Raw genomic sequence first — 68,958 nt, 5'->3', positions numbered from 1 at the left:
ATTATGGATTGTCATGTATCCCAAGTCAGGTTAACAATATTGACATGTGTTGATGCTATGCAATATGTTAGTGCAGTACCCTCACTACCCTGAGATGCAGCATGCTGTAGGCTTGAGAATGCAGGGTCTTAGGTGTATCAGTGGAGGCTCCTTGGAGGAGGGAGGGGAGGACCATCCTACTCAGTGAATGTAATAAAAATAAAAATAGAGAACAATTAAAAAGTTATCCTTTTTAGATAAAACTATACAACAAATATTGATATCACCACATAAACTGATTAAAACACACTGTTTTGCAATGGTCAGTAGCCTCAACAGCACTCTCTGGGGTAGCACCATGGTGTAGCCGGAGAACAGATATTTTCCACACTCCTCTGGGTCCATTGACTTCCATACAAAATCTAGGAGGCTCATGGTTCTCATCAACCTTCCATAGATTTACACATTCATTTTGACAACTTCTGGAGGACGTCCTCCAACCTATCAGAACTCTTGCAACATGAACTGATATATTGTCCACCCAATCAAAGGATCAGAGAATTAATCTAGTATAGAAAGCTTAATCTAAAGCTAGCTAGCACTGCAGTGCATAAAATATGGTGAGTAGTTGACTCAAAGAGAGAGAAAGACAATAATTGAACAGTTTTATACAGAAGCAGCAGAGAGAGAGCTACAATGCATTGCTTTGTCATTATGGGGTATTGTGTGGAGATTGATGAGGATTTTTTATTTTATTTAATCCATTTTTAGAACAAGGCTGTAACGTAACAAAATTTTGAAAAAGACAAGGGGTCTGATTATATTCCGAAGTATAGCTTACAGCTAATTAGCTAGCTAATGCAGCTAGCTAATTTAGCCTACTCAAATACCCGGCTCAAACAGAGAGGAATGCTATTTATGCTAGCTAGCTGGCTAAGGCTATCCAACACTGGAACTCTTCCAAGTCAAGGTAAGCTTTCGGTTTTACTTATTTATTACCATCGGGTCCCGACGGTGTAACTGCTAAACTGCTTGCTGTACACTGTACTGCGTGATTTTAACTGGTTAACAAACGTTTTAGTTCTAGTAGCTATGTTAACTATGACATTAGCTAATATGGTGACAATGATGTAGGCTGTGTGTAATGGTTAGCGGTTATGGTACTGTATGAAGGTTTGGCTTGGACAGGTTTTTGGTCACAGACAGCTGTTGTGTTCTGCACTGAACTCTATGAGCAAAGGGAAAAGGTGAGAGGAGGAGAGCACATAGATGCGAGAAGGAAATATACAACGAGCAAAGTGATGATGCTGTTCGTATGTGGCTGCTATGAAAGTGAATTGTGTGTGATCAGTGGTGTATTAACTCGGCCGAGTCTGTTGAAAAAAGTTTCTTAAATGAAACAAATGGAACGAAACGGGGATAAACCTACTTGAATTTGTCCAATAGAAACTCTTGCTTGCAACTGTTTGATTACACTGTGGATCAGCTTGATGCAAGCAAGAGTGTGCAAGGCGGTATTCAATGTGACACTGTCTATCATCTTAATTACTCCAACTTGTACCTTGGCCTGTGCACCTACGTTACAAACTTTCATTTGTAGGCTAGGCTGTAGGAACCTCATGAAGGGTATAGGAGAAAGTAGAGTAGTAGCCTAAACCTATCGATGTTACATTGAGGTTGTTGAATTGAATATGAATGACTGTCCTCCCTAATCTTAAACAGCTACGACCGCCACTCGTGTAGGTCTATAGTTGCTTTAGAAAGACAATGTCCCGTGGCAGCAGCTCAGGTTGATGTTATTTTGATCTTTCCTTGAAGACAACTAATAGAAAGGCTTCAGAATGGCCAGTGAAATATGTGAAACATATTTGGTGGACAAAAATAACTAGCCTGTCATTGCACAGTATTTGCATATTTCCCAGTGATCTTTGCCCAAACTTAACTTTTCAGTGAGGTTTGTTGTGTGAACCCTACAAAAATGCTGGCACAATGGCAGTGTTGAACTGCCAAGCCTGACTCTTTTCTCTGTAAGTGTGCCTTAAAAACTTATTGGTGACAGGGGGGCAGTATTGAGTAGCTTGGATGAATAAGGTGCCCAGAGTAAACTGCCTGCTACTCTATTATTGGATAGAAAACACTCTGAAGTTTCTAAAACTGTTTGAATGATGTCTGTGAGTATAACAGAACTCATATGGCAGGTGAAAACCTGAGAAAAATCCAACCAGGAAGTGGGAAATCTGAGGCTTGTAGTTTTTCTTAACTCAGTCCCTATTGTAGATAGATACAGTGGGATATTGGTTATGTTGCACTTCCTAAGGCTTCCACTAGATGTCAACAAACGTTAGAACTTTGTTTGAGGATTCTACTGTGAAGTGGGACAGAATGAGAGAGGAATGAGCCAGGTGTCTGGCAGATTGCCACAGGCTCTGAGGCGCGGTGACGAGAGAGTTAGCTCTCGTTCCATTGAATTTCTACAGACATAGGAATTCTCCTTTTGGATTTGTTTACCAAACGCCCTAACAAAAGAAGCTATTTGAACATAAATGATGGACATTATCAAACAAAACAAACATTTATTGTGGAACTGCGATTCCTGGGAGTGCATTTTGATGATCATCAAAGGTAAGTGAATATTTATAATGCTATTTCTGACTAATGTCGACCACCCAATATGGCAGATATATTTTTGCTGCTTTGTTGTCTGAATGCTGTACTCAGATTATTGCATGGTTTGCTTTTTCCGTAAAGTAAAAAAAAAAAATCTGACACAGCGGTTTCATTAAGGAGAAGTATATCTCTAATTCCATGTATAACAGTTGTATTTTCATCAACATTTATAATGAGTATTTCTGTAAATAGATGTGGCTCTCTGCACAACCACTGCATGTTTTAGAACTACTGAACGTAACGTAATTATCAAACAAAACAAACATTTATTGTGGAACTGCGATTCCTGGGAGTGCATTCTGATGAAGATCATCAAAGGTAATTGAATATTTATTGTGTTATTTCTGACTAATGTCGACCACCCAATATGGCGGATATCTTTTTGCTGCTTTGTTGTCTGAACGCTGTACTCAGATTATTGCATGGTTTGCTTTTAACGTAAAGTTTTTTAAAAAATCTGACACAGCGATTTCATTAAAGGTCCACTGTGTAGTTTTTGTATGACCTGACCAATTTCAGATAGGTGGGGGAAGAAGGTTCTTCTCATCACTCCTATCAATGCCAACTAACAGGTACATGGGGGGAGGGCTTGGAATTGAGGTTGGTTTAGGAGTTGGGTCTTGTAATACTGTGTTCGTAACCAAGTGGGAGGTTGGAATTTACCAGTTGTGAAGTCGTAAATACCAGATTTATTTAAGTGCTTGAACGCTGATTGGCTAAAGGCCAACAAGCTGCATAAACTATGAAAGAAAAGTACAGCAATCATGCTTGTAACCAAATTATAGTGTTCAAAACCACATTAATAGATTGATTTTTATAAATAATGTTTTGATGTTACATGTAGCCCTTTACACTCATATACAGAGCTGTGAAGGACAGAGCCTGGGGTCTGACATCATGTATAGCATGTTACTGTTCAGTCACAATGTTCCAATTTTGCCGTTTATCAGTGCCCAAATCAGCCGTTTTCAACCTGTATACAATTACTGTTGATGTTTACACAATCCAAAAACGGTCCATTATAAATCGCAATCTGGGTCAGGTGGGCATCCTTTGAAAGCCTGTTCGATTGTCAACATGACTAGCTAAGTTAAATACAATATTACAGTGTTAGGCTTTCCCAAAGCAAATCAGTGAAACTAATTCTGGTGCGCATGGATAGGAGTCATGAGTCATTAAGAGGCGTGTGCCGCGGCATATTTTCTTCACAGTAGACAAACACAGGCTCATTGTGTTCAGAATAACATGACGTGACACAATGTCATCTTGTCAACATAGTCAAACATAGTGATCATAAACGTTGGCGTGTTTTATGATATAGAATTGTGAAGTGCACATTTGACTTGTTTGGTTTGCTTGTATGACAATTAAAGCAGCATTTATTATAATCCTCAACGTCTCATCTTTCAAAATACAAGGAGTCCTCTTAACTTACAGCATTTCCCTCAGTCAGACAACAAAAGATTTGCAAAAGTTGCCCAATTAGCAGGAGGGACGGGGGCAAATTCGCATGAGGTGCTCAAGTTCAGAATGGCTGCCAGTCAAAACCCATACAGATTTTGACTGACAGTCAGTAATTGTGTGCTGGTGAGGATGCAGGGTTGTGTTCCAAGCAAAACAACTACAAAAGTGTGCTTTCTCTAGTTCCTCGATGACACAGCTAGGAGCTCAAAAAAAGCACCTCAGAGTTTAAGACTCTTTGAGTCATGAAAGCGCTTTGAAATGACTTAAATGTGCACACTTTGGAGAGGTGTGTGGTTAGTTGTCTGACTGGATACACCAGTTAGTCTTCTCACTCAAACCCTTGTCATGTGTTTGTCTTATGTTGCATCTACACCACATTTTTCCAGGAATATTCTTATCGGGTCACTGAATGTATACAGAGTATAACATGTCATCATCAAGAAATGCAGCGTAAATGCACATAAAATCAACAGTTTAAGTGTTTCCAATGACATCAGTGTGCATTGTGTGATTTTAACCAATTATGAGTAGGTATTGCCTACTAATTGGTTATCTTCCTCTTTTTTTTAACTACAAAACATAGAAACATGCAATTTTCATGTTGATGTTGGGGTGATGCTGGAGATAATGCAGCACATTTTTTTTTAAATGTCTCTTTTAAACACTGTACAGGAAATATGTATTCTTTTGCATTTGATGTGATATGAAAGTAGAATGCTTTGTGATTGTAGACCCTTATCGCAATTGAGATTGTTGGGGGTGGTGCTGGAGATGATAGATATAATAGATATAGATATTTCCCTTTAACACAGTTGCAGCCAACAGTACTTCTCAGTTTCAACAATTTTCTGCCGTCCATCCGTTTCACACGTCATTCAAAGACGCTTCCGTAAACAAGCCGTAAACATGGAAATAGAGCCGTGTGGTGGTAAGAAGGAAGTGGTGGTCTGGAAGGGAGATACAAAAAGGAAACATTAAGAGCACGTTAACATAAAGGTGCTCGAAATGATAAAGTAGGGCCAGGTGACTAAAGGAAATGGACATATAGCGTCGATAAACTTAGGAGCCTGCCAGGACTAAATATAACTAGAACAGAGCATTAGCATAATCGTTAGCATAAACGGAGGGGCATAGATATATTACATAAATAACACTTACATCTACACGACTATATAATAATATAAAGGCACTTACATCATCATATCATGCACGTAGGATTGATATGCTGCTTATATGGGGAAACAGGAGAGACAAATGCAGAGGGGAGGTGATTAGGGAGTGGGAACAGGTATGGAGGGAAAGGGCTTGACATGTTTTGACAGTTGGAGTCCTGTAGGGGTGCACCCCGCATTTAACCTAACCCCTCAACGACTACTCATTTACATTTTAGTCATTTAACAGACGCTCTTATCAATAGTGATTAGGGTTAAATGCCTTGCTCAAGGGTACAGACAGATTTTCCACCTAGTCATCTCAGGGATTCAAACCAGTGACCTTTCAGTTACTGGCCCAACGCTCCTAACCGCTAGGCTACGGCTAAAACATTAAATTCGAAAAATATTGTGATATGACATTTAAGCTATATCACCCTACACACAACGCATCTCTTTAATAATAAAACAATAATGCTTGGGTTTTATATAGCATTCATCATGGAACCAAATATGATGTTATTAGACTCTGTATTGTAAGCTTTGTACATCTTGTCCCCACTGCAAGCTCAAAACATGATGTCCCTAAAGCCAGTATTAGACATGGTTATGGCAGACAGGCATTCGTTTTGCGGGACATGATGTGGCCTGTCATTACTTCATAAGCCTCGATCACATGAAGCCAATTCTAGTGAAGCTAACTGTTGGATTATCTTGAAATTCCTATTTTATTTGATTGTGGTCAGTGCCACTGGGCTCTGTTTTGTGACTTGGTTTCCAGAAAGACATCATAACTACTGAGAGACATGATTGTTAATTGTAATGTGTTGGATGCATGGATTCTGTGGGACTTGCTGATTCTATGGGATTTAATGTGGTGTGTCATTGCCTCTGGATCTTATATGCCCAATGATGGGTAACCAGGCTGTCTAGTATCTGATCTCTACTTCACAGAAACAGTGTTTGTTTCCCTTTAAGAGAGGGTTCATGGAAGCCAACTACATAATTTGGGGTGTGAGGTTGGCATAGCTGTGAAATCTCTTGTCCTAGGCTACTGTAGGGCAAGTCTCTGTCACAGACAGTGGGAGACGCTAAAAGCTGACAAGTTGCACATTGAGAAAGACCAGATTTGGAAAGAGAAATATAGTTTGGTAAATGTTTGCCTGACATAGCACTATACTGGTTTAGTTTGGGCTGTGAATATTTCCCTCATTGGTGTCATATTCCATTTTAACTAATGACTAACCGTTTAACTAATGACTAACCACTAATGACTAACCATCCGCGACGCATATAAGGCCCTGCCCCGCTCTCCTTTCAGAAAAGCTGACCACGACTCCATTTTGTTGATCCCTGCCTACAGACAGAAACTAAAACAAGAAGCTCCCGCGCTGAGGTCTGTTCAACGCTGGTCCGACCAATCTGATTCCACACTTCAAGACTGCTTCCATCATGTGGACTGGGATATGTTTCGTATTGCGTCAGACAACAACATTGACGAATACGCTGATTCGGTGAGCGAGTTCATTAGAACGTGCGTTGAAGATGTCGTTCCCATAGCAACGATTAAAACATTCCCAAACCAGAAACCGTGGATTGATGGCAGCATTCGAGTGAAACTGAAAGCGCTAACCACTGCTTTTAATCAGGGCAAGGTGACCGGAAACATGACCGAATACAAACAGTGTAACTATTCCCTCCGCAAGGCAATCAAACAAGCTAAGCGTCAGTATAGAGACAAAGTAGAATCTCAATTCAACAGCTCAGACACAAGAGGTATGTGGCAGGGTCTACAGTCAATCACGGATTACAAAAAGAAAACCAGCCCCCTCAGGGACCAGGATGTCTTGCTCCCAGGCAGACTAAATAACTTTTTTGCCCGCTTTGAGGACTATACAGTGCCACTGACACGGCCCGCAACTAAAACATGCGGACTCTCCTTCACTGCAGCGACGTGAGGAAAACATTTAAACGTGTCAACCCTCGCAAGGCTGCAGGCCCAGACGGCATCCCCAGCCGCGCCCTCAGAGCATGCGCAGACCAGCTGTCTGGTGTGTTTACGGACATATTCAATCAATCCCTATCCCAGTCTGTTGTTCCCACATGCTTCAAGAGGGCCACCATTGTTCCTGTTCCCAAGAAAGCTAAGGTAACTGAGCTAAACGACTACCGCCCCGTAGCACTCACTTCCGTCATCATGAAGTGCTTTGAGAGACTAGTCAAGGACCATATCACCTCCACCCTACCTGACACCCTAGACCCACTCCAATTTGCTTACCGCTCAAATAGGTCCACAGACGATGCAATCTCAACCACACTGCACACTGCCCTAACCCATCTGGACAAGAGGAATACCTATGTGAGAATGCTGTTCATCGACTACATCTCGGCATTTAACACCATAGTGCCCTCCAAGCTCGTCATCAAGCTCGAGACCCTGGGTCTCGACCCCGCCCTGTGCAACTGGGTACTGGACTTCCTGACGGGCCGCCCCCAGGTGGTAAAGGGTAGGCAACAACATCTCCACCCCGCTGATCCTCAACACTGGGGCCCCACAAGGGTGCGTTCTGAGCCCTCTCCTGTACTCCCTGTTCACCCACAACTGCGTGGCCACGCACGCCTCCAACTCATTCATCAAGTTTGCGGATGACACAACAGTGGTAGGCTTGATTACCAACAACGACGAGACGGCCTACAGGGAGGAGGTGAGGGCCCTCGGAGTGTGGTGTCAGGAAAATAACCTCACACTCAACGTCAACAAAACTAAGGAGATGATTGTGGACTTCAGGAAACAGCAGAGGGAACACCCCCCTATCCACATCGATGGAACAGTAGTGGAGAGGGTAGTAAGTTTTAAGTTCCTCGGCGTACACATCACAGACAAACTGAATTGGTCCACCCACACAGACAGCATTGTGAAGAAGGCGCCTCTTCAACCTCAGGAGGCTGAAGAAATTTGGCTTGTCACCAAAAGCACTCACAAACTTCTACAGATGCACAATCGAGAGCATCCTGTCGGGCTGTATCACCGCCTGGTACGGCAACTGCTCCTCCCACAACCTTAAGGCTCTCCAGAGGGTAGTGAGGTCTGCACAACGCATCACCAGGGGCAAACTACCTGCCCTCCAGGACACCTACACCACCCGATGTCACAGGAAGGCCATAAAGATCATCAAGGACAACAACCACCCGAGCCACTGCCTGTTCACCCCGCTATCATCCAGAAGGCGAGGTCAGTACAGGTGCATCAAAGCTGGGACCGAGAGACTGAAAAACAGCTTCTATCTCAAGGCCATCAGACTGTTAAACAGCCACCACTAACATTGAGTGGCTGCTGCCAACACACTGACTCAACTCCAGCCACTTTAATAATGGGAATTGATGGGAAATGATGTAAAATACAGTGCCTTGCGAAAGTATTCGGCCCCCTTGAACTTTGCGACCATTTGCCACATTTCAGGCTTCAAACATAAAGATATAAAACTGTATTTTTTTGTGAAGAATCAACAACAAGTGGGACACAATCATGAAGTGGAACGACATTTATTGGATATTTAAAACTTTTTTAACAAATCAAAAACAGAAAAATTGGGCGTGCAAAATTATTCAGCCCCTTTACTTTCAGTGCAGCAAACTCTCTCCAGAAGTTCAGTGAGGATCTCTGAATGATCCAATGTTGACCTAAATGACTAATGATGATAAATACAATCCACCTGTGTGTAATCAAGTCTCCGTATAAATGCACCTGCACTGTGATAGTCTCAGAGGTCCGTTAAAAGCGCAGAGAGCATCATGAAGAACAAGGAACACACCAGGCAGGTCCGAGATACTGTTTTGAAGAAGTTTAAAGCCGGATTTGGATACAAAAAGATTTCCCAAGCTTTAAACATCCCAAGGAGCACTGTGCAAGCGATAATATTGAAATGGAAGGAGTATCAGACCACTGCAAATCTACCAAGACCTGGCCGTCCCTCTAAACTTTCAGCTCATACAAGGAGAAGACTGATCAGAGATGCAGCCAAGAGGCCCATGATCACTCTGGATGAACTGCAGAGATCTACAGCTGAGGTGGGAGACTCTGTCCATAGGACAACAATCAGTCGTATATTGCACAAATCTGGCCTTTATGGAAGAGTGGCAAGAAGAAAGCCATTTCTTAAAGATATCCATAAAAAGTGTCATTTAAAGTTTGCCACAAGCCACCTGGGAGACACACCAAACATGTGGAAGAAGGTGCTCTGGTCAGATGAAACCAAAATTGAACTTTTTGGCAACAATGCAAGACGTTATGTTTGGCGTAAAAGCAACACAGCTCATCACCCTGAACACACCATCCCCACTGTCAAACATGGTGGTGGCAGCATCATGGTTTGGGCCTGCTTTTCTTCAGCAGGGACAGGGAAGATGTTTAAAATTGATGGGAAGATGGATGGAGCCAAATACAGGACCATTCTGGAAGAAAACCTGATGGAGTCTGCAAAAGACCTGAGACTGGGACGGAGATTTGTCTTCCAACAAGACAATGATCCAAAACATAAAGCAAAATCTACAATGGAATGGTTCAAAAATAAACATATCCAGGTGTTAGAATGGCCAAGTCAAAGTCCAGACCTGAATCTAATCAAGAATCTGTGGAAAGAACTGAAAACTGCTGTTCACAAATGCTCTCCATCCAACCTCACTGAGCTTGAGCTGTTTTGCAAGGAGGAATGGGAAAAAATGTCAGTCTCTCGATGTGCAAAACTGATAGAGACATACCCCAAGCGACTTACAGCTGTAATCGCAGCAAAAGGTGGCGCTACAAAGTATTAACTTAAAGGGGCTGAATAATTTTGCACGCCCAATTTTTCAGTTTTTGATTTGTTAAAAAAGTTTGAAATATCAAATAAATGTTGTTCCACTTCATGATTGTGTCCCACTTGTTGATGATTCTTCACAAAAAAATACAGTTTTATATCTTTATGTTTGAAGCCTGAAATGTGGCAAAAGGTCGCTAAGTTCAAGGGGGCCGAATACTTTCGCAAGGCACTGTATATCACTAGCCACTTTAAACAATGCTACCTAATATAATGTTTACATACCCTACATTATTCATCTCATATGTATATGTATATACTGTACTCTATATCATCTACTGCATCTTTATGTAATACATGTATCACTAGCCACTTTAACTATGCGACTTTGTTTACATACTCATCTCATATGTATATACTGCACTCAATACCATCTACTGTATCTTGCCTATGCCGCTCTGTACCATCACTCATTCATATATCTTTATGTACATATTCTTTATCCCCTTACACTTGTGTCTATAAGGTGGTAGTTTTGGAATTGTTAGCTAGATTACTTGTTGGTTATTACTGCATTGTCGGAACTAGAAGCACAAGCATTTCGCTACACTCACATTAACATCTGCTAACCATGTGTATGTGACAAATAAAATTTGATTTGATTTGGATCGATCTTTTCCTCTAGATTTCAACTACCCATTACCCTTTCCTCTTAATTCTCTCTACCTCCCTCAGTCTGGCCTAGACATAATATAGGTAGGCCTACAGTACTGAGTATTACTACTGTTCTGTAGTACCCTCAGCCTAGACATCATACAGGTAGGCCTACAGTACTGAGTATTACTACTGTTCTGTAGTACCCTCAGTCTGGACTAGACATTATACAGGTAGGCCTACAGCACTGAGTATTACTACTGTTCTGTAGTACCCTCAGCCTGGCCTAGACATCATACAGGTAGGCCTACAACACTGATTATTACTACTGTTCTGTAGTACCCTCAGTCTGGACTAGACATTATACAGGTAGGCCTACAGCACTGATTATTACTACTGTTCTGGAGTACCCTCAGCCTGGCCTAGACATCATACAGGTAGGCCTACAGCACTGATTATTACTACTGTTCTGGAGTACCCTCAGTCTGGCCTAGACATCATACAGGTAGGCCTACAGCACTGAGTATTACTACTGTTCTGGAGTACCCTCAGTCAGAAAAATATTGTGATATGACATTTTGGCTATATCACCCTACACACAACTCATCTCTCTAATAATAATAATAATAATAATAATAATAATGTTTGGGTTTTATATAGCTTTTATCATGGACCCAAATGTGATCTTATTAGACTATGTTGTAAGCTTTGTACTAACACTAAAACCGCACTCAATGAGCTGTATACCGCCATAAGCAAACAGGAAAACGCTCATCCAGAGGTGGTGCTCCTAGTGGCCGCGGACTTTAATGCATACAAAGCTCTCCCTCCCCTCCATTTGGTAAATCTGACCATAATTCTATCCTCCTGATTCCTGCTTACATGCAAAAATTAAAGGAAGCACCAGTGACTCAGTCTAAAGAAAAGTGGACAGATTAAGCAGATGCTAAACTACAGGACTGTTTTGCTAGCTCAGACAGGAATATGTTCCGGGAATCTTCCGATGGCATTGAGGAGTACACCACATCTGTCACTGGCTTTATCAATAAGTGCATCGAGGACGTCGTCCCCACAGTGACTGTACGTAATTACCCCAACCAGAAGACATCAAACAGGCAAAGCGTCAATACAGGACAAAGATTGAATCATATTACACCGGCTCCGATGCTCGTCAGATGTGGCAGGGCCTGCAAACTATTACAGACTACAAAGGGAAGCACAGCCACAAGCTGCTCAGTGACACGAGCCTCCCAGACAAGCTACATGTTTCAAGCAGACCACCATAGTCCTTGTGCCCAAAACCACTAAGGTAACCTGCCTAAATGATTACCGACCCATAGCACTCACGTCTGTAGTCATGAAGTGCTTTGAAATGCTGGTCATGGCTCACATCAACAACATTATCCCAGAAACCCTAGACCCACTCAATTTGCATACCGCACCAACAGATCCACCGATGATGCAGTCTCTAGGGGCTTAGACAGCTGCCCTAGGGAATTCCTGATTCTACCTGTATTATGCTGGAGAGAACACCCTCTGTGTTTTGTTAGACAGGTAGCTCTTTATCCACAATATCGTAGGGAGTGTCAAGCCATAAAACTGACATTTTTCCAGCAGCAGACTGTTATCGATAATGTTAAAAGCCGCACTGAAGTCTAACAAAACAGCCCCCACAATCTTTTTATCATTATTTTCTCTCAGCCAATCATCAGTCATTTGTGTAAGTGCTGTGCTTGTTGAATGTCCTTCCCTATAAGCGTGCTGAAAGTCTGTTGTCAATTTGTTTACTGTAAAATAGCATTGTATCTGGTCAAACCCCATTTTTTCCAAAAGTTTACTAAGGGTTGCTGATTGGTCGGCTATTTGAGCCAGTAAAGGGGGCTTTATTATTCTTAGGTAGCAGAATGACTTTAGCCTCCCTCCAGGCCTGAGGGCACACACTTTCTTAAATTCGATATGTGGCACATAAGAGTGGCAGTATTGTCCTCTATTATCCTCAGTAACTTTCCATCCAAGTTGTCAGACCCCGCTGGCCTGTCATTGTTTATAAGACAACAATCATTTGTGTGTGTGTGAGTGAGTGAGTGAGTGAGTGAGTGAGTGAGTGAGTGAGTGAGTGAGTGAGTGAGTGAGTGAGTGAGTGAGAGAGAGAACTCGTACACCCTGGGCAAGCTGGTAGTTCTGGTTGTACTTCCACATTCGTTCACCAGCTCCAAAACATCTGTGTCAGGGTCCTCTCTATGGAAGTCAACCCTCATGAGGAAAGCCATCCTGGGCAGGAGGCTGGGGATCTGGGGTGGCAGGTAGTCTAGTGGTTAGAGCATTGGACTTGTAACAAAAAGGGTTGGCAGATCAAATCCCTGAGCAGACAAGGTACAAATATGTTGTTCTGCCCCTGAACAAGGCAGTTAACTCACTGTTTCTATGCTTTCATTGAAAATGAGAATTTGTTGACTTGCCTAGTTAAATAAATATAAATCTGCTCTATGTCCATGCAAAGTCAACCATGAAGATACTGGAATTATGGGATAGGGAGATGGAAGATAAAGTCATTAGAAGGCAGAAGAGATGTAGTGGGATGTGAAAGAACATTTTAATTTGACCCTTTTTCTCCCCAATTCCGTGGTATCTAATTGTTAGTAGTTACTATCTTGTCTCATCGCTTCAACTCCTTCAGCTCGGGAGAGACGAAGGTCGAAAGTCATGCGTCCTCCAAAACACAACCCAACCAAGCCGCACTGCTTCTTAACACAGCGCGCATCCAACCAGGAAGCCAGCTGCACCAATGTGTCGGAAGTCAGAAGTCGGAAACACAGTGCACCTGGCGACCTGGTCAGCGTGCACTGCGCCCGGCCACAGGAGTCGCTAGTGCGCAATGAGACAAGGATATCCCTACTGGCCAAGCCCTCCCTAACCCGGACGACGCTAGGCCAATTGTGCGTCGCCCCATGGACCTCCCGGTCGTGGCCGGCTGCGACAGAGCCTGGGCTCGAACCCAGGGTCTCTGGTGGCACAGCTAGTACTGCAATGCAGTGCCTTAGACCACTGGCCACCAGTAAGAACTGGAGTAAGAACATTTTTAAGTATAAAAAAAGTGTACCCACTTCATATAATACTTTCCATAGTTTTACACCTGGGCCTATTTATAAAAACATTCTGTGCTCTTGAAATGCTCAACTGCATATCTCTATGAAGAAGTGAGGGGGTAGGTGACTTGAGTTGGTTACTTGTCTAAGATCCAACAGGTGGTTATTTATTATGACTACTGCGCCCTCACCTGGTGGGCTCTAAGCCTTGCATGCCAGGCCCCCTTGTCACAGTCACTCTTTTGTATCTCTACTGGACACCAGGATTAGCATTCTCTCTTGATCTCCTTCCTTATCGTCCTTTTGTACCTGCAGTGATGCCGAACACATCGCCTGCATCGTGCACCTAAAGCAAGGGCAGATCTAGGTAGGCTAACCAGATAATAAGAACAACATGACCAACAAAAAACAAACAATTAAAACGCAACTGCATGCACAGAACGATAACTTTAAAATTGCGTTAAACCAACTGTAAAATATGCAAACCATTCAGAAAGGCATTTTATCTGATACTGAGCCGTAGCTAGCCATAGCCATAAGGCTACCAACCTCACTGATACATTTGTAGTTCAAGCTCTTCCAATACTGCGGTGGGAATTGTTCTTTTTTGCCTGCACTACAGACTCCACTAATACAGAACTAGTAAAGGCCCAGTGCACTATATATTTTTTTGTATTACATGTATTTTGTTATTATATATATCATATATTTTTTACTTCCCGAGCCTATGCCCAGAGCTATGCCCATAAGCACTCTGTTATGTTGTGCTGGATGTCATGCACGGATGCTGCTTTATAATGTTTCTACATTTGAGTCTTCAGTCGAGCCAGAGTCCTTAAAAGAACAGCAAGTTACCAAACCACAAGAAGATTAAAATGTATTTTTTGGTGATGGCTTTATGGGATACCTAGCAACTTGTAAACAACTACCCATTCCTATGAGTGAGTACTATTTTAATAGTTATGTTAAATAATACACACAAGGTCCAATTATATTATATGACTGTTGCATCCCGTTTATTGGGATGGTAATGCCGTTTGTTTTCTGATTTTTTATATATATACACATACAGTTGGAGTCGGAAGTTTACATACACTTAGGTTGGAGTCATTAAAACTTGAATTCAGAACCAAAAATTAACCTAACTTCAACATCTGGGAAAAGACTTCTTTCAGATGTGTACAAAACAGGAACACCTTCCCAATACTGTGGCAGGTAGGTAGCCTAGTGGTTAGAGCGTTGGACTAGTAACCGAAAGGCTGCAAGACCGAATCCTGAGCTGACAAGGTAAAAATCTGTTGTTCTGCCCCTGAACAAGGCAGTTAACCCACTGTTTCTAGGCCGTCATTGAAAATAAGAATTTGTTCTTAACTGACTTGCCTAGTAAAATAAAACTGCACTCCCCTTTGCCCTCAGAACAGCCTCAATTTGTCGGGCATGGACTAAAAGCGTTCCGCATGGATGCTGGCCCATGTTGACTCCAATGCTTCCCACAGTTGTGTCAATTTGGCTCAATGTCCTTTGGGTGGTGGACTATTCTTTACACATGGGAAACTGTTGAGATTGAAAAAACCCAGCAGTGTTGCAGTGCTTAACACACAAAGCAGTGTGCCTGGCACCTACTCCCATACCCTGTCCAAAGGCACTTAAATATTTTGTATTTCCCATTCATCCTCTGAATGGCAGACATACACAATCCACGTCTCAATTATCTTAAGGTTTAAAAATCCTTATTTAACCCATCTCCTCCCCTTCATCTACACAGATTGAAGTGGATTTAAGTGACATCAATAAGGGATCATAGCTTTTACCTGGTCAGTCTGTCATGGAAAGGGTATGTTTTGTGCACTCAGTGTATGTACCCAACAATGAAAACACTTACGGGAGAGTGGGGTAATTTAAGACATTTTTTACATTCAGCATCACTCGGTCAAGGGAAATGTAGTATTTTTTCTAACAAAGATATCTACATATATTTAAGCATGTTGCAAATCCCTGGAAATAATCAGAATTCATGTAAACATTGAAGTTTTAAAAATATATCTTGTCCAAAAAAGTGGTTTGCACAACTTACCCTGGGTATGGGGTTAAGCCACTTACACATTTATGTACTGAAATAAATATTACCACTACCTTTATAAAACCATATCTATCTTTATTTCGCAAACACAATTCAGTACAATCACAATATATATTTGTATCATTTTAAGCATATTTTAACACAGGCTTAATGCCTAACAAACACTTTGTACTTTTAAAAACATTTTTAACATAGGCCAGACCCTGTTTAAGCCTAGGAAGAAAACACTTACATTTGCTCAACTTGCAATTGGCTTAACCATTGTCTCAACTTACCCCATGGTCATTGGCTCAATTTACCCCAAGGCAAACATCTTCACTATATTAGCCCACACAGATACAAGGATGCACTTTCATGCTAGGTTTAGGATCTCATATTGAAGGTTATTGAGACCCCAACTGTTGGGGTTTAGATACAAGCATCATGAAACCTCGAACACAAATTAATTTGACGTGGTAAACATTATTTTTTTTTTACCTAACTTGCTTAACACTTTTTCCATGTGGTTTCTTCCTTCAAACTCCATGCAATTATGGACTCTTCCTAAATATTTGGTCAAATTATGGATTTTTGTGTATAAACAAAGCTCAATTTACCGCTTTGGTTCAACTTATCCCACTCTCCCCTACCTATTCTGCACAGTTTCCATAATGATGAGGCACCAAAATAGGATTTTAATACTTACAGTATATTTAAACACAAAAGGTCACATCATAAAAACCGTTGTTGTGTTTTATGTTATTAAGATAAGGTTCTTAATGTGAAATAACAACAGTAAAGTATATTTAAGAAATATACCACTAACCACTAGGCCATCTTCGGGACATCTTAACCACCTGGCATCTTAGGGACAAGTAGGTAGAGGTTTTCACAGTGTTACACACGTTATAAATACAAGTACAGTATGTACCCTACTATAAATGGGGCAGTGTGGGAACTTAAATTTGACATTTGATCATGCCATTAAAATTGTGAATCCTATGCACCTAAAGTTATTGTTCAAAAGCAATGGTCAACATTGAGAGATATTGTGATTCAAATTTCTTGACATCACAGTAGTTCATAGTTCTGTTCAAGGGTCCTGTCTAATAGTAGTCAGGAAAACACACAGCTCTTAGTCAAGGAAGTCAACGTCAACTCAGGTCAACAGTCCATTAGGAAGGAGGCATGAATGCTACATTTGACTGAACACAGGTAGTTAGGTACTGTAGGCATGTAGGTACTGTAGGTAAGTAGGTAGTGATAACACGTTATCTGGTAAAACTAGACAGTGATTTATAAAATGTGCATATCCAAACAATAATTCACTGGCAGAGGTGGTGAGCTGGTTAAATGTTTTACAATGTGTACTGTAGAATAAAAAATGATTGGTGGAGTGATCAAAAGACATGATTGAGTCAATAGTGTGTCTAACAGTTCTGGATCCCAAAGCTATTCGATCACATGACCATTTTTTGCCTATCCGAATCCACCTTTCAGTTCCTATACACTATAGACAGGCCCAGTGGGAGGGAACTTTAGCTGGTACATGTGGCTTCCATATGTTTGATATGTTCCATTTATTCCTTTTCAGACATTACAAAAATGCCCATCCTCCTATAGCTCCTCCCACCAGTCTCCTTTGTCGCTCAAATAGGTTAATAACTGATTGATAGTGCTAGCTTGTGGTTTGCTGCAACCTACAGTATCAGACCACTACTTATGACACAACTTTGATTACAATATAGCTACAGTATGTCAAGGGGCAAGGCTCTAGACTGAAACCATTTAATGGCGTTTTGCAACCCTTTGACTTGGCTGTGCGAGTTAAATTTGTATTGGGTGCCGTGCGAGCTGAACATTCATGACATGTTCACCTCACTCAAAAGTTTTAAAAAATAATTTTTAAAAAAGTCCCATTTTTTTGGTCAAACAGTAAAGTGCATTATCCTCATGATTCCTGCAATGAAAGTGTCTGCCCAATCCCTTGGCTTGTTCCGTTGGAGCCTGCTGCTGTGATGAGCAAGCCACAGTGTGCACTCCGGGAGAGAGAAAAAAGGCTTCTTGATTGTATAGCATTTCAATATAACATTTCAAAATCCAATTGCAGGAAATACATAGCTTTACAAGCAACTAATGTGCTCAGCTTTCTGTGGGTATACTTTATATTTGTCATTTCCATAATTTTCAGCTCAACTGAGCTCCTGAGTGGCACAGCGGTCTAAGGCACTACATCTCAGTGGATGAAGCATCACTACAGACACCCTGGTTCAAACCCAGGCTGTATCACGACTAGCAGTGATTGGAAGTCCTGGGCGTGTGGGAGCTGGGGCGGCGCACAATTGGTCATCTGGGTTTGGCCGGTGTAGGCCGTCATTGTAAATAAGAATTTGTTCTTAACGGACTTGCCTTGAATAAAATAAATAGCAACTATTTTATAATCAAAATATTAGATATGGCTTTAAGATACGAAGCCTGCGAAATGCGCTATTGCGAGTGCATAGGGTAGCAGGGCTACAACTGCAACAAAAAAAGGACATTACATTTACTTTTAGATGAATACATGGCTACTAGCAGTGGGTATTATATTTAGTATTAGTGATCTAGCTAATGTGTTTTGAGTTCTCACTTTTTCATGTGGTGTATAAGCCCCCAAATAAATCTGCCTATGATAAGCGTGCACACAACGATATAGGCAAATTCATCTCTATTGAACAAAAAATATCAGAAAATTCTAGAGCCCTATTTTAACAGTAAAATATACCAACTCACAATTCATGACCATTTTTGGATTAGGTTGCACATCAAAATACTGTATCTGGAATCATGCTTTCCTGCTTGGACGTTAGATAGAACAGCTTATTTCTTGAATAGCCGACCATCTCAGTAGTTATGGTCCATCTTGGGTTAGTTATACAAATCTTTGATTTGACTTTACTCCCATAAAAACTCTGGATGGAAATGTGGTTTGTGGCTAATGAGGCAATACAAATGTGATGTGACTAAAATATGACTCAAATTAAAGTGCGTTCAGTTGACTAAAATGGCTGTTTTTGTCATTTTAACAATGACTAAATCATTATTCAAATCATAAAAATGTGACTAAGATTTAATGATATTTTAGTCAAAATGCCAGACTAGAATGAATCTAAAAAAGAGTGCCAAAATGAACACTGAAGCAGATCTGTCGTGGGGAGGAGCTGGGCGTGTGGGGGCTGGGGATGTTCCAGTATTGGCTTTGGAAGTTGAGAACAGAACGAGCGAACCCGGAGAGATGACTGTTTCTCTCCCTGGGTCCGTCACTGTCCAGGGGTAGGGGCAGACTCATGCAATTCCTCAGGGAACCATCACTGCAAAAATAAAAACACACAAGGCCATTAGACTTTATTCATACTGTATGACATACATCCAAATCTACAAGTAGACTCCATCCATCCATAATATAACCCAGTAGTAGAAACTCCATGTCTCTCACCTGGTTATGTCTGCTGGTGCTCCTCTCCGGGTCTGTCTGTACATGCTCCCAGCCACATCCCCAGCCACCCCAGCTAGCCAACGCATATCTGCAGGCACCTCTGGGATCCACTCCACAAACCTGGAGTACAGGAGAGGGACAAGAAGAGTCAAAGTACTGTGATGTAGCACCAGTGGTGGATTGACTTGCCTATTTTGTTACAATGTCCACTAGGTGGCGGCCCTGTGCAGGACATTCAAATTGATTGGGTTTAGTGAGAAACCTTAACCTACTAAATTGTATTTGTCACATGCTTCCAACAATGCAGAGATAAAAAAGACAAATAATAAAAAAAGAATAACACAAGGAATAAATACACAATGAGTAACGATAACTTGGCTATATACACTGGGTACCAGTACCGAGTTGATGTGCAGGGGTACGAGGTAATTGAGGTAGATATGTACATATAGGTAGGGATAAAATGACTAGACAACGGGATAGATTAAACGGTAACAGCAGCATATGTGATAAATCAAAAGAGATTAGTACGAAAAGGGTCAATGCAGATATTCCAGGTAGCTATTGATTAATTATTTAACTATTTAGCAGTCATAGCTTAGTGGTGGAAGCTGAACGGTCAATGTCTTGGGTGGTTGGAGTCTCACAATTTTTAGGGCCTTCCTCTGACACCGCCTGGTATAGAGGTCCCGGATGGCAGGGAGCTCGGCCCCAGTGATATACTGGGCCGTACGCATTACCCTCTGTAACACCTTGTGGTCGGATGCCAAGAAGCTACCATACCAAGCGGTGATGAAACCGTCAAGATGCTCTCAAAGGAGCAGCTTTAGAATTTTTTGAGGAATCTATTCAGACTCCTGAGGGGGAAGACGCATCATGACGCATCATGTCCTCTTCACGACTGTGTTGGTGTGATGTGGACCATGATCATTCCTTAGTGATGTGGACACCGAGGAACTTGAAGCTCTCGACCTGCTCCACTTCAGCCCTGTTGATGTGGATGGGGGCATGCTCAGCCCTCCCCTTCCTGTAGTCCACAATCAGCTGTTTTGTCTTGCTGACGTTGAGGGAGAGGTTGTTGTCCTGGCACCACACTGCCAGGTCTCTGGCCTCCTCCCTATAGGCTATCTCATTGTCATCGGTGATCAGGTCTGCTACCACCGTCGTATCGTTGGCAAACTTAATGATGGTGTTGGAGTTGTGCGCTGCCAGTCGTGGGTGAACAGGGAGTACACTAGGGGACTAAGCTCGCACCCCTCAGGGGCCCCAGTGTTGAGGGCCAGCGTGGCGGATGTGTTGTTGCCTAACCTCACCACCTGGAATGGCCAGGCAGGAAGTCCAGGATCCAGTTGCAGAGGGAGGTGTTCATCCCAGGGTCCTTAGTTTAGTAATGAGCTTGGAGGGCACTACGGTGTTGAACGCTGAGCTGTAGTCAATGAACAGCATTCTCACGTAAGTGTTCCTTTTGTCCAGGTGGGAAAGGGCAGTGTGGATTGTAATAGAGATTGCGTAAACTGTGGATCTTTTGGGGAGTTATGTGAATTGGAGTGGGTCTAGGGTGTCTGGGATGATGGTGTTTATGTACGCCATGACTTTCAAAACATTTTATGGCTACAGATGTGAGTGCTGCGATAGTCATTTAGACAGAACACCTTGGCGTCCTTTGGCACAGGGATTATGGTGGTCTGCTTGAAACATATAGGCATTACAGATTGGATCAGGGAGAGGTTGAAAATGTCAGTGAAGACGCTTACCAGCTGGTCAGCGCATGCTCCGAGTACGCATCCTGGTCATCCGTCTGGCCTTGTGAATGTTAACCTGTTTATAGGTCTTTCTCACATCGGCAACGAGAGCATGATCTCACATTCAACCGGAAATGCTGGCACTCTCATGCATGGTTCAGTGTTGCTAGCCTCAAAGTGAGCATTGAAGGTATTTAGCTCGTCTGGTAGGCTCGCATCACTGGACAGCTTGCGGATGGGTTTCCCTTTGTAATCCATGATTGTTTGCAAGCCCAACCACATGCGACGAGCGTCTGAGCCAGAGTAGTATGATTCGATTTTGGTCCTGTATTGACGCTTTTCCTGTTTGATGGTTCGTCGGAGGGAGTATCGGGATTTCTTATCACTCCAAGATCGCATAGCAGTTCAGACGTCTTTTGTCCTCGTCTTGTCGTGTCCTGTATATATATATATTTACAACTTTTTTCATATGCATTTTATTTTTTATTTTCCATCAACTCATCTTCTAAACACTCTCCTGCAACCAGCCTCACCAATTTATATTTATAAAAAAGTATTATTTACCTCAGATCTGCAATCCTTCAGGAAGCTAGCCAGAAACTCCAGGAGGCTGGCCAGAAACTAGCCACATTACTGTGCAGCCGTATTCATTGATCTGGCCAAGGCTTTCGACTCTGTCAATCACTACATCCTCATCGGCAGACTCAACAGCCTTGGTTTCTCAAATGATTGCCTCGCCTGGTTCACCAACTACTTCTCTGATAGAGTTCAGTGTGTCAAATCTGAGGGTCTGTTGTCCGGACCTCTGGCAGTCTCTATGGGGCTGCCACAGGGTTCAATTCTTGGACCGACTCTCTTCTCTGTATACATCAATGAGGTCGCTCTTGCTGCTGGTGAGTCTCTGATCCACCTCTACGCAGACGACACCATTCTGTATACTTCCGGCCCTTCTTTGGACACTGTGTTAACAACCCTCCAGGCAAGCTTCAATGCCATACAACTCTCCTTCCGTGGCCTCCAATTGCTCTTAAATACAAGTAAAACTAAATGCATGCTCTTCAACCGATCACTACCTGCACCTACCCGCCTGTCCAACATCACTACTCTGGACGGCTCTGACTTAGAATACGTGGACAACTACAAATACTTAGGTGTCTGGTTAGACTGTAAACTCTCCTTCCAGACCCATATCAAACATCTCCAATCCAAAGTTAAATCTAGAATTGGCTTCCTATTTCGCAACAAAGCATCCTTCACTCATGCTGCCAAACATACCCTTGTAAAACTGACCATCCTACCAATCCTCGACTTTGGCGATGTAATTTACAAAATAGCCTCCAATACCCTACTCAACAAATTGGATGCAGTCTATCACAGTGCAATCCGTTTTGTCACCAAAGCCCCATATACTACCCACCATTGCGACCTGTACGCTCTCGTTGGCTGGCCCTCGCTTCATACTCGTCGCCAAACCCACTGGCTCCATGTCATCTACAAGACCCTGCTAGGTAAAGTCCCCCCTTATCTCAGCTCGCTGGTCACCATAGCATCTCCCACCTGTAGCACAAGCTCCAGCAGGTATATCGCTCTGGTCACCCCCAAAACCAATTCTTTCTTTGGCCGTCTCTCTTTCCAGTTCTCTGCTGCCAATGACTGGAACGAACTACAAAAATCTCTGAAACTGGAAACACTTATCTCCCTCACTAGCTTTAAGCACCAACTGTCAGAGCAGCTCACAGATTACTGCACCTGTACATAGCCCACCTATAATTTAGCCCTATCAACTACCTCTTTCCCAACTGTATTTAATTAATTTATTTATTTTGCTCCTTTGCACCCCATTATTTTTATTTCTACTTTGCACATTCTTCCATTGCAAAACTACCATTCCAGTGTTTTACTTGCTATATTGTATTTACCTTGCCACCAAGGCCTTTTTTTGCCTTTACCTCCCTTCTCACCTCATTTGCTCACATTGTATATAGACTTGTTTATACTTTATTATTGACTGTATGTTTGTTTTACTCCATGTGTAACTCTGTGTTGTTGTATCTGTCGAACTGCTTTGCTTTATCTTGGCCAGGTCGCAATTGTAAATGAGAACTTGTTCTCAACTTGCCTACCTGGTTAAATAAAGGTAAAATAAATAAAAATAAAATAAATAAGCATCCACATTAGTGTCCTGCTCCTTGAAAGCGGCAGTTCTAGCCTTTAGGCCAGTGCGGATGTTGCCTACAATCAAATGGCAACAATAAATATGTATGTACGGTCAATTTGGGGACGACGGCGTCGATGCACTTATTATTGAAGCTGGAGACTGATGTGGTAAACTCCTCAATGCCATCGGATGAATCCTGGAACATATCCCAGTCTGTGCTAGCGAAACAGTGCTGTCCGTGTCATCAGACCACTTCCATATTTTGCCCGTCACAGGTACTTCCTGTTTGAGTTTTTGCTTGTAAGCGGGAATCAAGATTATAGAGTTATGGTCAGAATTGCCAAATAGAGGTCGAGGGAGAACTTTGTATGCATCTCTGTGTGTGGAGTAAAGGTGATCTAGAGTTTTTTGGACTCTAGTTGCACAGGTGACATGCTGGTAGAAATGAGGTGAAACGGATTTCCTGCATTAAAGTCACCGGCCACGAGGAGCATTTTCTTGTTTGCTTATAGCCCTATACAGCTCGTTGAATGTGGTCTAAGTGTCGCATCGGTAAATAGTATGGTCTACAGCTTATCGTGAGCTATTCCAACTCAGGAAAGCAGAACCTAGAGACTTTCTTAATATTAGCGATCGCACACCAGCTATTGTTAACAAAGAGACACACTCACCACCTCCCCTTGAGCTTCTCAGACGCCACCGTTCTGTCCAAATACATTTATATTTACCATGTCCTTGTTTTGCCACAACTGAGAAATATAGGATATTACAGTTCTTCAGATCACATTGATAGGATAGTCTCGAACAGAGCTCATTCCGTTTATTTTCCAGTGATTGCACGTTCGCCAACAGAACAGAGAGTAGATATTTGGTTGCTGTGGTGGGCTAATGAGGTTGCTGTATGCTAAAGGATAGTTATGCTAAAGGTTATTTATGGGCTTTTTAAAAGCTGATTTGTTTCCATTACTGTTGTCATTGGTTGCTGTTTGAGCTACTGTGACTGCATTGAGTTCATTGAGGGCTTGTTAGTTTGTGGTAGGTAGTACTAGTAGTGGTATAGGATGTAGACTTACCTCTTGCCCACTGAGTAGGCTGATACCACAGGTAGTGTGCAGGGCAGGAGCATGTAGGAGGCCACTCTGACCGGCAGCATCTCAGACACCTGAGCATACAGACCAGGCTTCTGCTGGCACGCTTCACAAAACACTACAGTCATAGAGACACAATATGTCACACTTCGATGACACGGGCACAGCCTCAGATGACTTTCAGATACACACAACAACCACAGCCCCCCTCTTGACAGCAGAAGGAAAACATTGCAGTTTAAGAGTTAAGTTCCTGCAATTTGTCACATTCTGCCATGGGGCGTAGAGACAATGTTGTAGTTTTCAACCAAATTTGCTACAATTCTACACATTCTGCCTTTGGGCAGAGAGAAAATGTTGTAGTTTTAAACCCAAGTTTGCTGCAATTCTACACATTTTGCCATAGGGCGGAGAGAAGATTTAGCAGTTTTTAATATGATATCTGAGTGACTAACAAAATAATTCGGGGCTCCCCGATCTGTAATTCAACCATGATCATGATTACTGTAAGTTTAGATAGTTGGCTAAATTAGAATTTATCAATCACCCCCAAAAAAGCTGACATGGGCTAATTGAGTGACGGAGTAGCTAAGTTTCCATCCAATTTGCGACAGATTTTCATGAGAATATGATAAAATCTGCATAAAACAATATGCACATTTTCCCACCAGAGATGTGTTTTCATCAAACTGACTTTTTGCGGACTGGTCTAGGTTGACCCATCTACCTTTTTTGATTTGGGTTGGCAGGTTGTCAACAATCTGCTCATCCAACCACCAGTGTTGCTTCCTCAGGAGGCGGAGCCGCCAGAACATCCAGTTCTTTGTTGTTTCCATGGCGATGGGCTTGCAGCAGGCGGCTTCTGATAGGTTGGGGTTGGGGCCGGCAGTCGGACACTCCAGCTTCAGCAGGTCTGACATCATAAACAATACATTCATCATCTTTATAATACAGCATAGACAAGTTGTTTGTTTAGCAACAGACAAGGTTGGCTTAGGTTGTTGACATGTAAACTATATTTTGTCTCAATGTTTATTGAAACCATAGATACAATTGCACAATGAGCATTTGTTGTCACTCAAATACATTGTTAAAGTTGTTGGTTAGCTAGCTAGCCATATTAGCATTAACATGAAATCAGTCAAAACACCTCAAAACAAGACCTGGTAATCAAGATAAAACTAGCTGAAACAAGCCACCTACGAGTCCCCACACGGCAGCTTCTTGTCATTGTTGCTAGCTATCTGACTGTTCAGAATCATAACAAAGCACGGCTTCCGCCACTATCGATGCGCGCACATTTTCGTGACCTCGTCAGCCAACCCGTCTATACAAATATTACACCATAAATAAGCGTTGGTTTACTCCATACTTCATATTGAACCCTGTACAATTGACAGCATTGATGCTCACTGCATGTACTGTATATCACATTAGCTTATGATCTTAGCACAGCCCACTACTACTGTCAAAGGCAACATAGTCATACTCACGGTTCTCCTCAAGAAAGCGAAGGGCGTCCTTGTAGCCACTCTGACATATCTCTGCCATGACCTGTCAAAGAAAACACATAGATCATACCTATTGAGGTAAGGGATCATATGCAAGAGGTAGATTTAATAAATATACTGCTCATAAAAAAGAGACAAGATACCCATAAGACAGAGATTTTGTTAATCATATAACAACAGATACAGTGGAAGTCGGAAGTTTACATACACTTAGGTTGGAGTCATTAAAACTCATTTTTCAACCACTCCACAAATGTCTTGTTAACAAACTATAGTTTTGGTAAGTTGGTTAGGACTTCTACTTTGTGCATGACACAAGTCATTTTTTCAAGAATTGTTTACAGATTATTTCACTGTGTCACAATTCCAGTGGGTCAGAAGTTTACATACACTAAGTTGACTGTGCCTTTAAACAGCTTGGAAAATTCCGGAAAATGATGTCATGGCTTTAGAAGCTTCTGATAGGCTAATTGACATAATTTCAAATCAAATCAAAGTTTATTTGTCACGTGCCCCGAATACAACAGGTATAGATAGACCTTACAGTGAAATGCTTACTTACAGGCTCTAACCAATGGTGTTTAAAAAAAAGGTATGTATGTATGTTTGTATGTGTGTAGTAAAGAAATAAAACATCAGTAAAAAGACATTTGAAAAAAAGAGTAGCAAGGCTATATACAGACACCTGTTAGTCAGGCTTATTGAGAGAGTAGCAGAAGCATAAAAAAGAGGGGTTGGCGGGTGGTGGGACACAATGCAGATAGCCCGGTTAGCCAATGTGCGGGAGCACTGGTTGGTCGGGCCCATTTAGGTAGTATGTACATGAATGTATAGTTAAAGTGACTATGCATAAAAAATAAACAGAGAGTAGCAGCAGCGTAAAAGAGGGGTTGGAGGGGGGGGGCACACAATGCAAATAGTCTGGGTAACCATTTGGTTACCTGTTCAGGAGTCTTATGGCTTGGGGGTAAAAACTGTTGAGAAGCCTTTTTGTTCTAGACTTGGCACTTCAGTACCACTTCCCATGTGGTAGTAGTGAGAACAGTCTATGACTGGGGTGGCTGGGGTCTTTGACAATTTTTAGGGCCTTTCTCTGACACCGCCTGGTGTAGAGGTCCTGGATGGCAGGCAGCTTTGCCCCAGTGATGTACTGGGCCGTACTCACTACCCTCTGAAGTGCCTTGCGGTCGGAGGCCGAGCAATTGCCGTACCAGGCAGTGATGCAACCGGTCAGGATGCTCTCGATGTTGCAGCTGTAGCACCTTTTGAGGATCTCAGGACCTGAGGGGGAATAGGCTTTGTCGTGCCCTCTTCACGACTGTCTTGGTATGTTTGGACCAATCTAGTTTGTTGTTGATGTGGTCACTAAGGAATTTGCTCCACTATAGCCCCGTCGATGAGAATGGGGATGTGCTCGGTGCTCCTTTTCCTGTAGCCCACAATCATCTCCTTAGTCTTGGTTACGTTGAGGGATAGGTTGTTATTCTGGCACCACCCGGCCAGGTCTCTGACCTCCTCCCTATAGGCTGTCTTGTCGTTGTCGGTGATCAGGCCTACCAATGTTGTGTCGTCAGTAAGCTTAATGATGGTGTTGGAGTCGTGCCTGGCCATGCAGTGGTGGGTGAACAGGGAGTACAGGAGGGGACTGAGCACGCACCCCTGGGGAGCTCCAGTGTTGAGGATCAGCGTGGCAGATGTGTTGCTACCTACCCGTACCACCTGGGGGCGGCCTGTCAGGAAGTCCAGGATCCAGTTGCAGAGGGAGGTGTTTAGTCCCAGGTTCCTTAGCTTAGTGATGAGCTTTGAGGGTACTATGGTGTTGAACGCTGAGCTGTAGTCAATGAACAGCATTCTCGCATAGGTGTTCCTTTTGTCCAGATGGGAAAGGGCAGTGTGGAGTGCAATAGAGATTGCATCATCTGTGGATCTGTTAGGGCGGTATGTAAATTGGAGTGGGTCTAGGGTTTCTGGGATAATGTTGTTGATGTGAGCCATTACCAGCCTTTCAAAGCACTTCATGGATACGGACGTGAGTGCTACGGGTCTGTAGTCATTTAGGCAGGTTGCCTTTGTGTTCTTGGGCACAGGGACTATGGTGGTCTGCTTAAAGCATGTTGGTATTACAGACTCAATCAGGGACATGCTGAAAATGTCAGTGAAGACACCTGCCAGTTGGTCAGCACATACCCGGAGCACACGTCCTGGTAATCCATCTGGCCCCGCAGCCTTGTGTATGTTGACCTGTTTAAAGGTCTTACTCACGTCGGCTACGGAGAGAGTGATCACACAGTCGTCCGGAACAGCTGATGCTCTCATGCATGCCTCAGTGTTGCTTGCCTCGAAGCGAGCATAGAAGTGATTTAATTAATCTGGTAGGCTCGTGTCACTGGGCAGCTCGCAGCTGTGCTTCCCTTTGTAGTCTGTAATAGTTTGCAAGACCTGCCACATCCAACGAGCATTGGAGCCGGTGTAGTATGATTCAATCTTATCCCTGTATTGACACTTTGCCTGTTTGATGGTTCATCGCAGGGCATTCCGGGATTTCTTGTCAGCTTCCGGGTTAGAGTCCTGCATCTTGAAAGCGGCAGCTCTACCCTTTAGCTCAGTGCGAATGTTGCCTGTAATCCTTGGCTTCTGGTTGGGGTATGTACGTACAGTCAATGTGGGGACAATGTCCTCAATGCACTTATTGATAAAGCCAGTGACTGATGTGGTGTATTCCTCAATGTCATCGGAAGAATCTCGGAACATGTTCCAGTCTGTGATAGCAAAGCAGTCCTGTAGTTTAACATCTGCTTCATCTGACCTTTTTTTTAATAGACCGAGTCACTGGTGCTTCCTGCTTTCATTTTTGCTTGTAAGCAGGAATCAGGAGGATAGAGTTCTGGTCAGATTTACCAAATGGAGGGCTAGGGAGAGCTTTGTACGCATCTCTGTGTGTGGAGTACAGGTGATCTAGAAATGGTTTTCCCTCTGGTTGCACATTTAACATGTTGATAGAGATTTGGTAGAACTGATTTAGGTTTCCCTGCATTAAAGTCTCCGGCCACTAGGAGCGCTGGGTGAGTGGTTTCCTGTTTGCTTATTTCCTTATACAGCGGACTGAGTGCGGTCTTCATGCCAGCATCTGTCTGTGGTGGTAAATAAACAGCCACGAAAAGTATAGCTGAGAACTGTCTAGGCAAGTAGTGTGGCCTGCAGTTTATCACAATATACTCTACTTCAGGCGAGCAAAATCTAGAGACTTCCTTAGATTTCGTGCACCAGCTGTTGTTTACAAATATGCACAGACCGCCCCCCCTCGTCTTACCAGTGTGTGCCGTTCTATCCTGCCGGTACAGCGTGTGTCCCGCTAGCTGAATATCCATGGTCGTCATTCAGCCACGATTCCGTGAAGCATAGGATATTACAGTTTCTGATGTCCCGTTGGTAGGATATTCGTGATTGTACCTTGTCTAGTTTATTGTCCAATGATTGCACGTTGGCGAGTAATATTGACGGTAACGGCAGCTTTCCTAGTTGCCTTCTGCGGGTCAGCATCTGGGTCTTCGTCGCTTCCTTTTGCGAATAATTGAGCTGTCCTGTGGGGTGTTTGGAGAATATCGTGTGAGTCCTGCTTGTTGTTGTTGTTGAAGAAATCTTTGTCTAATCTGAGGTGAGGGATCGCTGTCCTGATATCCAGAAGTCAATTGGAGGTATATCTGTGGATTTATTTCAAGGCCTACCTTCAAACTCAGTGCCACTTTGCTTGACATCATGGGAAAATCAAAAGAAATCAGCCAAGACCTCAGAAAAATTGTAGACCTCCACAAGTCTGGTTCATCCTTGGGAGCAATTTCCAAACGCATGAAGGTCCCACGTTCATCTGTACAAACAATAGTACGCAAGTATAAACACCATGGGACCACGCAACCGTCATACCGCTCAGTCTCCTAGAGTTGAACATACTTTGGTGCGAAAAGTGAAAATCAATCCCAGAACAACAGCAAAGGACCTTGTGAAGATGCTGGAAGAAACAGGTACAAAAGTATCTATATCCACAGTAAAACGAGTCCTATATCGACATAACCTAAAAGGCCACTCAGCAAGGAAGAAGCCACTGCACCAAAACCGCCATCAAAAAGCCAGACTATGGTTTGCAACTGCACATGGGGACAAAGATCATACTTTTTGGAGAAATGTCCTCTGGTCTGATAAAACAAAAATAGAATTGTTTGGCCATAATGACCATTGTTATGTTTGTAGGAAAAAGGGGGAGGCTTGCAAGCCAAAGAACACCATCACAACCATGAAGCACGGGGGTGGCATAATCATGTTGTGGGGGTTCTTTGCTGCAGGAGGGACTTGTGCATTTCACAAAACAGATGGCATCATGAGCCAGGAAAATTATGTGGATATATTGAAGCAACATCTCAAGACATCAGTCAGGAAGTTAATGCCTGGTCGCAAATGGGTCTTCCAAATGGACAATGACCTCAAGCATACTTCCAAAGTTGTGGCAAAATGGCTTAAGGACAACAAAGTCAAGGTCAGCATTTGTGTATGAGAGAATCTACAGATCTGCAGTGCATGTGGGACGCTCTGTGAACGCAGCTGCCCTCATTTCCGTCTACATGGTGGTGCAGGTTAGAGAGCTATGCAACTCCATGGCGAACGGTGGCACCGTCGACCGGGAGAAGCTAATGGAGCTAAGTCACCATGCCGACCATACCACCAGCACACTCAAGTGTACTGCGCACGCGACCGCTGGCCAGAGAGCCCTCTGGCTGAACAACGCATGGGTGTCAGAGGGAGAAGGGAAAGATTCTCAATGGACAGATTGATCCCACCAGACTTTTTGGACCAGCCTTATATGAGATACAGGCCAGGTTTGACTCTAAGAAAAAGGAGACTGAGGCACTTTCTGTTACCACAGAAACAATCCCTGAAACCGCAGAAGCCCACGTTTGCCCAGGTCGTCAACATGAGCCTTCCCTCCCAGAACTGGAGGATCCCTAAGAAGCCTCAGCAGGCTTCTCCTGCATTTACGACCCAAGGACAGACACAGTATGCTCACCAGCAACGCAGTGCCTCAGGGCACAGGCATCACTCCAAGCAACGGAGACACCCTCAGCTTCATCCAGAGGGAAGGGGAAGAAGCGGCACACCTAGTGCTCGAAGATCCGGAAGAGTTCCTTTGACCTTAATGACCAGAGTCTTCTCGGGAGTCCTGCGTCAAGTCCCACAAGCTTGTTTACACATGGTATAGGTGTAGCACAGGAGCCCCCCTCAAGACCCATAAGCCCTCATTGGGGTGGGTCAACACTACTCTTCCCCAAGTACAGTTCTCAAATAAAGAGTTCCCATCACATCCAGGCCCATGGTCCGAGGGTGATGGTTCAGAATGTTCCCATGCAAAACCATCAACCTGCGGATGTGCCCCAGTGGGGTGACTGCCACAGAGCTCCCCGTCCCCCCCAGGGGACAGGCGGGTTCCCTTACTTCTGACAGAGAGCAGTGGCATGCGTGTGCAGTCTCCCCTTGGGTTCCACGCACCGTAGACCAGGGGTACAGACTACAATTCGCAGGGGTCCCCCAGCGTTTCATGTCCACTGCACAGGGGGAAGCTGCCCGAGACCTTAGGGATGAGATACAGTCTCTGTTGGCCAAGGGAGCCATATGCGTGGTGCTGAGGGAGGAAGCTCACCTGGGCTTATTCAGACGGTATTTCTTGCACCCCCCCCCCCCCCCCCAAAAAAAGGGGGATCCTGGATTTATAGCACTTCAACAAGCATCTGAAAGTCTACAGATTTCGAATGACTGGTTGATCTGAAAGGTTGATCTGCGCGGACCCTCGGGCGGAGGCAGTGGAGCACACAGCCCTGCTGTTGTCGTGCCTACTCACTCTAGGCTTCAGGATAAATCGTGCCAAAATCTTACTCTACCTGACCCAGCAGAAATATTTTAGGGATTGTCTCTGGACTGTATCCTGTTGAGCAGCCCTCACCGTGGAGACAGCAAAGGCTTTTCGCCACTGCCTCTGTGTTTTGCCCAGGAACATCAGTCACGTAATGGATGTGTCTGAGGCTTCTTGGGCTCATGGTCTCCATGATTGTGGCAGTTCCGCTTGGTCTCCTCATGAGAGACTTCCAGCAATGGGTGACCTCACTTCACCAGGACACGTTTCTCCATCGGCACAGGCGCATGCTTCTCTCTGCAAAGTGTATATCGGCACTTCAATGCTGGAAAGACCCAACCCTATTGACGTGGGGCTGCCCTACTGGGAGAGTGTTCACGCGTAAAGAAGTGACAATGGATGCATCACTACAGGGATGGGGGCAGTCCACAAAGGGCGTACGGTGAACAGCGTATGGTCAGACTCTGAGTACAGCCCATATCAACGTTTTTGAGCTCTACACTGTGTTACTAGCCCTCAGGCACTTCCGTCCATTCTTACAGGGCCAAAATGTCCTGGTCAGGTCCGACAATATGTCTACGGTGGCATATATCAACTGCCAAGGAGGAACATTCTCAACTTCACTCTCTGGCGAGAGAGCTCTTGCTATGGAGCAGCGACCATCTGTTGTGTCTTGGAGCAACACGTGCCAGCCAGGTAGACTAAACTGAAGTGCGGATTTACTGTCGGGGGGAACCCCCTACCAGGGGAGTGGTTACATCATCCCGAAGTCGTCAAGGAGGTGTCGGGGCGTTACGGAAGGGCTGCCGTTAATCTGTACGCATCGCAGGACAATGTGCACTGTCGCTTGTTTTTTGCGATGAGAGATCACAATGCTCTTCTAGGCGTGGACGCGCTGGCCCACAAGTGGCCAGACGTGCTTCTGTATGCCTTCCCTCCAAATGGGCCTGACCCCACCTACTCTGGACAGAGTGAGAGCAAATGGTCTATCTCTCATCCTGATAGCTCTGCAGTGCCCGGGAAGCCATGGCTGGCGGAGATTGTACCTCTCCTGTACGCGCAACCATGGTGGGATTCGAGAGGTTGTGTTAGAGACGAGAGTTGGTGTTCTTTCAGTGTTCCATCACTGCCGTTCGCTCCTTCCTACAGGAATTTCTCGACAAGGGCAATGTGGTAGATACCTACATGCGTGCTCGGTTCATTCTTTATGCACTCAGTTTGCCCCTGACTACTCTAAGGTTATGATATGTCCTAACGCTGCGTTTATTCCTAAGGTCATTGCCATGGCTTATAGTAGTCAATCCACTGACCTCTTTCCCTTCCACAATCCGCTGTTCTCTTCTCCAGATTAGCATTAACGCGTTGTGTCCGGCACGCTCACTGCGCAATTACATAGACAGTAATAGGCCATTCTGGAGTTGTGATCAACTGTTTTTTTGCTTCACCAACCCTGCTCGGGTTAGGGCTTTGCCCAAACAACATGTCTCCCATTGGGTAATCACCAAGGCGTACAGTTGTCGGGGATTGCAGTCTCCCCTGGGTGTCTGGGCACATTCCACTATAGGAATTGCCACATTATGGGCACTGTTCAGAGGCATCTCCGTCTTGGAGATTTGTGTGGTGGATAGTGAGGTTCTATCACCTGGACGTTACTGTGCCCTCCCTGGCACACACAGTCCTTGGTGCTGGAGCTGAGTAGGATGGATCAGGTACATTACCATGTACCGAAACAGGCTTCTCAGGAAACTGACTACTGGCAATCGGTGTGTTTTGCAAGTATCCCATAGTGAGATGTCGAACCGAGTCGACTGAAAGAAAACTTTGGGTTACCGTATTTAAGCCCAGTTCAGTGTAGGCGATGAGGGAGACAAATCCCCAGATTGCCCCTCTTGCACGACTTGTGTAAGAGGTAATTCTTAGAATGAGGAACCCAGATCAGTACAGGGTGTTATATAGACATGCAAGGCATACACCCACAAAGCTCTGATTGGCCTGTTAGGCGTGATTGAATAAGGCTTCAACCAATGACCCGCCGAAGAAGGCGTGTCCCATAGTGAGATGTCTCCCTCAGGAAACCGGGGTTACATACCGTAACCCAAACATTTAATATTACATTCATAACCCATACATAAGACATTTACAATCAGGCATAAACAACCACGTCTAATGAATGGGACTAAGGAGCATCCTGATCCTCCATCCTACCTTTGGCAACAGGGCCTACATAACGACTCCCTAACACATTCATAACCCATAAATAACGCATTGGTAAGCAGTCATAGCGGGCGTCCACCACTCCTAGAGTGGTTCTTAGGAGAACCCTTTTTGGTTCCAGGTCAAACCCTCTGTGGAAAGGGTTCTACATGGAACCAAAAAAGGTTCTACTTGGAACTAAAAAGGGTTCTTCAAAGAGTCCTATGTGGACAGCCGAAGATCCATTCTAGGTTCTAGATAGAAACAAAGGTGCTAAGTGTGGACCTTGGGTTCTGGGGGGAACAGGGCCTTGCTGAGGCGGTACATGTTGCTCAGGTTCAACCGGATGGAGGTATTGGTGAGACGAAGCTCGTGGAAGTTGAAGGAGGTGTCCCGTGGACAGATGTCACTTTCGCCCGAAAACGGAGAGATGCTGATGGTGTTCTTCAGCTCCGACTGAGGAAGGTTGTCACTTATTCCCCCATCCACGTAACGCTACAGAGAGAAGAGGGGGAGACAGGGAGGAGGAAGAGAGCGAGAAAGTGAGAATAATTGGGTGTTTTTGGACCCATGCACAAATTCAAACAAGCCTGTTTCACTATTTCCTTACATCAGGACCACAGCCTCTCCACAGAACAAGACCCCAGACATACTGTGGTCAAGATGTCTCAGGGCTGACAGATATGACTGCTCTACATCTCTTATACTGTGTAAAGGCTATCAACTTAGAATGAATGCCAGACAAATCTTCTCCAAGGGGTAAGACACTTCAATATACAGTGGGGGAAAAAAGTATTTAGTCAGCCACCAATTGTGCAAGTTCTCCCACTTAAAAAGATGAGAGGCCTGTAATTTTCATCATAGGTACACTTCAACTATGACAGACAAAATTAGAAAAAAAATCCAGAAAACCACATTGTAGGATTTTTAATGAATTTATTTGCAAATTATGGTGGAAAATAAGTATTTGGTCACCTACAAACAAGCAAGATTTCTGGCTCTCACAGACCTGTAACTTCTTCTTTAAGAGGCTCCTCTGTCCTCCACTTGTTACCTGTATTAATGGCACCTGTTTGAACTTGTTATCAGTATAAAAGACACCTGTCCACAACCTCAAACAGTCACACTCCAAACTCCACTATGGCCAAGACCAAAGAGCTGTCAAAGGACACCAGAAACAAAATTGTAGACCTGCACCAGGCTGGGAAGACTGAATCTGCAATAGGTAAGCAGCTTGGTTTGAAGAAATCAACTGTGGGAGCAATTATTAGGAAATGGAAGACATACAAGACCACTGATAATCTTCCTCGATCTGGGGCTCTACCATCAGTAACACACTACGCCGCCAGGGACTCAAATCGTGCAGTGCCAGACGTGTCCCCCTGCTTAAGCCAGTACATGTCCAGGCCCGTCTGAAGTTTGCTAGAGAGCATTTGGATGATCCAGAAGAAGATTGGGAGAATGTCATATGGTCAGATGAAACCAAAATATAACTTTTTGGTAAAAACTCAACTCGTTGTGTTTGGAGGACAAAGAATGCTGAGTTGCATCCATAGAACACCATACCTACTGTGAAGCATGGGGGTGTAAACATCATGCTTTGGGGCTGTTTTTCTGCAAAGGGACCAGGACGACTGATGCGTGTAGAGGAAAGAATGAATGGGGCCATGTATCGTGAGATTTTAAGTTAAAACCTTTCATCAGCAAGGGCATTGAAGAAGAAGCGTGGCTGGGTCTTTCAGCATGACAATGATCCCAAACACACCGCCCGGGCAACGAAGGAGTGGCTTCGTAAGAAGCATTTCAAGGTCCTGGAGTGGCCTAGCCAGTCTCCAGATCTCAACCCCATGGAAAATCTTTGGAGGGAGTTGAAAGTCCGTGTTGCCCAGCAACAGCCCCAAAACACCACTGCTCTAGAGGAGATCTGCATGGAGGAATGGGCCAAAATACCAGCAACAGTGTGTGAAAACCTTGTGAAGACATTTGACCTCTGTCATTGCCAACAAAGGGTATATAACAAAGTATTGAGAAACTTTTGTTATTGACCAAATACTTATTTTCCACCATCATTTGTAAATACATTCATTAAAAATCCTACAATGTGATTTTCTGGATTTTTTTTTCTCATTTTATCTGTCATAGTTGAAGTGTACCTATGATGAAAATTACAGGCGTCTCATATTTTTAAGTGGGAGAACTTGCACAATTGGTGGCTGACTAAATACTTTTTTGCCCCACTGTAGCTGTTACAGCATCCCCCTGCCAAGGGCACTATCTCACTGTTTTGTGTAAGTATTTGTTAATTCCCTTTCTGGAGCCACGCTGAATTTCACCCATCCTCACCCTTTCTCCCCCTCACCTAAGATATCAATATCTCCTCCAGCTCATGGCTTCAGCCAATCAGACAGTAGCCATGTGTCTCAACCCTGTGCACGCTCTAGCCATGCAGTCTCTCCAGGCCCTGATTGGCTTGCCAGCCTGACCCACACTCTCCAAGGGAGTAAATATTGCCCTGTAACTAAACTGTGTTATTCCAGTCTGCGAGTGCAGGTGAACAGATGTGCATTCGATTTGTGACTACAAAGTAAGTTGATGTCGCTGTTGTCATTGTAGTATGTGCTAGAATAGCACTATTCCATGTAGTTCTCATTCCTGTTATTATGTTACTACTGATAATGTATGCAATGAGTCCTTGCTCTTGTGTGTTGCTGTGAAATAGGATACTATTTGTATAATATACAGTCCTTGTCATCATTCTTACTGTGCTATTGTCACGCTCGTCATTAATCTGGTGTTACTATGTAATGCATGGTTATTAAGTCATTATTAGATACAGTCCTTGTTGTTCTATACCATATCTCATTCTATCGTACTCTGAACATATCTATTCAGGACAGTGTATTTGTCTCCTGTATAGCATATTTACTCCCTCTCTATTTCAGTCCATTACAGAACCATACCCATGTACATCTTCTCCTGTGTATGATTAAAGTTCCTGTGCGTGTTGATTCTGAGCTGTTTTATTCCCCTCTAACCGGGGGAGGTGTCAGTGAGTCACGAACCAGTAAAATATGTAGAGGGTTGCTCTCTTTCAACAGCCCTGTGCCCGAGACCGAAATAGATATAGCACATAGGCCATTTAAGCACTGACAGAGACCGCTAGGTATTTTGAGAAGAGAGGAAGTAAATAATAGTATTTGGAAAATCTATTATAAAGATCTTCTGCTAAATTTTTTTTTTTTTTTTTAAACGTGCCACTTAACCCAACTCGGTTATCACTGAAATCGAATGTATACGATACGACATATTCAAGGAAACATTTTCCTTGTGGGCATATTAGGCATGGCGTGTCAGCACAAGATTTCCCCTAAGCCAGCATCTCCACACTGCCAAATCATGACCAAACAGACCGACAGTACTATTTGGAGAATTAATCAATTTTGCCAATCTTATGTAATTGCACGATGCAGCTCCTTTTCAAGTACAGATTTGTGCAAAATTAACATTTTTCTTGTGTAAAACACTTTGGCCATCTGAGGGAAAAAAGGATATCAGTGCCAGTTCCAAAGCCAGATTAAGACTCAATTTGGCAGTGAAGTTGGCAAAAACATTGGGTTGTTAGTTGACCTGAAATGCACATAGATGCTTTTTTCTGGATCTTAGTAGAATTTGGACCCATTTTGAGTCCCACATAATCGTGTTCTCTCTACTCGCACCATTTAAAAAGGGGAAACCGTTTGTTTCTAGTAATCTCTCCTCCTTCAGTCTTCTTCTGTGGATTTTACATGGCGGTTAGCAGCCAACCTGGCTACGCAGACGCTCATTGACGCGTGCGAGCAGTTTAGATGAAATGGTTGAATAACATGCATGTGTACATTTATTTTGCAACGCATGCAACCAGGGGCGGTGTGGAATATTAGACAGGTCTGTGTGTTAATGTGCTCAGTCACAATGTAAACTTGGCTCTGAGCCAGTTCTTCCCCTGAGTCAGAATGGTACGAGAGAGAAAGAGAATACTTTGATAGGTCATTATAACATGGTAGTTGATGTTTTGGAGGACTGTGCTCCTATGTCCTAGTGACTCAGTTTAGAATGGAGCCACCCTGGACTTCCTGGTCCCAATCTGCTGAGGCCAGAAACCAGTCTGGAAGTATATAATAGACCACTGGTCTGCCAAGGGAAATGGTTCACGGGCTGATTAGCTCCTAGAGTAAGGTAGTACCAGAGTGTATGCACAGACCGACAGACAGACATACACACAAACAGAAAAACACAACATTACGCTACACTTGAACCTAGCCACCTTATGACTATGACCTGAGCAATAAAGGCATTAGAGACGAGACCATAATAAACCCAGTCTAACATCTGCTGCTTTTTCTTAGAAAACAAGGAAACAGTGTTCAAAGAAACGTAAGAAAGCAGTTGAGGCATTAGGGCCTTGGGCACTTACCACTCCTTGGAAGGATGGAGGGATCAGGCCACAGTATATGGGGATGAAACAGCTACACAGCAGTGCCTGTAGACACATCAGAGAGAGAGAGATGTTACACAGTCCAACCCAGTTTAAATTACATACAACTCATGTAAACAGTCAATGGCAAGGCCAGTAGGTGAAAGGACAAATATGTATGGGATATGAAAACACTCAAGTGCTCAGGGGTGTTCAGGGCCCATATTCACAATGTGCTTCATAGTAGGAGCGCTGATCTACGATCAGGTCCCAACTCCAATCCAGTATGATTTAAGTGGCAAAACTGATCCTAGATCAGTTCTACTCTGATATGTTTTGTGAATAGCAGCCCAGGTGGGTTGAGTGGGAACACTCACCTGGATGAGCTCCTCCTTGGACTTGAACTCGGACACGATGACGTTTTGTCCATCAGACACGCGAGTGAGTGACACACACAGCCTCCCGGAGGCGAGTGTGTGCGCGTCGGCGGGCAGGTCACGCTCCAGGCCCGACCTGATGATCTTGACCGGGTTGAAGGAGGGGTGGAGGGGACCCAGGTTACGCTTCCGGGCCTCCTTGACTGTCTCGATCACATCCTCACAGCACTTAGCTTGAGGAGGGGAGAGACGGAGAGACAGTGTGTTAGTTGTGTTTGGGCCTTCCATTGGGAGGGATTGGATGTTTTTTATTCAAAGGAAGATTGATTCTCAAGGGAACTAAACAGTGATCTGTAGCTCACAAAACATTTCTCCACTGGTTTAACTTATTTACTGCTTTGCACCTGTACTGAGCTAGTTATGTGTGTTCATCTTATCTACACTTGGATGGAATGGATCTGAAGACTGTTATACACAGTGTTCTAGTAAAGAAAATCTATTGGTGATAAATAAATACTGAGGTATTTAATAGTTCATCAAATGGCTACCAAGACTATCTGCAGTGACGGACTTTTTTTGCACTGACTCTCTTGCACTGGCTCTATGCACACTCACTGGACTCACCCATACACTCACACATACTACAGCGACAATCACACACACACACACACACTGCTGCTACTCGATTTATTGTCTGTTTATTATCTATTCTGATTGCCTAGTCACTTTTACCCCTAAATACTTTGCATATTATTTTGCAGCTGTGAAGCAAATTTCCTGTAATAAAAAAAAATGTCATGGCTTATGATGTATTCATATACTATCTGGGGGGGCCCAACCCAAATTAATATATGTCAAACAGTCCCTCAGCCAGCCAAATCACCAGTTGAGATCTTTATCAGCCTCTCTCCCCTCAGAAAACACAGTCATCACAGAAGGTTGGTGGCACCTTAATTGGGGAGAATGGGCTTATGGTAATGGATGGAGCGGAATCAGTGGAACGGTATCAAATACATCAAACACATCTTTCCCAGCCATTATTATGAGCCGTCCTCCCCTCAGCAGCCTCCACTGACGGTCATAAATCAACAGCTGTTCAACGTGGATTCTTCAACGGCAAAACCATTTTGGTGCATCTTTTACTGGAAGCGTTGTCAATGGTAATGTTATCTGTCTTAGTTGGCAGGCTAACGCTACCACACATTCATGGGCGCTACCAAGCACATATTGTGTAGTCCTTATGCATTTATTATTTTTTTTTGGTTTTTGAATAATTCAAATCAAATCAAATTTTATTGGTCACATACACATTTAGCAGATGTTATTGTGGGTGTTTCGAAATGCTTTTGTTCCTAGCGCCAACAGTGCAGTAATATATAACATCTCACAAAAATACACAGAAATCTAAAAGTAAAAGAATGGAATTAAGAAATTGATAAACATTAGGAGGAGCAATGTCAGTGTCATTGACTAAAATACAGTAGAATACAATATATACATATGAAATGGTTCCATTATTAAAGTGACCAGTGATTCTATGTCTATGTACATAGGGCAGCAGCTTCTAAGGTGCAGTGTTGAGTAACCTGGTGGTCGGCCGGCTAATGATGGCTATTTAACAGTCTGATGGCCTTGAGATAGAAGTTGTTTTTCAGGCTCTCAGTCCCAACTTTGATGCACCTTTACTGACCTCGCCTTCTGGATGATAGCGTCCTCGATGATCTTTTGGCCTTCATGTGACATCGGGTGCTGTAGGTGTCCTAGAGGGCAGGCAGTGTGCCCCCGGTGATGTGTTGGGCAGACTGCACCACCCTCTGGAGAGCCCTGCGGTTGCGGGCAGTGCAGTTGCCGTACCACACGGTGATAGAGGTCAACCGGATGCTCTCAATTGTGCATCTGTAAAAGTTTGATGTTTGTAGGGGCCAAGTCAAATTTATTCAGCTTCCTGAGGTTGAAGAGGCACTGTTGCACCTTCTTCACCACACTGTCTGTGTTGGTGGACCATTTCAGATTGTCAGTGATGTGTACGCCGAGGAACTTGAAGCTTTTCACCTTCTCCACTGCGGCTCCTTCATTTTGTTGATGTTGAGGGAGAGGTTATTTTCCTGGCACCACTCCACCAGGGCCCTCAGCCTACATGGAGGAGGTGTCTCGCCATTGTTGGTAATCAGGCCTACTACTGTTGTGTCGTATGCAAACTTGAGGATTGAGTTGGATGCGTGTGTGGCCATGCAGTCATGGGTGAACAGGGCGTACAGGAGGGGACTGAGAATGCACCCTTGTGGGGCCCCTGTGTTGAGGAGCAGAGAAGTGGAGGTGTTGTTTCCTACCTTTGCCACCTGGGGGCGTCCCATCAGGAAGTCCAGGACCCAGTTACACAGGGCGGGGTTCAGACCCAGGGCCCAAGCTTAATGATGAGCTTGGAGGGTGGTATGGTGTTGAAGGCTTAGCTATAGTCAATGAACAGCATTCTTACATAGGTATTCCTCTTGTCCAGATGGGATATGGCAGTGTGCAGTGCGATAGCGACTGCATCATCTGTGGATCTGTTGGGGTGGTATGCAAATTAAAGTGGGTCTAGGGTGTCAGGTAAGGTGGAGGTTTATATGATCTTAACTAGACATCACTTTGTGATGACAGGGTTAAAGTCATTTAGTTCAGTTACCTTTGCTTTCTTGGGTACAGGAACAGTCTGTGGACAGCAGACTGGGATAGGGAGAGATTGAATATGTCCGTAACCATTACAGGCAGCTGGTCTGTGCATGCTCTGAGGACGCGACTAGGGATGCCGACTGGGCCAGCAACCATGCGAGGGTTAACATGCTTAAATGTCTTATTCACACTGGCCACGGACAATGAGAGACCACAGTCGGTGGAACTGTGTTATCCTCAAAGAGAGCAAAAAAGGTGTTCAGCTTGCCCAGGAGCAAGACGTCAGTGTCTGCGACGCGGCTGGTTTTCCCTTTGTAATCCGTGATTGTCTGTAGACCCTGCCACATGTCTGAGCCATTTAATTGAGAATCATATAATTGAGAATACGTCTCTGTATTGACGTTTTGCCTTTTTGATTGCCTTACGGAGGAAGTAACTACACTGTTTGTATTCTAACATATTCCCAGTCACCTTGCTGTGGTTAAATGCGGTGGTTCGCTGTTTCCGTTTTGCGCGAATGCTGCCATCTATCCACGGTTTTTGGTTTGGGTAGGTTTTAATAGTCACAGTGGTAACAACATCCCCTGAACACTTCCTGATGAACTCAGTCACTGTGTCTGTGCATATGTCAATATAATTCTCAGAGGCAACCCGGAACATATCCCAGTTCACGTGATCAAAGCAATCTTGAAGCATGGATACCGATTGGTCAGACCAGCGTTGAATAGACTTTAGCATGGGTACTTCCTGTTTGAGTTTCTGCCTATAGGAAGGGATGAGCAGAATGGAGTCATGATCTGATTAGCCGAAGGGAGGGCGGGGGAGGGCCTTGTAGCCATTCCGGAAAGAAGAGTAACAATGGTCGAGAGTTTTTGAAGTGGAAGGACTTCAGGCAATGTGTTGATAGAACTTTGGTAGCGTTTTCCTCAAATTTGCTTTGTTAAAACTTCTTAAGGATAGCCCCCTTTTTTTCAATTTTAGCCTAAATGACATACCCAAATCTGCCTGCAGCTCAGGCCCTAAAGCAATGATATGCATATTCTTGGTACCATTTGAAAGGACACAGTTTTAAGTTTGTGGAAATGTGAATTGAATGTAGGAGAATAACACAATAGATATGGTAGAAGAAAATACAAAGGAAAAAAACACTTTCTTTTCTACCACCATCTTTGAAATGCAACAGAAAGGTCCCTGTTTCAGCCATCACTGGTTGTAATACTGATGGTGTCCACAAGATGGCAGCAGTGTATGTGCAAAGTTTCAGACGGATAACTTGAAGCATGAGCGAACTCCATGACATTTAGTGTGGAGTCACCCAGGTACATTTGGGCAAATCGAGAAGTATACATTTGCATTCATATATAAAAAAAATGGATACTCCCATAAAGCCCAGCTCATTGGCTATCTAGCTAGCTTTGACCCCGATTGATGCTTATTTGACAAAGTTAGAGTCGTTCAAGTGAAGACCGCCCGCGTCATCGGCGTGCCATGAAGGCGTCGCTCTCTGACCAAATATGGTGTCCTATAGGATATACTACACCCCTAATGATATAGTGAAGTCTCGTTATGTTCTAGGATCTCTGATGAATACATACGAACACAATTTGACTGGTTGAAACAATGTTTAGGGTGAGATTTTCACTGATTACTTTCTTTGCAAATTGAACGAGTGGAAATACAAAAATCGATCGTGCATGCTATATGGACCTTTTTAGGATATGAAAAAGGATTTTATCTAACAAAACGACACTTCATGTTATCTCTGGGACCCTTTGGATGATAAATCAGAGCAAGATTTCAGAATGTAAGTACACATTTCACCTTCAGAGGTGAATTTATCAAACCTATTGCGGTGACAAAAGTGTTTTGTTGTCAGGAGCTCTCCTCAAACAATAGCATGTCATTTTTGGGCAGTAATAGCTACTGTAAATTGGACAGTGCAGTTATATTAACAATAATTTAAGTCTTCAGACAATATAAGACACTTATATGTACCGACATTTGTTTCTCTAAAATCTGTGATGATGACACAAGGCACTGCATGATTTACAAGTCCAGTGACGGCTATGACCATAACTGAAGAGAATTCTCTTGGCAGGTAATACGGTCTACATTTGATTTGTGAGCTATTCTAGGTCGGGTGAACAAAAGGACTTGAGTTTCTGTAAGTTATCACAATCACACCATGAGTAGTAAATCATGAAACATACAACACCGCCTTTCTTTTTCCCAAAGAGTTCTTTATTCCTGTCTGCGCAATGTACTGAGAACCCAGATGGCTGTATGGACGGGGACAGTATATCCGGAGAGAGCCATGATTCTGTGAAACAGAGTATGTTACAGTCCCTGTTGTCTCTCTGGAAGGAGATCCTCGCCCTGAGCTCATCTACTTTATTGTCCAGGGACTGAATATTATACTCGGAAGCGGTGGATGGTATGCACACTCCCTGAGTTGGACTAGAAGCCCACTCCGAGTAACTCTTCTCCACTGGCTGCGTCTTGGAGCAGCCTCTGGGATAAGTTCATTTGCCCTGGGGGGTACGAACAAAGGATCTATTATGGGAAAGTCGTAATTTGGGAAAGTCGTACCCTTACCTACATATACATATTACCACGACTAACCGGTACCCCCGCACATTGACTCAGTACCGGTACCCCCTGCATATAGCCTCTGTATTTTTATTTTATTGTGTTACTTTTTATTATATATTTTACTTTAGTTTATTTAGTAAATAATTTTTCTTAAACTGCATTATTGGTTATGGGCTTGTAAGTAAGCCTTTCACTGTAAGGTCTACACCGGTTGTATTCGACGCTGTGACAAATAACATGTTATTTGATTCTGGTCGTAATGCTGGTGAGTTACCGCCGCTCTGATATCAAAAAGTTAGTTCCGGCTGTATGCAATAACACAAAAAACGGTCTGGGCTAATGATGTAAGAAATAACACACAACAAACAAAGAAGAAGAGCTGCTGGCGTCATCTATTTTACTTCAGGAATGATGTTCAAACCCCTGCTCATATGAAACCTCTCTCCTGGACGAATCAATTGATCCACACCAGTCACTTTCCTCCATTCTCACCTACCACAGGTACTTTTGGCTGGCTGAGTTAGCGTTTTATAGCCTATGCAAGCACAACACTATTTTGAATATCTAGTTTATTCAATTGTTATAGCCTACTGACTCACTTTTGAAAGAAATCCTGAATATGTTGCCAAGCAATTGTGGTCCCAATAAGGGCCCCTGTTTATAGTGTTTTAGGCTATCCAGGGCTTTTTAAGATCCAAGACCAAAAATACTAGACATTTACATAATTGTATTTCACTTTACAGGAATCTCTGTGATACAACCTCTCCCCGGATTACACAAAACTAAGTACTATTATTCCCCTCAGCGTAGTACCTGACCAGAGCTCCCCTTTGCATGCACATAAAACCATCTATAGATATCTATGAACTGTGAACTGTGACTGTGACATGAACTCAGGCTACCTGTCTTTCCCTTGCCTGTTGTTTGCTCTGTATTCGTAGTGCCTGTATAACATTGACATTGAGTAAAGCTGAAACAGTTCAAATGGGCTGTGGGCCTGTGTTCGGTACAGCTACATGTTCAACACAGCTCAACTGTCATGACCTGTTTAATTGACACCTCCCCACTAGATGGGGTGATGTACTTGTCGGTGATATAAAAGTTGCCGTTGATGGGGTCACAATAGTGCATTGCCTGTCAAGTCTCCTCGCTGTTGATTGGTCAGCTCAGTGGAGCCACATTCTTATCTGGTTGAGGTTGGAGAAGGGGAGGTGTAGTTGAGTGAGCTTGAGGCTTTTACGGTCTGTGCCTGTCAGCTTGTAACATGATGAGAGAGAGTGAGAAAACCGTAAATGTATTTGGAGAGTTTTTTTGGCCACCGAGCCTAAACACAGACATTCATGAACACATGAAAAAAGTAATGTCTACATCAAATAATGTAATTTTTCTCCATAAAATTGCTGCAGAAAGATTTTACACAATTGTACATTTTGGAGAGGTTTTTGATGCCTGGGTATGGACAAAAGAACATTCAGTCAGATTGGTATAAGATATCAGCATAATTTTTCCAGGCACATGTCGACAAGATGTTGGGGAAATCACTGGAGGGTGACCAGCTGAGTATATTTGACTAGTCACCTTAGTGTACAGCTCAATGAACAAACCAGGTGTTTTATTATATTTTAGTCTTCTGTGATATAGTGTATATAAAGTGTAATATTGGGATGCAATCTCAAAATGGAATACATTTCAACTCTATAATCATACATGGTGCAGGTCAATTCTTCAATTTAAGCCCATAACCATGTGTGATGTGTATACTCTTGTCTCAAAGTAGATTTGTTTAAGACTACCAGGAAACGCTCTGTGCGGACCCCTGTTTAAGCCCACAGTGATAAAAGGTTCATGACCCCTATATTGACTGTTCACTCTATAAGTCAAATAAATAAATAAATGTATTGGTCACATACACATGTTTAGCAGATGTTATTGCGGTTGTAGCAAAATGTCTCCCTCTATTACTCTTTCTTTCAATCTCTCACCCTCTTTAACACGCTCTCATTTAAACATGATACAACTGGGACAGGTATGGACTGATTCCAAGAAACCTTGCAGGCTACTCCTTAGTCTCTTGACTATAAGGTTCTAGGGTTCAAAATTAAGAGAGGGAAAAAGGCCAGGTATCACACAGACAGTCAGCTAAGAACTACTCTCTAAGTCAGTTCTATGTGATGCAAGGTTATATTTGCTCTTAATCGTGATTGCGTGTGTCCCAAGTCAGCGAGATCCATCAGTACCATTGGGAGGCCCCTGATCCAGAGGACCAATAGGTCAATAGTCCTATAACTGACCCAGATGACATATATCAATGGTGTGACATGATCAATGAGTGGAAGGCTACCATATTTATACACAGGCATGTATTTTGGCTCAAATTATACATCATTTGCAGTTTAACATGAGAAAAGTGTAGCCTTTTTTAAAATTCTAAATTCAACCTATCTATTACATAGGAGCAAAGTTTCCAGCATTGTTAAAGTAATTTCACCCCATGTCTCAAGACCACAAGTTATTATTCTTTAAAGTGAATTAGACTGCTAATCTGAAGTTGCCCTAAACACATGAAAGAGAGGACTACTCCTTGTGCGTAAAAGTCTCCATCCAGGCAATCAACTGATGACAGGGACCGGTGAAATCAAGGGCCAGTGTAGGGTACTGTAGCCTACCTATGGATGCCTGGCTGGCGAGCATCGAGGCGGAGAGGGAACCAGCGGAAGCCCCGTAAATCTTGGTGGCACCTTTGATGAGGTAGGGCGCTTGTTCCAACAGGCAGCTGGCCACTCCAATGTGATAGATCCCCAGGAACCCGCAGCCGGCGAACGACAGATTCCATTCCTTTGTTAGGTCGAACATCCCGGGAGGACAGTCTTTAACGAGGACCTACAAGTTTGGGTAAATGCGCTCGTTATGATCAATCCAAAATGTTAACTTTTTTGACAAGTTCCCTTCAGTGTTGGTTGAATGTCAACAACAGCACTAGCCAGTTTACTCCTCTTGTGCAATGTACGAAGAGACGGAGAGTCATCTACTGTGAATCGCCGGTGCGCTGAACTACCCGGTTCTAGAAGAGGGCAGGTCTGGCCAATCTGCATAAGGAGACAGAGTCTTATTTTAGGTGGAGCCACGCCCCACACTCTGCATTGGAAATAAATGAGAGAGATGCATTCGATTAATATCTATTATATCATAATCTGTATATTTGTTTAACCTGCCTGCTATTACTATGACAACTCGAACCTTATTAACCGATTTGAGTAGTCTATATCGTCCACTGCGGTCAAGAGAGCCGAGACTCGCAAAACCCAGTCAAGCCACCCGCGCTTCAGGCTCCTCCTGAATTTGGTTCGCGAATACACAACACTTTCCGGTATCGCGTATTTTCAGGGGGGAAAACCTAGGGGGGAAAGATCAGGTCGTACCATTCTAGCCAATGAGAGGGCAGATAAGCGTATGAACAACAGACACAACTCCGATATAAAGTATTTGTTCTCAAAGTTGCCGGGATGTTACGTGCTCTATTTATAACAAGTATACTCGTAACAACCTAATCATTGCGAAACTCATATTCGATCAAACAAGTAGTGATGTTACGTTTGATACAGGAGCTCCAAGGCATGCCTTGAAATCGTTAAGAAGCTAACGCCTCGATCACACCTACAGTGCTAGAGCAAAATGGTACGCAGCACCATATGGATATGTGTGCAACAAAAGTTCAACATTCACCTTCTGCTACCACTTCTGTCAAGCCATTAACGCATAAAATTTGATGCATGCGTTCGATAAATACGACGTGTAAAACCACACAAAACGCTCTGCAACGCAATGCAAAATGAATGTACATATACGTAGCAGTGTGATGTTGTTCCCCTAGATTGTGCCCCAAGTGGCACACAAGGACCAGTTTAAAAAGGCCAGGTAAAGAGGGGATGGATGTTAATAATAATAATTCAGAGTGAGTTTTTTTTATTTCATTACAGCTGCATAGCTAATGTTATTTTTTGTGTGCAAACACTTTTTCATATCTATATTGTAAATACACTTGATTGTAAAATTGTTGTATATTTTGGTTTGGTCCATGTGGGTATCTGTGTTACTATACCCTCCTATTGTTCTCTCTTGCCTGACCTTCAATTGGCGAGGTATGTTGCCCTTGGCTCTGCTACTTTTCAATATAAAAACGTAGTAATGTTACACAATGTGCTGTTATGGTTGCATACGTTTTGTTAAATATTTATATTTGACATATTGTATGTTCAAAAGTTTTAACGAGCTCGCTAGCTAGGGTACCTATTGTAACTTGTGGTTACATTGGGACAGTGTTTGAGTGAGATGTGCTCGCGCTGGTACCTGAGAGCTGTGACTGCGCCAACGGCTAACAATTTGTACATTGTCTCTTCGTGCACAGGACAAATAAAAATCCAACAAGTAGACCTCCAGTTGTGGCAGTGTCCTCATTAAATTACACAACGCAGAACAATCCATGCTATATATATATATATATATATATATATATATATATATATATATATATATATATATATATATATATATATACAAAAGTATGTGGACATGCCTTCAAATGAGTGGATTCAGCTATTTCAGCCACATCTATGGCTGACGGGTGTATAAAATCAAGCACACAGCCATGCAATCTCCATAGACAAACATTGGTAGTAGAATGGCCTTACTGAAGAGCTCAGTGACTTTCAACGTGGCACCGTCATAGGATGCCACCTTTCCATCAAGTCAGTTAGTAAAATTTTTGCCCTGCTAGAGCTGCCCCGGTCAACTGTTTGTGCTGTTATAGTGAAGTGGAAACTTCTAAGCGCAACAACGGCTCAGCCGCAAAGTGGTAGGCCACACAAGCTCATAGAATGGGACCGCTGAGTGCTGAAGCAAGTAGTGTGTAAAAGTAGTGTGTAAAAATCGTCTGTCCTCGGTTGCAACACTCAAGCACACAATAACGTCAGCACACAAGCAACGTCAGCACAATAACTGTTGGTCGGGAGCTTCATGAAATGGGTTTCCATGGCCGAGCAGCCGCAACAAGCCTAAAATCACCATACGCCAAGCGTCGGCTGGAGTGGTGTAAAGCTCGCCGCCTTTGGGATCTGGAGCAGTGGAAACACGTTCTCTGGAGTGATGAATCACGTTTCACCATCTGGCAGTCCAACAGACAAATCTGGGTTTTGCGGATGCCAGGAGAACGCTACCTGCCCCAATGCATAGTGCCAACTGTAAAGTTTGGTGGAGGAGGATTAATAGTCTGGGGCTGTTTCATGGTTCGGGATAGACCCCTTAGTTCCTGTGAAAGGAAATCTTAACGCTACAGCATACAATGACACTGTGACATGTGCTTCTAACTTTGTGGCAACAGTTTGGGTAAGTCCCTTTCCTGTTTCAGCATGCCCTCGTGCACAAAGCAAGGTCCATACAGAATGGTTTGTTGAGATCAGTGTGGAAAAACTTGACTGGCCTGCACAGAGCCCTGTCCTCAACCCCATCGAACACCTTTGAGATGCATTGGAAAGCCGACTGTGAGCCAGGCCTAATCGCCCAACATCAGTGCCCGGCCTCACTAATGCTCTTGTGGCTGACTGGAAGAAATTCCCTGCAGCAACGTTCCAACATCTAGTGGAGAGCCTTCCCAGAAGAGTGGAGGCTGTTATAGCAGCAAAGGGGGGACCAACTCCATATGAATGTCCATGGTTTTGGAATGAGATTTTCGACTAGCAGGTGTCCACATACTTTTGGTCACGTAGTGTACTTGCAAAACACTATCGGTGTGATTTCGATAGCAGAGTGCCGATGTATGTATCACTTTGTCAGAAGTACGTCATCAATCACGTCTGAAGCTTCTTTTTATCACATGCTTTTTCAAACCATGTGTTACTAAATGCAAGATCCAACTGACTTCACCTTGGTTTCGATGCTTTCTTCCATTCCAAGTTGCTTTCAAACACTGACCTCTACTATATGCCGTACTTACAAATACAGTTAGGATTTTGTACAGATTCTTTCACATGACAGAGAGCTTAGCAGGTGGAGTAGGGAATTATGGAATGTTCAGGGACATGAGGGTATGAGGCCGAATCTCGGTGAAGACACTATTTAGTAACTTGATGAATGTGGAACCATACTTTCTGCACTGTTGTTCAAATAAATTGTTTTATTTAGTATAGTATTAGTTTCTGTCTTAAGCAGCATAAATAATGCCATAGATTCACTTTTTGAAAAAGAGCAAACTTGAATGCAAACGAGGGAAGCGTGATGTAAAATGCAAACATGGTATTCCAACTGATTATGGGCTACTAAACCCAACGATTTACTGCCACAGAGTTTTGATTAAATTGTTTTTGCTGCTATTTATTGCTGACCAGCAGATGTCACTAATGTGCGAACAGATAATTAATCTCCCAGTACTGTTTTCTGGCACAATTTAGTGAAAGAGCAGAAGCCTTGAGGAAGAGTCTGTTTTCCATCACTACAGCAAATAATCAGTAAAAACATTTGTTGACCCAATTCGACACTCTCATTGACCTCCATACAAAAACTCTTCGCTTGGTGAGCAAAAAAAAATCTATACAAAGATTTGGGGCCCAGTTATCAAATAACATTTTATTTGTCACACACACTGAATACAACATGTATATAGACTTTACAGTGAAATGCTTACTTACGAGCCCTTTCCTAACAATGCAGAGTTAAAAAGTAAGAAACATTTGCTAAATAAAAAAAGTAAACGAGGCTATATATATATAAAAGGAGTACCAACTGGTACTGAGCCAATGTGCAGGAGTACGAGGTAGTTGAGGTAAGAGGTAATATGTACATGTAGGTAGGGGTAAAAGTGACCAGGCAATCGGGATAGATAATAAACAGAGTAGCATCAACGTATGTGAAAAGTGTGAATGTGTGTCTATGTGTGTGTGTTTGTGTGTGTGGAGTCAAAATGAATGTTTGTTTTGTGTGTGTGAGTGTATGTATGTGTGTGTGTGTGTGTGTGTGTTGGAGTGTCAGTGTATGATGTGTGGGTAAATGCAAATGCAACTTTTGTATATACGGGCTCACTGTAATACCACGCAGGGCAGAACAGAGAACTGACAGGATGTATGTAAACAGTGTTCTTATACTGTGATGGACATAGTTCCAACCCGTCTGTTGGCCTATCACAGTAGAAGCTGGGCGTGGTTTAAACTCGCTCAGGCGGGTCCATGGTGTGACCTGCAACATGCAGGTCACACCATGATACTCAGTTCTTGTCACACACACAAACAGGCAAGTAGCAAGCAGTTGTTTAATCTCATAATGATGCTCCAGTGCACAAATGCAGAAACCTCACACAACCAGCATCAGATAATATTTAATCATATATATGGTAATAATGGCTATAATGTAAAACACAGAATCCCACAATCCCCCTGTTATATGATTCAGAAATGAATCATATAACAGTTAAAGTTTAAAATACCTTCATGTCCTCCATTCGATCCCACTATGTACTAGATTGGCTACCAGACACCTAGGAACTTAAAACCCTCATGTCAAAAGAGAACAACAGTTAATTTAAAAACAGAATAAAAGAAAATGGTGTTAAATTTAAGTCCCCCTTTTGACACCCCCTAGGGTGTCACTCATAATCCTTTATTTCAGCGGTCCCAACATAGGAATATGTTAATAGCATTTCATGAAAAGAATAAAAAGTTGATTAATAAAACACCCCCCTGACTGGCAAGAAGCATATCCAAAGCAAGTCTATTCTGTCTGGCAACCCTAGATGTGGCCTCAAGTTGTTCAGACATACCAGTGAGTGCATCACGGGAGTAATTCACAAAACGCTGTTGATTATAGTAGATATAATTAATCTATGCATTCTGTCTAGCATCCACTATGGCTGGACCTATAATAGGTAGTAAATGCCAGAGTCCGTCATTCCTACCCAAGGCCTGAAACTCATGAGGAACCCCCACTGGCACCCCCAACAGGTTAGTGTGTATGTCAACTACATCATCCGTCCATAGAGCACTACGTCTATGTCTCCCATGGGATGGAATGTTTTCAGGTCCCCTGGATACAGAACCCAACAGCTGCTCAGCAGTAACATCAACAATGGTCAGTGGAATTATCAAACTGGTCAGACCACACGTACCTTGCCAGTCTCCTCTAAGAATGAGTCTCAGCACTCTTTTGGGTCCACATATCCACCACACATCAGCCAGACCACTAGTTTGGTTTAGGCCTGCAACTGGCCAAGTGGCATTAATGGTTATGTTACTACTGCAATCAGCTTCAGGCAACCTCCCATAGGCTATGCCATTACATGTACCCGTGATGCAACTGTAATTGCCCCCATATGCCTTAACACCCCAAGGGGCCCGATGAGGAGGTACTGTAGGAAACACAAGGCTCAAAGAGGAACAGAGAGTTGATTTGGGCTGAACCTGGTAAAAACCTCTCAGAATACACAACCACCCCTCTCCTTCTCCTATTGCAAATGGGTGTGTAGCCAGAACAGGTCTAGCATGACCACAGATAATGCAGTCCTTTCAGGGTCTTAGCTGTATACCTCATATAAGACAGCCACAAATTGTCCCTACCATCAAAACCAGTCTCAGTGCCTAATTGATCAATAGCTGAATAGTCTCTAACGTTAATTACCTGAATGGGATTTGACACAGTGGTGGTGGGTGGCAGGTTCGGTCCAGGGGTGGTAGAGGAGTGTGTCTGGCTCTGGTTCGTCTGGGACCTCTGTGGTTTTGGCAGCACCTTAATAGAAAACAGACCCATCGTGTCTGTCACAGTCCTTTGTAGTCCGAGGGTGTAAGTGCCTGCATCAGAGAGCTTAATAGTTTTGATGGTTAGTAGGATTTCATCACCTTTACAAAGTTCAACAGTGCTCCCAGGTTTCTCCCATATCATGGAAAACCTATCCACCTTTGTGGGATCCCCCATGCTATAAGGATACCCTCTTCTCCAATCCTAGAACTGTCCCAAGTTGGTTATCATGTAATCCCCATACGGACACCCTCCCCCATTACACAGGTACACTGGCACTCCTGTACACAGGCGTTAAAACCAAACACAAATATCTAAATTTCTTCCCTGCCCTGTTGGCTCAAAATATGTCCCAAATACTTAAAACATGAGTCTACCATAATTAAAACTTATCCTAGCTCATTTTCACACCACATTCATCGGAGAAAATATAATGACACTATAATTTAAATTTCACTGCCTTTTTGTATTAAATTACCTTAATATCAATATTACAAATGACCCTAGATTCTCCATCCAAATGGCTTTCCAATGAGGCTGATCAGACCACAAAGGAAAGTTACAATAGAGGTCATAAGTCATACCACCCCTCCAAATAAGTGTTTCTTACTATATTAAACAACATTCCTCTATCAAAAGATTTCACCTATTTAATTAAGACTAGAAAATAAAAACTTCTAAAATTTCATATGTGAGTGTACCCTTTAAGATATCATGTCTCTGGGAACATGGAAATCACCTTAACCCAAACGTTTACTACAAAAACAAAACCTAATAATTATGATAATCCCCTCAAACTCAAATCATTTGTTTTAAATTTCCTCGATGTTTCATGTCTTACATTCGTTTTTCTCCAAATTGTCTCCCCAAAATACTTCTTAAATACCCTGCCATTAGACACACATACAACTGTGATAAACGTACACTGTCCCTTTAACATAAAATAAACTCAGCCTGCAATCCACTTTGTGGGCCTTTCATTGTTCCCCATAATGAAAACAGATTCTAATGTTAGTATACCTTAACCTCCTGTTTAACTTCAATGGTGTTATCTGAACAATCAAACCAAAATCAATAACCGGGAAGTACTTGTGTAAATTAACTAAAAGAACAAAATAAATCCACCTTATTTCTCAGCACACTCAACACTCACCGGTACCAGATCCAACTGAAATACCTAATGTACCACACTCGCTTGGCAGGCTCAAATTAATACAACTCAGACATCTCATCTGAAGGTCCCCGACGTCATTCATACCGATATTAGTCTGACTGAATATCAAGCGTATTTCATGCACACGATTTGAATCTCACAAATCTTAATTCACGCCAGTAAGCTTCAATTTACACCATACACACACAAATCTTAATTCACGGCAGTAAGCAGACCAGTAGGAGACGCAATGGCCCCGCCTTCTATCCATTCTCTGTACAGCTTCTCACCCCGTCTCTTCCACTCCTTACCCTCTCTGCCTTCATTCACTTCTAGAGTGGACTTCAGCGTTTTCAACACCTTTTCTATTTCCAACAACATTTTATTTACACTACAATACTGTCAACAACCTATGCCTTTACTCAGTCCCAAGTGGTACCCTTTCCTTACGGCTAAATCGGCCCCCTTTTAGGTCTAAAGTAAGAACTCAATTATGCACTGTGGGTCCCCTGGGGCATTAATTAGTCTAGTGTCCCCCGGATTATCACCTTTAATTCAATACCAAATGTACAAAATAAAAAATACAGTCACTCCATATGACTAACGTGTCGACCGGATCATTGTTGTTGTTTATTTTCTGTGCTGTAGCCTTTCATGACTTAGGCCTATTTCAATATAAAATAAACCCTGTATCACCAAATCTGGATATTTTAATTTACAATTGTATTTATCAATGAAATAAATAACAACGGCATATCCAATAAATGTTTTTAACACTAGGCTACTCCCATATCTAGCTTGAAAAGTCATTATGCCTTCTCCCTACAGTTTTCAGCAGTTAGCTTCGCCCATGACTGCCTCGTGAACGACAATGTTGACGCTGTGTTTTAAAGTTTAGAAATGTCAATAATGATCACATGTGATCACATGGCTTTCGAAACATATGGCCCTTATCTTTCATCAGCGAGAAAGAATCCTTTTGCAGTTTTGCAAATAACTCAAGTTTTCCACAGGCAAAATGGCTGCTAAACATATTTTGAGATGTGTGCCACTAGTACATCATTAATTCAGTGTGATGACTATTCCATACCATAACACGCCCATATTATGCCAGTTACAACAATGGAAAAACAATTGATAACTGTATATTACAGTGAACTTTTAAGGGAACCTAATTCAATTTTAACACTGTTAAAATGGATGGTAAACATTTTATGATGTGTGCCACTAGTACTTTAATATTTTATTATCATTAACATTGCAAAGCATAACATGCCCATATTATGCCAGCTAGAAGATTGTAAAAAATACTAGTTTACTGTATATTACAGTAAACTTTGAGGGATTCTAATTCATTTTTAACACTGTAAAACACAGTATAAAAGTGAATTTTAATACAGTAAAAATGGATGGTAAACATTTTGTCAGATGTGTGCCACTAGTATATACAATAGTTTCTGGGAATGCTATAAAGTCCAAAAGTTATGGGCGGAGCTAGAAAGTTGGCTGTCAGAAGTATTACAATGTTAATTTACTTTTAATCAGTCTGTCACTGCATATTTTAAGTCATGGCATATCGGGTGTGGTAAGATACACAATTGGCTGGATGATTGTCTTCTCATCACTCAACTTGAAGAAATGTATATTAAAAACTTGGAAATCAATAAATCAACGAACATTAACACAATGGAAAAATCAAATGATTTGTTATTTAAATATTTAAATAGCATGGGTGACTGAGAAAAACTAATTGGTTCAATTTTAGGCCATGTGGTAAACATTACATTTACATATGTTTTTGCCTCATTTATTCTATTGCAGACACCTTAATGCATTCTTTTAAATGATATTACGTGAGCTAAACATAAAAAATAAATACAGTTGAAATCGGAAGTTTACACCTTAGGCAAATATATTTAAATATATTTAAACTCAGTTTTTCACAATTTCTGACAATTAATCTTAGTAAAAATTCCCTTTATTAGGTCAGTTGGGATCACCACTTTATTTTAAGAATGTAAAATGTCAGAATAACAGTAGAGAGAATGATTTATTTCAGCTTTTATTTCTTTCATCACATTCCCACTGGGTCAGAAGTTTACATACACTCAATTAGTATTTGGTAGCATTGCCTTTAAATTGTTTAACTTGGGTCAAACGTTTCGGGTAGCCTTCCACAAGCTTCCCACAATAAGTTGGGTGAATTTCGGCCCATTCCTCCTGACAGAGATGGTGTAACTGAGTCAGGTTTGTAGGCCTCCTTGTTCGCACACGCTTTTTCAATTCTGCCCACTAATTTTCCATAGGATTGAGGTCAGGGCTTTGTGATGGCCACTCCAATACCTTGACTTTGTTGACCTTCAGCCATTTTGCCACAACTTTGGAAGTATGCTTGGGGTCATTGTCAATATGGAAGACCCATTTGCAATCAGGCTTTAACTTCCTGACTGATGTCTTGATGTTGCTTTAATATATCCACATAATTTTCCAATTCTTGATGCCATCTATTTCGTGAAGTGCACAAGTCCCTCCTGCACAAAGCACCCCCACAACATGATGCTGCCACCCCCGTGCTTCACGGTTGGGATGGTGTTCTTCAGCTTGCAAGTATCCCCCTCTTTCCTCCAAACATAACAATGGTCATTATGGCAAAACAATTATATTTTTGTTTCATCAGACCAGAGGACATTTCTCCAAAAAGTACGATCTTTGTCCCCATGTGCAGTTGCAAACCATAGTATGGCTTTTTTATGGCGGTTTTGGAGCAGTGGCTTCTTTCTTGCTGAGTGGCCTTTCAGGTTATATCAATATAGGACTCGTTTTACTGTGGATATAGATATTTTTGTACCCGTTTCCTCCAGCATCTTCACAAGGTCTTTTGCTGTTGTTCTGGGATTGATTTGCACTTTCTGCACCAAAGTACGTTCATCTCTAGGAGACAGAACGCATCTCCTTCCTGAGTGGTATGACAGCTGCGTGGTACCATGGTGTTTATACTTGAGTACTATTGTTTGTACAGATGAACATGGTATCTTCAGGCGTTTGGAAATTGCTCCCAAGGATGAAGCAGACTTGTGGAGGTCTACAGTTATTTTTCTGAGGGCTTGGCTGATTTCTTTTGATTTTCCAATGACGTCAAGAAAAGAGGCACTGAGTTTGAAGGTGTTGGCCTATAAGCACAACCCCCACCTGTGTGGCTGGAGTGTGTCAGCAGTTCCTGCAAGAGGAAGGCATTGATGCTATGGACTGGCCCGCCCGTTCCCGAGACCTGAATCCAATTGAGCACATCTGGGACATCATGTCTCGCTCCATCCACCAACGCCACGTTGCACCACAGACTGCCCAGGAGTTGGCGGATGCTTTAGTCCAGGTCTGGGAGGAGATCCCTCAGGAGACCATCCGCCACCTCATCAGGAGCATGCCCAGGCGTTGTAGGGAGGTCATTCAGGCACGTGGAGGCCACACACACTACTGAGCCTCATTTTGACTTGTTTTAAGGACATTGCATCAAAGTTGGATCAGCCTGTAGTGTGGTTTTCCACTTTAATTTTGAGTGTGACTCCAAATCCAGACCTCCATGGGTTGATCAATTTGATTTCCATTGATAATTTTTGTGTGATTTTGTTGTCAGCACATTCAACTATGTAATGAAAAAAGTATTCAATAAGAATATTTCATTCATTCAGATCTAGGATGTGTTATTTTAGTGTTCCCTTTATTTTTTTGAGCAGTGTCTATACAAAACGTTTCCTTAAAATATAATGTTTAGAAAGTTCATAGTTACTGTCCCCATTACAACAACAAAATACTTAAATCATGTAATTTTGTCCTTGAAACATTTAATTTAAATAACTGTAGAATTCCATTCATTCCAATGAGGACTGCTCCTTCTGGGGAGTTCCATTGTGGCCGACATTTACCTCAAAGCCATCTTGCTTTCACAATTAACCATTTGGTTAACAGCATCCCCGGTAGGCTACTGCAGCCTATGCAGCCTTACTCCACTCGTGATATCAAAGTCATTTTTGATAAGGCCCGAAAAGTAAATAAACGATTTGGTAAACTTTTTTGTGGAAGATCGGATAAGTGTGCTTTAAACTGTTTGCTTGGTATGATTTGTAGCTATCGTCTCTATCTGTGCATCCGACAGCTTTTCTACCATAAAACGTGCGATACCGTAAAGTGTTGTGTATTCACGCAGAAAAAAATTCAGGAGGAGACTGTTGCGCGGATGGTTTTGCAGCGTTTTGCGGGCGTCGGCTCACTTGACAGCAGTCTACCCAGATCAAACAAGAGACCATTACATAGGCCATTGACGTATAATTTGAAAACCTAATCTCTTGATTTTAAATTCCAAGAACAACTACCTGCATCAGCTTGAATGCTTCATGTAACCTATGTTTGAAAGCATTCCTCTTCCGGCTACAGACACTAGTGAGCACGCGCGTGCTCCGCAACAGCGAACTGGTGCTGAAGCTGAGGAGGAGGCGCGCGCATCACATGAGCGCAACGCATTACATCACTTTGCTACGACGTGATTGGCTGAAGGTCAATGCGTACTTCGCTCGCGGACTGTCACGTCCTAGTCTAACCATATATCTCGACTCGAGACGATAATTATTATCGCTCTCAAAACAAATCTAATTATAACCTTTCAATTGATTACACATATACTGTCGTTCGGTGCCCGTTTTGAGGATGGCCGAGAGCGAGGCAGACACGCCAAGCACCCCGATAGAGTTTGAGAGCAAATACTTCGAGTTTGATGGAGTACGACTTCCACCCTTCTGCAGAGGAAAGATGGAGGAGATCGCCAACTTCTCCCTCAGAAGTAGCGACATATGGATTGTCACGTATCCCAAGTCAGGTAAACAATATTGGCAAGTGTTGATTCTATGCAATACATTAGTCCAGTACCCTCACAAGAGAATGCAGGGTCTTAGGTTTTCGCCATATTGTGTCGTGTGTAATAAACGCAATTGTCTTCAGTTGAGTCCTTATAAGTTTATGATTGCATTGTGTTCAGAGTTGCACTGGCCTATTAGGGAAGGGCATCAATGTTTACCTCTCTCCAAACGTAGCCTGCAGCAGGCTAAATGCTGCGATCGCCTAGCAGGGTTAGGAACATTCACAAATAGACAACAGTCTGACTTCGTGGCAGTCATGGCAGCTCATTGAAGGACTTTTCATTCTGAGTTATGTGCTGCTGAAATCAGTAACTTAGCATATGAACCTTCGAGTTACGTTAAACGCCGGCGCTCGTCGCATTCATTCTCTGTTGACATATGTTATCGGAGGATACACAGACAATGTATTGAATTTTCAGGCCTCGGGTTACTGCTTACATCCGTCTCTTTCTGTCAGATCCAGACTGCTTTGCGCAGTGCTGTGCTGCTGCGGACAGGGCTACGCTGTGCTTGCGCGTGACGCACTTGTGTGTTGACAACCTGTGCTGGAGCAGAACTCACTCCACGGGTGGGTCCTCCTGGTCACGTGACTAGGTGGACATAAATATCCATCTTCCCTCAAGTTCATTGTGGGAGTCAAATCTTTCAGAGACATATATAGCAATTATTCCTTTAATGTCTCTTCTCTGTCCACACTGGATTTCAGCAGTGCCGATATCTGCATCTGCAGGAGTAAAGTATAATTGCAGGAGAGAGAGTAGAGAAGAGAGGTGGGAGCATTCTGGGTTGTTGTGCTCTCTAGGCCTGTCACGACTTCTGCCGAAGTCGGTCCCTCTCCTTGTCAGGGCGGTGTGTTCGGACATCACCGATCTTCTAGCCATCACTGATCCATTTTTTCATTTTCCATTGGTTTTGTCTTGTCTTCCTTCACACCTGGTTCCAGTCCCATCAATTACATGTTGTGTATTTAACCCTCTTTTTCCCCTCGACGGATTTTGTACCCATCTTGTTTGTAAGTTCTTATTAAATTACTCCGTTTATACCAAGGTCGTTCTCCTGAACCTGACTTCCCTGCCACCAATACGCACACCTTACAAGGCCTGGTAACAGATGCAGGCGGGTGATGTTGTTCCCTACAATATTAGCACTGTAATGGAGTGAATGTTATTTGTAATAAGGGTTACATGGATAGAATCAGACCTCTGAAACGCAAATGGCTGGCCCTCCCTCCAGCTAAATATATGACCTAAACCCTCCCTGAACGCTTGAAAGAAACTGTCGCCTGTACCCAAAATAATAATTCAACCAAAGTGCATAGCAGAGAACATGTCTACATTTACCCTCACTGCTTGGACAGACCAGAGTCTTAGATATGCAGTTTTAGAAACTGTTCATCTTGTAAGTATTACATAGCAACACAGGAATTTTGATAGTGCGCAAGGTTTTGGGTTTGCAGACCACCGTGGACAAGAGTAGGGGTGGAAAGATCTCCTTTCTAGTAAAAGCATTGCATGAATCTGTCATCGCATTTTCAGGTCCAAGGAGAAATGGCTTTTTATAAACATTTCATGCAATTCTACTCCATTTTACAAATACTACAAGACCAAATGTATATTAACACATTCTTGTCGAACATCTCATTCCAAAATTACGGGCATTAATATGGAGTTGGTCCCCCCTTTGCTACTATAACAGCCTCCACTCTTCTGGGAAGAGGCAGTTTGGAACTCCATTGTGAGTGTTGCAACCGAGGACAGATGATTTTTACGAGCTACGCGCTTCAGCATTCAGCGGTCCCGTTCTGTGAGCTTGTGTGGCCTACCACTTCGCGGCTGAGCCGTTGTTGCTCCTAGACGTTTACACTTCACAATAACTGCCCTTACAGTTGACCAGGGCAATTTGATGAACTGACTTGTTGGAAAGGTGGCATCCTATGACTGTGCTGTTGAACGTCAATGAGCTCTTCAGTAAGGCCATTCTACTCCCAATGTTTGTCTCTGGAGATTGCATGGCTGTTTGCTCAGTTGTATACACCTGTCAGCAACAGGTGTGGCTGAAATAGCCAAATCCACTAATTTTCAGGAGTGTCCACATACTTTTGTATATATAGTGTATCTTAGAAATATAACTTTGCTCTGTGCTTCTCCCAGCATGCACTTCATAGCCTATAGGCTATGGATCATTTGATTGAGACCACACTAAATAGCCTATAGGAGTAGTTGATGTTGCCCGCAGCATTGGGCACACATCGATACAGCCTAATATGCAACTAATTCTAAAACACAGAAATATTGAGATTTCATCAATTACAAATTACATGACCCACCACTGGACTAGATTAAAAAAATACTAAGCCCTCCCTTTGACTGAAATTACAAAGCATGACCCTACCCCATTTTCCTCCAGGTAACCATTCTGTACATTTCTATCCCGAGTGGCGCAGTGGTCTAAGGCACTGCATCTCAGTGCAAGGTGTCACTACAGTGCCTGGTTTGATTCCAGGCTGTATCACATCTGGCTGGGATTGGGAGTCCCATAGGGTGGCGCACAATTGGCCCAGTGTCGTCCGGGGTAGGCCGCCATTGTAAGAATTTGTTCTTAACTGACTTGCCTACTTAAATCATGTTTAAATAAATACATTTTAAAAAATTACAAAGTGCCATTTATAATGTTTTGAGAGTGGAACGTCAACTATCGGAAAGTTAAGACTAGATATAGGCAAAAAACAGGAGCTATTGCGGGAGAGCACAGTCCTTCCAAGTGCACCTAGCCACGAATCTTCCTCAATCATGTCCATGTCACAACAGGCTCGGGCCCATCAAAGAGAAGGGTTGGAGATGCACAATTCCCCGATGTCCGCAAAGCTTTCGGGGAAAATAAATGATCAGGTAGATTTCCCAAGTCCTGGTAAAATATGTAGTTGGTAAAGACATTGTACACAGGTGGACATTAGGCTTGAGGCAGTATACCGTATATACTGTATACCGGGGTATTTGGAAATAGCCACTGGGTGGTTTTTCAATACAGTCAATACCATTTGTAGCTACTTTTTTTTAAGTAAATACCTGCAGTCAACTTGAGCAATTAGGAGATGAAGCAGATCACGTTCTTCATTTCACCTGTCACATTATTTTACATTATGAAGCTTTATGAAAAGTTGAGCCAGTCATGTTTGTTTGTAAATAGCACAATGGGTGAAAGCAGGAGCAGCTGAGTCCAGCTGTGTATTGACAGGGGTTGCATTTTATATTCCAAGTCAACCGTGTTGTTGTTTTTTGCTTCAACACAGTGATCGTTTCCCTTCACAGAGAATACATTAGCGCAACACATTCGACAGATGGCAGCCACACAAGTAAATGAGTTGACAACGAAAAACCGATGCATGGCCATCATTTCTAGTGTTTATCATAGACATAATGTCGCCATACACATTTCTTAATGTTTTGCTTACAGTTAATCTTGAATTGTACCTGAGAAAAGCACGGAGAAAAGTACCTGAGAAGAGAGCTACACATCAGTCAGAGCGCTGTCTGCTGATAGAATGCCCATTCGTGAATTCTCATCCTAGTGGAGAAGTGCAACTGAAGCACAACATTTGTCTGACGCCGAGCAGAAATGGCAAAAAAAAGCATTTTAGATCTGCTTTTATAAAACACACCAAGAGATATCTTACCTGTTATATATTATCTTCCTGCTGTGAAAAAGGAAGAATTCTGTGTTAACGCGACCCCTAAGTTGAACTTACTAGTTATCTAAGTAAGTTACTGAATTAATAAGGTGATGGGGCGTCATATTGTGTCAGCTTTCTGCCGTATTCGTAAAGTCAAAGCACTTTGGGTGAGTTATCTGGACAGCAGCCACTGCTGTCAACTTGATTTCCTTGTGTTTTTTTCTCCTCCGTTTTCTCCTTCTATCTGCTTCTCCCCAATCTTCTCTGAGTAGAGCAGGCAAACCCCAGACAGACACAGCTTGTACACATGCTGCTTCAGATCAGACAAGCGTGCATCAAAACTTTTGTTCATTTGTACGTCTCTTGTTCACATTCGCTTGTAAATGTTCAAACGCACCAAAAATGACATTCGGTATCTCCTACCTATATACACTACCGTTTTTTTTTGTCAGAAATAGAGTGTAGACATTGTTAATATTATAAATGACTATTGTAGCTGCAAACAGCTGATATTTAATGGAATATCTACATAGGCGTACAGAGGCCCATTATCAGCAACCATCATTCTTGTGTTCCAATGGCACATTATGTTAGCTAAGCCAAGTTTATCATTTTAAAAGGCTAATTGATCATTAGAAAACCCTTTTGCAATTCCGGAGTCGCCTCTTCGCTGTTGACGTTGAGGCTGGTGTTTTGCGGATACTATTTAATGAAGCTGCCAGTTGAGGACTTGAGAGGCGTCTGTTTCTTAAACTAGACACTAATGTACTTGTCCTTTTGCTCAGTTTGCACTCCCACTCTTCTTTCTATTCTGGTTAAAGACAGTTTGCTCTGATCTGTGAAGGGAGTAGTACACAGCTTTGTATGAGCTCTTCAGTTTCTTGGCAATGTCGTTGCATGGAATAGCCTTAATTTAATAAGAATAGACTGATGAGTTTCAGAAGAAAGGTCTTTGTTTCTGGCCATTTTGAGCCTGTAATCAAATCCACAAATGCTGATGCTCCAGATACTCAACTAGTCTGAAGAAGGCCAGTTTTATTGCTTCTTTAATCGGGACAACAGTTTTCAGCTGTGTGCTAACATAATTGCAAAAGTGTTTTCTAATGATCAATTAGCCTTTTAAAATAATAAACTTGGATTAGCTAACACAACGTGCCATTGGAACACAGGAGTGATGGTTGCTCATAATGGGTCTCTGTATGCCTATGTAGATATTCCATAAAACAATGTGCCGTTTCCAGCCACAATAGTGATTTACAACATTAACATTGTCTACACTCTATTTCTGATCAACATCATATTTTAATGGGCAAAATAAAATGCTTTTAATTCAAAAATGACATTTCTAAGTCACCCCAAACTTTTGAATGGTAGTGTATGTATAGCTTTATGAGCTGGAATTGCAAATTGTTTATTTTTGTTCGTGCTTGTTAGCATATTTAGATAGCCGCCTCCATGGAAATTCGCTAATATTGTTAGAATTTTGGTAGCAGATGCCCAATGGTTTTTACGTTTTTGGCGCCCCCTTGTGCACTAAACCGGTAATACCGTAAATCCTGGAATGATAGAAGGACGGTATGACGATATGAAAAATCTGGAAACCGCACAACCCAAGCGGACAGTCAATACTCACTGTTCGCCTGTCCGACAGCCAAGGGTGTAACTTTGTGTTGTTGGGGGGGGGGGGGAGATCGGATCATTTTGGCTATTCTTCAAATGGTCATTTCTCATTAAGTTAAGTTTGCGCCTCTTTAACCAGCTCTGAAGGACTTTGTCGTCTACTGCCTTTTAAAAGTTCCTAAAGATTTTCATGTTCTTCCTCATGACCTGTTAAGGCCTCACCCTGTCTTGCAAAGAACTTCACTGAACCTTACATTTTCAGTAGATAATGTTTTGCTTCCTCTTCTTAAATCAGTAGATAACTGTGAGTCCACAGGGTTTGATTTTTGTGAACTCTTTAAGCATAAGCTGAAAACTTCTCAAGAGCCTTCTTCCAATTTCTAAAGCCTGGTGCTAGCTTAGCTACCTAGCTAAGGTTAGCTAGCTAAAATAGCCAAACTAGCATTGCAGCATTCGGTATAAAACGATACTGCACAAAAATACAAACGCAACATGTTAAGTATTGGTCCCAAGTTTCCTAGATATTGTCCATATGCACAAAAAGCATATTTTTCTCAAATGTTGTGCACCAATTTGTTTACATCCCTGTTAGAGAGAATTTCTTCTTTGCCAGTATAATCCATCCACCTGACAGGTGTGGCATATCAAGAAGCTGATTAAACAGCATGATCATTACACAGGTGCACCTTGTGCTGGGGACAGTAAAAGGCAGGGTTTGAGTTTTTGCGAAAGCGTGACCTCTTATTCAGAAAAACTTTGGTGCAATGGAAGCTGAAAACCCCCTTTAAAGAGGCACTGTAATGCAGCCAGAGGAAACTTGAAACCACTTCACTTGAAATGACAAAACTCTTTCAGCTCGCTTCTGGATTACAATGCACTTGGGATGTGGATGATTTGGCTTTGTACTGGGACTGATGTCGATAACTTCTATTTGTTCGGTGGCTCTGCACCTGTCATCTGTGCTCAACTGGTCCCTGACTTGTGGCTCAGTCCCCTTCATCAAACATGACACCAAACCGTGTCTTACTTTCTATTGCCAAAATAGAAGGGCCTTGCTATTGCCAAAATAGAAGGGCCTTGCTATTGCCAAAATAGAAGGGCCTTGCTATTGCCAAAATATGATTAAACTTAAATAATATTACATCTACAAGGCATGTCTTATAGGGCTACATTTAAATATTCCAATTTGTGTGTTCACCATTGTTTCTTCACCACTACATTCCAAATTCTCACCTGATGACCTATTCGTCCTCTCCCCACCTCAACATGGGCGGTCCTCTCTCTCTCTCCACTGACTGTCTCTGTCCCCTGCCATGACGACGATATGAAATCAGAATCTAGGCAACAACTGTTTTGTTATAGCACTTGGGCTTAGTCAGCAAGATGAGTTGAACTGATAGTTCCAATCTGTGTGCGATGTAAATTGCTGGTCAAAGTGCTTTACCAGACTGCCTTATAACAGATTTTCAAAATGGTCACCTGATGACCCGCTCGTCCTCTCCCTGCCTCAACATGGGTGGTGCTCTCTCTCTCACTCTCTATGGTCTGTCTTTGAACCCTGCCATAATCATTGGACCAAATGCCATTATCATATGACAAAAATGGCTGACCTGAACAATGATGGGGTTAACTTATTAACATGAGTTAGATTCTGATTTATTAGCTAAATTATTTATTTACTGTCTGGCAAAATATGTATAGCTAGCTAGCTGACTACGTATTACCAGACCATTACAGTATGTACAGTGTAGTTAGCTAGCTAGCTATGTAGCCATTCATTAATTTACAATTCTCTGCAAAAAAAATCTTATGTCCTGCACTTTTCTCCTATTTGGCATTGGTATTAGGGGCACTAGCTACTTTTTCACTAGGTTTAACACTGACTTACTGAGTGCTGCTCATCTGAAACTGCAGTGGAAAAGGAAAGGGGAGGATCCAGATACTGTGCTAACTTTGGTGTTAGCTTAGCTAGCTACCTAGCTAAGGTTAGTTTGGCTATTTTAGCTACCTAGCTAAGGTTTGCTAGCTAAAATAGCCCTAATATAATTTCATGTTTAGTGTTGGTCCCATGTCTCATGAGCTGAAATAAAAGATCCCAGAAATGTTCCATACACACAAAAAGCAAATTTCTTTCAAACCGGCCTCACAACCGCAGACCACGTATGATATTGTGTGGGCGAGAGGTTTGCTGATTGTGAACAGAGTGCCCCATGGTGTCGGTGGGGTTGTGCCATTCATCTGCCACCATCACCTCATGTTTCAGCATGATAATGCCCCATGTCGCAAGGATCTGTACACAATTCCTGGAAGCTGAAAATGGCCCGGTTCGTCAATGGCCTGTATCTGTGACCAAAAGATCCATATCTGTATTCCCAGTCATGTGAAATAAATAGATTAAGGCCTTTATTTTAATTGACACATTTCCTTATATGAACTGTAGCTCAGTAAAATCTTTGAAATTGTTGCATGTTGCGTTCCTTATTTTTGTTCCGTGTAGATCATTTGGTGTGTGAGGTTGGTAAATGTTTGCTAAACAGCACTATAATGGTGTAGTTTGGGCTGTGAATTTTCCCTCATTGGTGTCATTTTACATTGAGACAAACGACTACCCATTTACCTTTTCCTCTTGATTCTCTCTACCCCCCCCCTCCCAGGTACCAGTCTACTTCAGGAGGTGGTGTATCTGGTGAGTCAGGGGGCGGACCCAGATGAGATTGGTCTGATGAATATCGATGAGCAGCTTCCTGTTCTGGAGTACCCTCAGCCTGGCCTAGACATCATACAGGTAGGCCTACAGTACTGAGTATTACTACTGTTCTGGAGTACCCTCAGTCTGGCCTAGACATCATACAGGTAGGCCTACAGTACTGAGTATTACTACTGTTCTGGAGTACCCTCAGTCTGGCCTAGACATCATACAGTTAGGCCTACAGCACTGAGTATTACTACTGTTCTGGAGTACCCTCAGCCTGGCCTAGACATCATACAGGTAGGCCTACAGTACTGAGTATTATTACTTCCTGATCCTGAATCACTTGCTTGTAAAACAGACAGGTACAGTTAACCAAAACACTCAGCCCACCACATGCAGCACCATATTTCAATGCAAAGCAAGAAATAGATTAGGTGTTTTTCTGCTCCTTGTTTTATACCGTCTCTGTTCCCAATGTCATGATGGCAATTCCTCTATGTTTTCACAGGAGTTGACATCTCCTCGTCTGATAAAAAGTCACCTGCCCTACCGCTTCCTGCCTACAGCCATGCACAATGGAGAGTCCAAGGTTAGAGTACACTTCAATTGGTTTGTGTAATGTTTTCTATAATGTTTCCATCTATTCAGTCCTAATTGTCTGTGTGGTTCTATGTGGTTCTCCTGTAGGTGATCTACATGGCGAGGAACCCTAAAGATCTTGTGGTGTCTTACTACCAGTTCCACCGCTCCCTCAGAACCATGAGCTACCGCGGAACCTTCCAGGAGTTCTGCAGACGCTTCATGAACGACAAGCGTGAGTGTCAGAGTTTAGGGTTCACCCGCCCTGGTGTGCAGGGGGTGTCACTATTCATCATGTGTCCTCTGTCTTCACTGGGCTACTTCTCTTAATTGGGACTAAGAGGAATGGTTGGCTAACAGGGAGGCCTGGCATTATTTAGGTAATAAGTAACTGATCAGACCAGGTTGTGTGACGAGGGAAGAGAAAGCCTAGTCACCTGGGGAAACTCACTAAACTCTCTCCACCTATGTCTCTCTCTCCCCTTTTTGTTTCTCTCTGTCTCATAGTGGGATATGGTTCCTGGTTTGAGCATGTGCAGGAGTTCTGGGAGCATCGCATGGACTCAAACGTCCTCTTCCTGAAATATGAAGACATGTACAAAGTAAAAACAACCGCTTTCCCTCCCTTCCTCTCTCTCTCTCCCTCCATCACTCATCTATATCTACTGTCTACATCTAACTAAAACCAACCCTTACCTGAACCTCTATCCTAGAGGTACAGTGATTAGTGAGCTGCAAAAACCCACCATTTATACATAAGTTCATTCTGGAAGCCTCTAGCAGGCCAGGTTTGGCCCTACTTTGGGTGGTCCTGCTCTATCCTATCCCAAATGTCACTCTAACTTTACCCATACCACCTAACCCCTATGATAATCGTACCCCCCTCAGAGCTACGTGGAAACCACAGTTCCGGTCTATGGAACGTAACTGCACTCTCACTGGGGCAGAATGGGGACAAATCAGTAGTGTTGTTTGCTGTTCCAAAGGTCCCTTCAGGGCTGCATTGCACGGAAACACACACACACACACGCATGCAGGCTCTCATGCTCACATACACACACACATACACAACACCTTCCCAGAAACACAGCGTGTTCTTGTTAGGAATAATTTGCAAACATGAACATTTATACAGTATATACACTAGCAAGCCTTCCAGGGCGAGATCTTATTCACTATCACTCAACGTGACTATCAGTGTTACAACATAGTTACAGCATTGACACTGTTGGGGGAAAGTAGCTCATGTAGCCTACCTTTCTTGGAAAACAAACAGGCTTTTCTCAATCGCGTACAAGCATATTTTCTTTTAACAATGTTGTCGACTTCCAAAGTAGAGTTCAAAGGTGAACTCTGTGGCCTTTGGCGAAACAGTAGATGATGTCTCAAAACATGAATGCATTCTTCAAAATGATATTATACCGTCAAAATTTCAGATTGATCAAAGGAACACGACTGCCTGCAAAAAGATTAACACAGCCATATTTATCTGTTGAGTCCAAGCAGACAAAACAGAAAGTTAGTCAGTCTAATACAAATCCAAGTAGATCAATGCGTTTTCTTTGCAGT

General features: G+C 42.9%; 2 protein-coding genes across 3 annotated transcripts in view; one reads left to right on the top strand and one right to left on the bottom strand.

Annotated features, from left to right (window-relative positions):
• Positions 1-15,931: 15,931 nt before the first annotated feature.
• LOC110490313 (patatin-like phospholipase domain-containing protein 2) lies at positions 15,932-47,352 on the bottom strand. 2 transcript variants are annotated; one of them, XM_021563627.3, is made up of 10 exons: positions 47,231-47,352; positions 46,660-47,128; positions 38,750-38,982; positions 38,373-38,438; positions 34,205-34,414; positions 25,813-25,873; positions 25,047-25,232; positions 24,305-24,437; positions 19,332-19,451; positions 15,932-19,206 (listed from the first exon to the last, which is right to left on the bottom strand). In XM_021563627.3, the coding sequence occupies exons 2-10, from the start codon at positions 46,844-46,846 to the stop codon at positions 19,005-19,007; spliced, it is 1,398 nt and encodes a 465-aa protein (XP_021419302.2). In that variant the 5' UTR covers positions 46,847-47,128; positions 47,231-47,352; the 3' UTR covers positions 15,932-19,004. The 2 variants fall into 2 exon arrangements, with proteins under 2 accessions (XP_021419302.2, XP_036800511.1); XM_036944616.2 differs by having other exon boundaries at positions 46,660-47,079.
• Positions 47,353-58,105: 10,753 nt separating this feature from the next.
• Positions 58,106-68,958, top strand: part of sult4a1 (sulfotransferase family 4A, member 1) — a 29,219-nt gene continuing 18,366 nt past the window's right edge. The window contains exons 1-5 of the mRNA XM_036944615.2: positions 58,106-58,788; positions 66,773-66,903; positions 67,319-67,399; positions 67,498-67,624; positions 67,897-67,991. Coding sequence (XP_036800510.1) covers positions 58,620-58,788; positions 66,773-66,903; positions 67,319-67,399; positions 67,498-67,624; positions 67,897-67,991 — 603 coding nt within the window. The 5' untranslated portion in view covers positions 58,106-58,619. The remainder of the gene's footprint in view (positions 58,789-66,772; positions 66,904-67,318; positions 67,400-67,497; positions 67,625-67,896; positions 67,992-68,958) is intronic.

This window comes from Oncorhynchus mykiss, chromosome 15 (genome assembly GCF_057628025.1).
Source record: "Oncorhynchus mykiss isolate SJ-2025 chromosome 15, ASM5762802v1, whole genome shotgun sequence".
Taxonomy (NCBI): domain Eukaryota; kingdom Metazoa; phylum Chordata; class Actinopteri; order Salmoniformes; family Salmonidae; genus Oncorhynchus; species Oncorhynchus mykiss.
The sequence above is the reverse complement of the archived record's forward strand: the minus strand, read 5'-3'. Positions and strand labels throughout refer to the sequence as shown.

What these genes read in the sequence shown, in the direction of transcription:
- LOC110490313 (XM_021563627.3), bottom strand. Translation starts at nt 46,846, where the DNA reads ATGTTCGACCTAACAAAGGAATGGAATCTGTCGTTCGCCGGCTGCGGG. An exon ending in CGCCAGCCAGGCATCCATAG is followed by an intron (nt 38,983 to 46,659) that starts GTAGGCTACAGT and finishes CCCCTCCTCAAG; the next exon opens with CTAAGTGCTGTGAGGATGTG. An exon ending in CTCCATCCTTCCAAGGAGTG is followed by an intron (nt 34,415 to 38,372) that starts GTAAGTGCCCAA and finishes TTCTCTCTGTAG; the next exon opens with CGTTACGTGGATGGGGGAAT.